We start from the raw sequence: 72,089 nt of genomic DNA on the forward strand, positions 1-72,089 counted from the left end.
AGTTACTAGTTTTCACAATACTACAGGGCATAGTGTAAGTCCTTTCAGAACCACAATCTCAAACCACTGCCAGTAAAGTTACTGAATTAAGAGCTTAAATGAGATGTAATCAAATAACCACAAGAGATGATTACACTGCCTGTCTATGAGGGCGATTTTAAAAGTTCTAAGAATGACCAACAGATGGAAACTTCGCACGTCTATTAAATCCCCCACCCTTCAAATAAACATGTGCACAGTATCACCCAGGTTTCTTAGTTTGTTTTGCATTGAGAGGCAGGTAAAGAAGAGCAGATGTAAAGGTACTGAAAAATAGAGATTTGGTATTTAGTGAAAAAGGGAATGAAGGCTAAAGAAATCCATGCTAATATGAGACACATCAGGGGACTCTGCTCCATCATTTGCTACTGTGTTAAAGTGGACTATTGAATTTAAACGTGGTCATGAGAGCCTAGATGATGACTAACTTAGCAGATGGCCAAAATCAGCAACTAAATGGCAGACATGATTTTAAAAGTTCATTATATAGTTTTGCAGGAATGCAGTCTGAAGGAACGTGAAATTGCCGAAGCTGTAGACATCTCAGATAAATGTATATTTCGCCATCGAGGAGAGAAAATTGTCTGTAAGATGGGTGCCACACCTGTTTTTTTTTAAGTAGGTTATTTTATGACGCTATATCAACATCTCAGGTTATTTAGCGTCTGAATGATATGAAGCTGATAATGTCAGTGATATGAGTCCGGGGTCCAGCACCGAAGCCACACCTGTTGACATTAGATCAAGAGCAAATGCATATGCAAATTTCCAATGGATGTCTGGCTCATTTTAACAATGCAACAGAATTTGTGTGCAAATTAATAACTACAGATGAATCTTCGATAAATTAGTACATGCTAGAAACAAAAGAACAATCAAAACAGTCGAAGCAATATGATTCTTCACCAAAAAGATAAAAGCTGTCAAATCAAAGTGATTTTTTGGGATTCTAAGCGAATCCTGATGATAGATTATCTTCCAACTGGATCAACTATAAATGGACAATTTTATGCTAACCTTTTAGCCCAACTGGACAAAAACATTCGTGAAAAAAGACCGCGCTTAAAGAAGAAGAAAATCATGTTTCATCAGGACAATGCCTGCCCACAAACGTGTTGCTGCAATGGCAAAAATCGAAAACCCAAAATCTGCTGCCTCATCCATTTTATTTGCCTGACCTGGCACCCTTAGACTTTCACCTTTTTCCCACAGTTTAAAACATTCCTCGGTGGAAGGATATTTTCTAGGATGAAGAAGAGAAAGTAGAAATGGAGAAATACATTGCAAAACTTGAGGAATCTGCATTATGGCACTGGGACATCGCTGGATGAAGTGTGTTGAACTCAAGGGAGAATATGTTGAAAAATGAAACCAAATTCAAAAGGCAAATATTTTTGTCTATTTAATTCTTAGACCTTTTAAAACAGCCCTCATAGTTACATGTGACATGTCGGTTCAATATCATCAGAAAAAGGAGATAACGAGATGCTATTGAAAGCAAGAGACCAAAACCCTGGCAAAGTGGGGATGGTCAGATCCATCACAATGCTCCAGTCCATGCATCATACCTCATCCTGGATTTTTTGGCGACTCAAAGTACTGCACAGTTCAGAAGTCTGCCTATTCCCCAGGAATGCGACATTTGGACCTTTCTCAAATTCAAGATAGCACTCAAAGAAATGAGATTTGAGGATACACAAGAAATCAAGACTAATGTCACGTGGTGCTCCATGAAGATACCAAAAATGACTTTGAAAAATATTTCTAGCTGTAAATATTTCTGGGAGAAGTGTGTTAACTAGGAAGGGATCTTTTTAAAAGGGAGCCAGATTTTAAACTACAGTGTGCTTGTAGTGCATGAAACTAAGAAAAAGAAACCATGGTTTGATGAAGATTGTTCCATTGTAGTAGATAGAAGGAAACAGGCAAAATTGAAATTCTTACAGGATCCAATTGTGGAGAATAGAGATAATTATTTCAATGAAAAACGGGAAGTCGTACACTTAGGAATAAAAAGAGAGATTACTTGAAGGAAAAACTGTATGAGGCAGAAACAAATAGTAGGAATAAAAACATTCGAGATTTATATAAGGATATAAAGGAATTTAAAAACGGATATCAGGCAAGGGTAAACGTGATCAAGGATGAAAATGGTGACTTACTTGCAGACTCTCATTCAATCCTGAACAGATGGAAAAACTATTTTGGGCAACTACTAAATATACATAGGCCAAATAGAAATGATCAGGACGAAATTCAGATACAAACTGCTGAGCAATACATACTGGAACCCACACTTTCTGAAGTCGAAATTGCGATAGAAAATCTGAAAAAGTAAAGTCTCCTGGTATTGATCAAATTCTAGCAGAATTAATACAAGAGGGTGGAAGGGCATTATCTAAAGAAATTTATAAACTTGTACTTGCAATTTGAGAAAAGGAAATTGTACCAGAACAATGGAAGGAGTCCATAATCGTGCCTATTTTTAAGAAGGGGGACAAGACTAACTGTAGTAACTTTCGAGGAATATCACTTTTGTTGACGTCGTACAAAATTTTGTCCAATATCCTTTTGAGAAGATTAACTCCATATGTAGATGAAATTATTGGGGATCATCAGTGTGGTTTTAGGCGTAATAGATCGACTATTGATCAGATTTTTTGTATTAGACAGATATTGGAGAAAAAATGGGAGTATAAGGGTACAGTACATCAGTTATTCATAGATTTCAAAAAGGCGTATGACTCAGTTAAGAGAGAAGTTTTATATAATATTCTTATTGAATTTGGTATTCCCAAGAAACTAGTTCAATTAATTAAAATGTGTCTTAGTGAAACTTACAGCAGAGTCCGTATAGGCCAGTTTCTATCTGATGCTTTTCCAATTCACTGTGGGCTAAAGCAGGGAGATGCACTATCACCTTTACTTTTTAACTTCGCTCTAGAATATGCCATTAGGAAAATTCAGGATAATAGACAGGGTTTGGAGTTGAATGGGTTACATCAGCTTCTTGTCTATGCGGATGACGTGAATATGCTAGGAGAAAATCCACAAAGAATTAGGGAAAACGTGGAAATTCTAGTTGAAGCAAGTAAAGCGATAGGGTTATAAGTAAATCCCGAAAAGACTAAGTACATGATTATGTCTCGTGACGAGAATATTGTACGAAATGGAACTATAAAAATTGGAGATTTATCTTTCGAAGAGGTGGAAAAATTCAAATATCTTGGAACAACAGTAACAAATATAAATGACACTCGGGAGGAAATTAAACGCAGAATAAACATGGGAAATGCGTGTCATCTAGTCTTCTGTCAAAAAATGTGAAAGTTAGAATTTATAAAACAGTTATATTACCAGTTGTTCTGTATGGTTGTGAAACTTGGACTCTCACTTTGAGAGAGGAACAGAGATTGAGGGTGTTTGAGAATAAGGTTCTTAGGAAAATATTTGGGGCTAAGAGGGATGAAGTTACAGGAGAATGGAGAAAGTTACACAACGCAGAGCTGCACGCATTGTATTCTTCACCTGACATAATTAGGAACATAAAATCCAGACGTTTGAGATGGGCAGGACATGTAGCATATATGGGCGAATCCAGAAATGCATATAGAGTGTTAGTTGGGAGGCCGGAGGGGAAAAGACCTTTGGGGAGGCCGAGACGTATGTGGGAAGATAATATTAAAATGGATTTGAGGGAGGTGGGATATGATGGTAGAGACTGGATTAATCTTGCTCAGGATAGGGACCAATGGCGGGCTTATGTGAGGGCGGCAATGAACTTCCAGGTTCCTTAAAAGCCGGTAAGTAAGTAAGTAAGTGTGCTTGTAAAATCATGGTGAGGTTTTAAATAGTTATACCTGGTGGCACACGAAAAACTGGCCTGCCACAAGCAGATACAAACAACAAATGAAAGAAATAAAAAATAAGCTAATGCAAAGGTCTGTATTTACTGAAACGATTTTGTCTTTTACATTAGGTGCTGAAAATGACCTCCTTGTGCTTCAATGCATTTTTGGGCGCATCTTAACATGTTGTTATACACTTTGTGCAACTCTGCTGCATCAATTCTCAAAATTTCATTACGAATATTGTCCTTCAAGATTTCTAATGATTTTGGATTATTTGTGTACACTTTTCCCTTTAGACTGCCCCACAGATAAAAGTCACAAGTGGTAAGGTCCGGCGAACACGGCAGCCACAATCCTTTGCTGACAGTCCTTTCTTCTGTGAATCTTTCATGAATTCGTGAGATTGACTCCTGTGAAGTGTAACAGGTCGCCCCATCCTGTTGAAAGACAGTGTACAAGTGTTCATGGGGCGCCAACTGTCTGTAAAATTCCTCAAAGATTCGCATATACACATCATTGTTTACTGTTGTTTCAAAAAATATGGAACCCACAATCTGACTTGCTGACACAGCACACCACACTCCGATTTTTCTATCGTGAAGAGGTTCCTCATGAATCGTACAGGGATTGTATGTTGACCAGTATCTGGTGTTCTGGGAGTTTACATGTCCTGTCAGATGGAACCAGGCTTTATCACAAATGAAATACAGCAGTGGATCCAACATTCTACTCCCAATTGTTTGACATAGCCATGTGCAGTAATTCACATGTTTTGCCTTGTCTTCCTCCTTCAGTTCTTGGACACGTCATTTTGTAAGGCTTCATCCCTATATGGTGTAAAACACGTTGACAAGACCTACGCGAAACGATCACTTTTTGTGACAATTTACTTGTTAACTTCTTAGGACTCTGGATCATTCGTGCTCGAATATCCGTGATCACAGCAGGTGTACGAATGGATGGGGCTCGATTCTTTTTTGCGTTTGCAACTGACCCTGTAGTATGCCACTTTTTCACCAAATCCTGTATACTGCTCTTTGCTGGTATAGAAACGCCATGAAACTTGTTTGCAAAAATGTCCCGCATTTCCTTAAATGAACTGGTAGACAAGTACACCTCCATTATTGCGATTCTTTCTTGAAGAGAATACATCTCACTGAGATATTTACTTCACACGTCTCAACCAAGTCTTCACAGATTCCGTACTGACAATACATTACAAAACATAGTTGCAACAGCTTTGCAACAATAGGTGACAAATTGGCAGGTGACAATGAGCAGTCTGTACTTGGGCCAGTTTTTCGTCACCTCTCCATATAACCGTAATGAAATTCAATATAAATGTATAACATGATTTAGATTCCTCTGATTGTCAGACAAACATCTCAGCAGTACTCAAATTCCTGCAAAAGTGACCAAGATCATCAGAATGAAGGATGTGAAAAACTTTCCTAATTCACTCTTTCAAATGGTTAATGTCGTGAATGGTTACACTGTATATCTTTTGCTTGACATATTTTCATAGAGAGGATGGTGGCCATGATTTTTATCTGCCCCTTCTGATCCATCTCTGTGGAAATATTCCATTTAAAAATACCTGAACTACTCCATAAAAGTGCAGACAACACTACTTTGCTGAAAGATTACAATCACATTCAGAATTTGGGGTGCTGCAATCATTCCATACATTCAGATAATTCTACAATGTTACAATAAATTCTACAGAAAAGAAGAGGACTAATAATTTTTATCTGTTGCAAGAGCACATTAACTTTCAAGACTATTGTGCTCATGATCAAAAACGGCATATGGATTTTCACGAGTCCATATTCTCACATTATGTCAACGAACATGCCTGGAAACATGAACAGTGATTTCATTACTAAACACTACATGATTTGAAAACTATTCGTCATTATCTCATGAAGAAAGTCCTCAAAAAAATCGTATCTCCTGCAATAATCATTTGGGTGAAGTGAAATTTATAGGTGTAGAATGCAAACTTTTTTCAATACCTTATGAAATATGTTGTTGTTTAATGCCTTGAATCTGACAATGAAGCCATTAGGATTCTTGCCCTCCAATATTTCTGTGCTATAGTTTTTTTCTGCATATAGAGCACAGAGCACTACATCTTTTTTAAATGCCTGCTTATTGTACACATGCATTTTGTTTAGAAGGCTTTTCGTTTCTTTTAATTGTTTATTCCAATGATATTATTTTCATGTGAAACATTCTCATTAATAACACAATGGTATTCATAATGGACAAGAATAATTGATTCAAATTTGTAAGTCATGAAATGCACTGCAATTTTCTTCTGATCTCCACTTGTTGACTAACAATAAAAATCTACAACAATCTATTGATAGGTAACCATGAGAACCATTACAGAACAGAACTTTGTGAAGTTAGTCTTTCATTTAGTGGCTATCTCACATCTGTATCATGTTTTACTGCAATTATATAAATATTTAAAACCTCACTATTATTTCAAGGATATAATGTAATTAGGTATGCCATTTTTTTCTGGGTCAAGGTCGGACACTTTTTGAGCAGACTTCTTAAATCCAATATACAATAAGTCATGACGTGACTGTATCAAACTTCTGTATAGATATTCAAAGTTGTCAGTCATAATTAGTAAAAATTAAAATTTCTTTCTTTTAAGAATGTGAACTTGTAAATTATTTAAGTGTTGTGTCTTTTGCTAAATTAATATTAATTAATTATATTTCTAAGATACAAACATATTGCAATATTACTGTTATGTTTTTTAAAAATTGGTTTAAGTTTCTGTAAAAATAAAATTACCTTAAAATGGCCACAAATGGTAGCTTCTATCCCATACATTTTTGCTTTTCTTTCTTCCCCCCCTCGAAAATAATGTTGTTAATGTAATGAAGATATTAAATTTAAGAAACTTACACCTAGACATGAAAATTAAAAAGAATCACCTTCCTTCCTATCCTCAGAGGGAATCATTTTGTAGAAAATGGGAAATCATTTTCATTGTGATTTGTCACTACTGAATTTCATCAATTCATAACAAATGATATTACCAATATATAAAAATATTTTACTAACATAATTCAGTTGTTTCTAAATATTATAAAGATATGAGACTATGAGTCACATATAAAATATTTTAGATGACTTGACTTGGGATAACATTATGAACAGCTCATCTATTCTATTCTATTAACAAATTCTAAAGGTAAACCACAATTCAATAGTCGTTCCTTAGGTGCTGAATGAAGATTTGGGTTATAATAGAGTATTGCTTCCCAACAGATTTCTGTAAGTTTCGGAATACACATCCATGCACAATGCACATCAGCAGTTCTTCTATTATTATTCTCTCCTCCTACAATACCACCAAATGAATACATGCAACCAGCTGGAGTTATTGCCACAGAATGAAAGTATACAGCATACGGCAAATAGCACTTCCTCATATGTGTCCATTGTAAACTGTGCAGCTCAAGTCTCCATACGTCGTGGAAAATTTCAGTGCCATTGTAACCACCACACACATATGCAACTGCCTCCCGCTGTCCACTGTTCAACATCTGAACACATCCATGACATCTTCTTGATGCAGGAATACCTGGGGCTGGTGCTTCTGGATCGCAGCGTGTTGTCAGGTTCTCCCATAAGCCAGTGAGCAGATTGAAGGCCGGTATTTCCTTCAGGAGGGAGGGGAAACAAACAAAAATTAAATTCATGATATGCATAATAAATTATACAATGTGATTAAAGAAGAACAGTTATATAGGGAGTGCTGTTTAGATCTGGGTAAAGAGCCTCTCAGTACTGATTGTTATGTTAGACGAGACTAGCAGACAGATACAGTAGAACCTCTAATATCCGTGGTAATGAAGAGGGTGGACTGAACGGTTAATCGAAAAAATCAGATAATCCGTACCATAAAATATTTCGTAGTTTTCTCTGTGGTGTTGTGCTTAAGACGCTAGGTAATGAATCAGTTCACTAATTTTAGTTTGGTTGTCAACAGTGGGTTTTTAAGGGCAAGAAAACTCCTTGTAATGACTGTCTAGAGAAAAATAGGAATAATGAAGTTCTCATTTGTAGAGTTACATACTTTACACACTTTATCCTTGTTTTTTATTAAATAGCGCAGCTATAATTCCAATCTCGTATTCTGATGCAAGATGAGCCATAGTTTCCCTTTCCCAAACCATTCAATTATTTGCACTTTTTTCGATACATTTTCTCTTGACACCAGTGGAAGACATTTTATATGGTAGAAGCTATACAGTAGGTCCAACGCTGTGAAGTAACAGTTAGCATGCATGACCGTAAAATAAGCAGGCCCGGATTCAAATCCTGGTTGAGGTTTATTCCGGGGTTTTCCCCTTAACCCATTAAGAGCAAATGCTAGGTAACTTTCGGCACTGGATACTAGACTCATTTCGCTGGCATTATCACCTCCAACTCATTCTGGCGCTAATAACCTTCGAAGTTGATAAAAGTCGTAAAATAAACAATTAAAATAAAATAAAAGTTATACAATATGGCAATTCGAACAGTAGACCATACTGTGTAACAATAAAGGATTGTAATAATGCTCTCTTGAAAAAATACGTACTAATACAGACCTGTCCGTTATTAACTCGATTGAGTCACCGCAGATCGCCCCTTAACTCCCCATTCCACCTTCCCCAGCTGAGACAGTTATGTTTTGGTATGGTATGAGCGGAGAGGAATTCATTGACAGATTGTATCAGGCTTTTACGAACTTAGTTTACAGCTCTCACTAGTGGCCTAAAATCCACCACTGATGCACAGAGCCTTACTCTGTGTTTGTTTATAAGGCGGTATAAGCAAAAAGGACGTGGGTGGGGGGTGTCTTTGTTCCTTTAACTTCCCGTCCTATGCTAGGGCTGTACTAATATAATGTACAAAACAATATTTCTTGTAAATTATTTCTGAAATAAAAGCAAAACAAAAACAGTTGGATAATCCGCCAATCGGTTAATAGGGTGACAGATAATCAGAGTTCTACTGTAACACTAGTTTCGAAAATTGTATTATCGACATTGCCATTCTCAAGAACAAGCAATACCAATACTTGGCCTCTTACCATATGTAGAAAGACTGCCTGCTTGCCACTAATTACTACAATCCATGGCTCATACTAAATATATCAATCTCCTTCTCTGAAACAACAATAAGCAGTGCCAGAAGCTATGATGCACTTTCTTTTTATCAGTATTCGTTGGCATTCACCTTTTAATCATTCCACAGTACATATTTTTAATACTGTAAACACCTTATGTGCCAACTTTTGATTTTAAGCACAAGGCAGAGAGGGATGCACAAGTTATCGGAAGGTATATGTGATAATAGCTGCTATATTTAGCTTTAAGTTTTTATTAACTTTTACTTGTTCCGCACATGTTTAGGTCATTTGCAGTATTTGTGTAATAAATTATGTCCATCAATTCATACCCTTCCCAACTGCATTTATAGCAGAGATATTTATTTATTTCTCATCAATCTTGTCTGGATATGACGGATTTGATGTATTCCAGTTCAAATCCGTAATTCCCATATCACATACAAATACAACAAACATATAGTTTCACAAGTACTACTCTATGAACTACTACTTAATTTAACAACTCTGTTAATAACATGCAAATCTGGCTTTCAGGTAGAAGCTCTCTGTGAAGCAGGCTTGAATAATTTCTGTTCCCGGGCCGGGTATCGATCCCATTTACAGTTTAGTACTATTTAATACTGTATACCTAGTATACTATACAACACAATATGAATGTAGTAGCAGTAGCAGTAGCAGCAGCAGCAGCATAATAAATTCATTATTCACTAATATTTACTATTCCTAAATGTTTTAGTATTATTATTTTAATTCGTTTCACTTGTTTACTTAATTACAGAGTCCGCCAAAAAAGTATACATTCATTAAGGAATGAAAACTATTTATTGTGTGTTTGTTTTTACATTTAAATATCCAGTTCAAATCCGTAATTCCCATATCACATACAAATATAACAAACATATAGTTTCACAAGTACTACCCTATGAACTACTACTTAATTTAACAACTCGTCGACCTGGTTGGCAAGTTGGTATAGCACTGGCCTTCTATGCCCAAGGTTGCGGGTTCGATTCCGGGCCAAGTCGGTGGCATTTAAGTGTGTTTAAATGCGACAGGCTCATGTCAGTAGATTTACTGGCATGTAAAAGAACTCCTGCGGGACAAAATTCCGGCACATCCGGCGACGCTGATATAACCTCTGCAGTTGCGAGTGTCGTTAAATAAAACATTTTTTTTTAACAGCTCTGTTAATAACATGCAAATCTGGCTTTCAGGTAGAAGCTCTCTGTGAAGCAGGCTTGAATAATTTCAAGGGAAAAAATTGTTCCAGGGCCGGGTATCGATCCCATTTACAGTTTAGTACTATTTAATACTGTATACCTACTACACTATACAACACAATATGAATGCAGTAGTAGTAGTAGTAGTAGTAGTAGTAGTAGTAGTAGTAGTAGTAGTAGTAGTAGTAGTAGTAGTAGTAGTAGTAGTAGTAGTAGTAGCAGCAGCAGCAGCAGCAGCAGCAGCAGCAGCAGCAGCAGTAGTAGCAGTAACATAATAAACTCATTATTCACTAATATTTACTATTCCTAAATGTTTTAGTATTATTATTTTAATTTGTTTCACTTGTTTACTTAATTACAGAGTCCGCCAAAAAAGTATATATTCATTAAGAAATGAAAACTATTTATTATGTGTTTGTTTTACATTTAAATACTGATTATACATGTACAGTAGTACTGTCTCCAGTTAAGCACATGGTTACTTTGGATGTTCAAAATGTTTGCCGTTGGCAGTCAGACACATAACGCAATGACGAGCAGTCGCCACAGCTATGTTGGCTTATGTCGATAGACTTGATCTTTCACAGTTCCCCACAAGTAGAAATACATAGGGGTTAGATCTGGCGACCGTGGGGGGAACTCAATGGACCCTCTTTGTCCATCTCTTTGACTAATTGGGCCCTTCAAACTTCACCAAAATTCACCGCGAGGGTTAAATATTAGTTCTATCAGGATTTTTGACCCAATTAGAGACCAGCAAATCCCAATTAGCCTTTGCCCCCCCCCCCCCCCGCATTCTGGACTAGCTTCTACAAATCATCAGAAAAACTTGGAGGGGCATTGGGCCAATTCTTCCGCAGATGTTTCTATACTTGTGCTCTTGTAGCTCAGTCGGAAGAACGTCGTAATTCAGATGTCAACGTCTCAGGTTCAATTCCTCGTCACTTCTTTTCATTTTATTGTGTTTTCATTACGGTTATACTGAGAAGTGCACGAAAAACCGACCCAAGTCATTGTCACCTGCCAATTTGTCACCTATTGTTGCAAAGCTGTTGCAACTATGTTTTGTATTGTATTGTCAGTACGGAATCCGTGAAGACTTGGTTGAGACGTGTGAAGTAAATATCTCAGTGAGATGTATTCTCTTCAAGAAAGGTGTACTTGTCTACTGGTTCATTTAAGGAAATGTGGGACATTTTTGCAAACAAGTTTCATGGCGTTTCTATACCAGCAAAGAGCACTATACAGGATTTGGTGAAAAAGTGGCGTACTACAGGGTCAGTTGCAAATGCAAAAAAGAATCGAGCCCCATCCATTCGTACATCTGCTGTGATCACGGATATTCGAGCACGAATGATCCAGAGTCCTAAGAAGTCAACATGTAAATTGTCACAAAAAGTGATTGTTTCGCATATGTCTTGTCAACGTGTTTTACACCATATAGGGATGAAGCCTTACAAAATGACGTGTCCAAGAACTGAAGGAGGAAGACAAGGCAAAACATGTGAATTACTGCACATGGCTATGTCAAACAATTGGGAGTAGAATGTTGGATTCACTGCTGTATTTCATTTGTGATAAAGCCTGGTTCCATCTGACAGGACATGTAAACTCCCAGAACACCAGATACTGGTCAACATACAATCCCTGTACGATTCATGAGGAACCTCTTCACGATAGAAAAATCGGAGTGTGGTGTGCTGTGTCAGCAAGTCAGATTGTGGGTTCCATATTTTTTGAAACAACAGTAAACAATGATGTGTATATGCGAATCTTTGAGGAATTTTACAGACAGTTGGCGCCCCATGAACACTTGTACACTGTCTTTCAACAGGATGGGGCGACCTGTCACACTTCACAGGAGTCAATCTCACGAATTCATGAAAGATTCACAGAAGAAAGGACTGTCAGCAAAGGATTGTGGCTGCCGTGTTCGCCGGACCTTACCACTTGTGACTTTTATCTGTGGGGCAGTCTAAAGGGAAAAGTGTACGCAATGAATTAACATTATTGTTAGTTACTGGGAATTCCTTATTATGAAGTCCATATTTTTAAACTTTAAATTTATATTGATGTATTTATTTCCGCTTTAGTAGATCTCAAAGGAGACTCAGAGGGTCAAAGAATATACAAGTTAAAAGACTTTTATCTCCTAAGAAAGTAACAAAAGTACAAACAATCGTGTAAAATGAATGGCCATGCTTTAATTTTTTAGCAATGAGATAGAAAGCGAAAATCAAATGTCATGTAAAGGACACACAGATTAAGACTTCAAAAACAGTGAAATAACAAATCAAAGTTATTTTTTTATTTTAGTAGGTTATTTTACGACGCTTTATCAACAGCTTAGGTTATTTAGTGTTTGAATGAGATGAAGGTGATAATGCTGGTGAAATGAGTCTGGGACCAGCACCGAAAGTTACCCATCATTTGCTGATATTAGGTTGAGGGAATACCCCAGAAAAACTTCAACCAGATAACTTGCCCTGACCAGGAATCAAACCCGGGCCACCTGGTTTCGCGGCCAGACGCACTAACCGTTACTCCACAGGTGTGGACTCAAAGAAATTCATTTTACAGCAGAGAATTAGAATAATTTAGTGTAATGTCAATTTACAAATGTGTATAGGTACATGCGTAAGCTAATTTTAAATACTATTTTCTTAACCTTACTCCTGTTTTTTGTTACTTCACTAGGAGGAAAAGTAAATATCGCCACTAAGTTCCTTTCTGGTAATTGAATTTGCAGCCAGGTGTACAACACCTTGGCATTTTATTTAGACCTAATATATTCAAAAATAAAACAAGTGACATTGATGAGTGCAGTGAAATTTGTCTCTCAAATTGGCTATAAGATATCGCAATTTGTACCACCCCGCTTATCTTATAGTGTTAGAATGTCTTTTGTTTGTCAAAAACTTTATGAGACACTGAGACTGTAACATACCCTAAGTTTCACCTTTCAGTTTCCCCCTCTCCCGAAATTTAATAACCTGAGAAACGTGATCTATAAAGTTTAAGAGAAAGTAAACTCTGTTTTCTATTGGATAAAATGTACAATGGGAGAAAGGCATTCTAAAATTTGAAGGAAAACCTGTTTTTCTAATGGTTGAAATTCTCAGTATTTATATGTAGTCATAACAACAGAATCAACTTGTGTTTATGAGGGAGTGAAGTCGAGAGAGAGATTGACTTTTAGGTGGAAAATTATTATCATGACAGATTTATAATAATACGGTACCAATAAATAGGCTATGACATATTTGTTACTAACAATGCCAAGAAATGTAAGGGGTTCAGGACTATCAGTCTAATATCACACTTGGCGAAGATTCTCTTGTGAATACTGAATCGACGTTTATATTCTAAGATGGAAGGACTGTTGGAAGAATAACAGTTTGGCTTCAGGAAGGGAAAAGGTACAAGAGATGCAATTGGACTGCTACAGACAATCGGCGAAAGATACTTAAAAAAAGAACGAAGTGTATGTAGTATTTGTGGACCTAGAAAAGGCTTTTGGCAGAGTGAATTGGAATAAACTGATGGGGATCCTAAAGAAAATTGACGTGGATTGGAAAGAGAGAAGACTGTTCAGTAAACTTTATTTGAAACAATGAGTGAAAGTAAGGATAGGAGAAGAAATGTCAGAAGGAAGTGAAATAGGGTTACCACTTACCCTATTCAAGATCTACTTCGAGGATTTAGTGAAGAACTGTTTTTAGAACATGGGAGGAATGATAGGAGGAAGAAGAATAAAGTGTATAAAATTTACTGATGATATGGCGTTGTTAGTAGAAGAAGAAATGATACTAAAGGATATGTTACTGGAGCTAAATGACAGCTGTAAGCAGTATAGGATGAAGATAAATGCAAATCAGACGAAGAGCATGGTCATAGGAAGAAAAATACAGAGGATAAACTTGCGAATTCTAAATGAGGCAGTAGAGCAAGTGGACAGCTTCAGATACTTGGAGTGTACTATAAGCAGTAACATGAGCTGCTGCCAAGAAGTTGGAAGGAGGATAGCAATGGCCAAGAAATTCTTTAGTAGAAAAGGGATGATCTTCTGCGGACCCCTGGTAAAAGAACTAAAGAAGAGACTAGTGAAGTGCTTTGTATGGAGTGTGGCATTGTATGGGGCAGAAATGAGGACATTATGACGAAGAAATCTGTGGAATACAAATTGGTTATGAGATATCAAATTTAATTATCTTATGTGTTTATAGGGCGCCAATGGGAGATTATAAGAAATTTACAACTAACTTAGATTCATTATTGAAAAGACTTTATAAACCACATACCGGTACCGAATTTGTAATCTGTGGTGACATAAACATAGATTATCTATCAGAAAGCTCACGTAAAAGAAAATTAAACTCACTTCTTGAAACTTATAATCTTAGTCACACAGTAAGTTTTCCAACCAGAACACAAGCTGGAAGTAGTACTGCCATTGATAATATATTTATAGATAAAATAGATTGAATTCCTATTCAACAGTACCATTAGTCAATGGCCTGTCTGATCACGATGCACAAATTCTAAGTGTTTTCAATATGAGTGAAAAATTCCAAAGTGTTAATCTAAAAATAAAAAAAAGGATTATAAATGCTGAATCTCTTCATCATTTAAATACATGTCTACAAAATGAATCTTGGGAAAATGTATATAGTACCGATACCATTGATATTAATACTAAATTTAATGCATTTTTCACTACATTTACGAATTATTTCAATGAATGTTTTCCAGTCAAGGTGGTGAAAAAATGCAAAAGTAAAAACATGTGGATAACTCAGGGAATTAAAATATCATGTGCTAGAAAAAGGAATCTATATTTAATGAGTAGGAATAGTGATGATCCTCATGTTCTTAATTACTACAAGAATTACTGTAAAACTTTGACAAAAGTTATAAAAGATGCAAAGAAAATGTATCTGAATGAAAAAATACAAAATTCAGATAATAAGATTAAAACTATTTGGGATATTATTAAAAATGAAACTAATCGATATTCAAAGAGTGAAAATATTACTTGCATTAAAATCAATGATAGTAAAATAGATAACCCAAAATCAATTGCAAATCATTTTAACGACTTCTATATAAATATTATTCAGAACTTAAACATTCAAGATTGTGCAGAAGATGCTGCACTTGGTTACCTAACTGATGCATTTAACACTGAGTTTTTAGGTCTCAAATTTATTCCCACTACCGCAGCAGAAATCATGCATGTGATAAAACAACTAAAAACAAAATATTCCTCTGGATATGATGAAATTCCAAGTAAAGTTCTGAAAGCTTGTTCTGAAATATTATCCCCTCCGTTAAGTTTGAGAAAGTTATGTATAATAGATTATATCATTACCTGGAGTCCAACAATATATTAGTTTTAGAACAGTTTGGATTTAGAAAACAAAAATCGACAGAGAATGCTGCTTTTAGTTTGGTGGATGAAATACTAAATTCATTAAATTCGAAACTACATGTAGGTGGGATTTTTTGTGACTTGGCTAAAGCATTTGATTGTGTAGACCATAGTATATTAGTAAAAAAATTGAAGTTTTATGGTATTAAAGATGAGATGTTGGGTTGGTTTACATCGTACTTATCAAATAGAAAACAAAAAGTAGAAATAAATGTACCAAATAGTCATAAAGTTACTTATTCAGAATTTAGAAATATTAAACATGGTGTTCCGCAGGGGTCAATTTTAGGTCCATTGTTGTTTCTAGTTTATATTAATGATTTAGCCTTGACCATAAACAATTTATCTAAAGTAATTTTATTTGCAGATGATACAAGTGTAATTATTTCAAGCAAACAATACGATCATTTTATAAACACTTCTAATACAGTGCTGAATCTAATGAATGAATGGTTCCATGCAAATAAACTAGCACTTAATGTTGATAAAATCAGTGCAGTCAAATTTAGTACACACAATAGTGCTCAGGTTTCCTACAGTATTCGATTAAATGGAACTCATCTCAAAGAATCTATAAGCACAAAGTTTCTTGGTTTAGAATTGGATAATCACTTGAACTGGAAAATGCATATAGAATGTATTACTCGTAAATTGAGCTCTGCCTGTTATGCATTAAGATCCTTATCTACTATTGGTGATATAAACTTACTTAAAATGTCATACTTTGCATATTTTCACTCTGTAATGAAATATGGATTAATATTCTGGGGTAACTCGTCTGAAGCTAAACACGTTTTTGTTTTACAAAAGAAAGCTATAAGAATAATGGCTAGTGTGCATAAAAGGACCTCATGTAAAAATATTTTCCGAAACTTAGAAATCTTGACTTTACCTTGTGAATACATTCTTTCCCTAATGATGCTGTATATTAAGAACCAAGATAAATTCAGTACTAATCAAGACATTCATCATTTTAATATAAGACATAAATCAGATCTTCATCTACCCTCTGTTAGTCTAAGCTGTTTTAAAAAAGGAGTTCGCTATTCATGTATAACAGTCTTCAATGCACTGCCTAATAATCTTAAAGATTTGAAGAACAACGAGAAAAGGTTCAGAAAAGAATTAACCAAATTTCTACATACTCATACCTTCTACACAATTGATGAATTGTTTATGCTTGTGAATTGAATTATTCTACTTAAATGACATGTACAATTTTATATAGCTCAACTAAAATATGTTTTTATATTGACTTAATCTGTTTACTATGTATTGCATTTTTTGTTTAGCATAACTGATGAATTGTATGTACTGAAAATTGAATAGTATACTGTATAGGTCAACTGATGAATTGTTTAAGCTTATAAATTGAATTAATCTACTTCATATGAATTGTATAGCTTAACGAAAATAAGTTTGTAAATTGAACTAATTTGATTGTATATGTTTGTATAGTTTGGCTGATGAATTGTATATGTTCTTAAAATGATTACTAGTCTGTGTAGCTCTACTGATGAATTGTATATAGACCTACTGTAAATTGAATGGTAATATGTATAGCTCAACTGATGAATTGTTTATGATTATAAATTGAATTAATCTACTTGATATTAATTGCACAAATTTGTATAGCTTAATGAAAGTATGCTACTTTGTATTGTATATATTTGTATAGTTTTGGCCGATGAATTGTATATGCTTTAAATTGAATAGTAATCTATATAGCTCTACTGATAAATTGTTTGTGTTTGTAATTTGAAGTAGTTTGCATGATATGTATTATCAATTTCTGTATATCACAACAGGTTGAATTGTTTATGCCTTAAATTTAATTAAATTGTTTTGTATTATAATATAGCTCAACTTATGAATGATCGTTTGCGTTTGTAAATTTAATAATCTGATTGGCTATGTATTGTATACTTTTAGTAGAGCCATCGATGTAGCTCAGTCGACAGACTCGCTGGGCTGCTGATCCGGAGCTGCGTTCGGGCTTGGGTTGGATCCCCCTTTGGACTTTGGTTTCTTCGGAGGTTTTCCCCAGCCGTGGGACTGAAGCCGGATGGTCTATGGCGAGTCCTTGGCATCAACCCCTTTGATTTGATTACCTGGTTGGGTTTTTCCGAGGTTTCCCCCACCAAAAAGGCAAATGCCGGGTAATATTTTGGCGAATCCTCGGACCTCATCTCATCTCACTACATCTCGCCAAAATGTAAAAAAAATGTAAAAAAATTGTACAAAATTGTAAAAATTGTAGAAAATTACTAAATTGTAAAACTATAAAAATTTGTAAAAATTGTAATTGTAATATTGTAAAATGTTGACATGTTCCACATCTTAAAGCTTCATTGCTCATGTAAGATCTATGGAATAAAATAAATGAATGGAATGAATGAATGAATGAATGAAGAGAAGCATTTGAAATGTGGGTATGGAGAAGAATGAAACTTGTGAAGTGGTTAGACAGATAAGAAATGAAGCTGTGTTGGAAAGAATGGGTGAAGAAAGAATGATGCTGAAACTGATCAGGAAGAGAAAAAGGAATTGGTTGGGTCACTGACTGAGAAGAAACTGCCTACTGAAGGATGCACTGGAAGGAATGGTAAATGGGAGAAGAGTTTGGAGTAGAAGAAGATATCAGATGATAGACGACATTAAGATATATGAGGAAACAAAGAGGAAGGTAGAAAATACGAAAGACTGGAGAAAGCTGGGTTTGCAGTGAAAGACCTGCCCTTGGGCAGAACACTAATTGAATGACTGTTACTAACAATACGGTGCCAATAAATATTGCTTTGCTTATGTATAGTCCAGGCTAAGTTGCCGCATGTTTTAACTCTCTTCAAAATATCTTTATTTAAAAGTACATACATTTTTCTTCTTTCAATTTCGACCTAAAGAATTCTTCGATAATAAAATATAAGGTAGATGCACCAGTGCCTGACCATGCTCCTATAGCTGACTCCTACATATTTAAGTGTGAATATCAAGACAGCATAAAATTATAGTGTTAGTAATTGTCCAGTCTTGTGTCCAAACTCAACAGAGAAGGTTGTGGATACTTAGATTGGCAACACTTAAAAATCAGTATAACCAATATTAATTTTGTTTGCACATGGCATCATCAGTATCCATTTTGTTAGTAGCTTCTGCAGAACCATAAGAGGTAAGCATGGTTTTGTTAAGCTTTTAGTCAGTAATATTTGACTTTTAACTTGATTTATGGATATAGTTATTTGCTTTAATCCATAATGTAACATATAAAAGAAGTAATTATGCTATGAAGTTCATATTGTGTTATTTAAGGGGTAGGTCAACTATTGGTACGGACTCATGTCTTGTGCACCAGTACCTGAACACCTGGTCAGCTACTGGTACAGTTAACTTTTGTTTTAAAATACGTTCAAGATATTTCTTTTTATCTGTTATATTATAATACAAAATTTGGAGCCTGAAAGTCATGCGGATGTGGTCAGCTACTGGATCAAGTTCATTCAAGTCGATCCTATAGCTGACTACTAGTTTATATAGAACTGATGTTCACCATTTTTGCAAAAAATTATGCCTGCCTTGCATTTATGCAGTTTTCTTAAAGCAAATTCTTCTGTTGATAGAGAAAATGGCTGACTCAAAACCTGCTATACTTCGGTATTCTGAGGAAAGCATGGCTGCTGCTCTTAATGCAGTGAGAAAAGGTCAAAGCATTACAAGTGCAGCTAAAGAATTTGGCGTACCTAAAACAACTTTGTTGTATAAAGCAAGTGGTAAATATCCGGAAGGTAGGAAAATGGGCTCTGATACTCTTTTCACTAAAGAAGAAAAAGTTTCTTATCCAAGTGGGTTCTTGATATGGCATCAGCTGGTTTTCCTCTAACCAAAGAAACATTTCTTTTGAATGTTGAGAAACTGGTAGCTGAACTGAATAAGACATTTAAAAATGGGAAACCTGGCCGAAAATGGTTTGATAGTTTCATGCGCAGAAATCCCAATATTAGACTAAGAACAGCTCAAAATTTGACATGTGCTCGAGCTCAAGTTTCTCAACAAAAATTAAATCCTTGGTTTGAAGAAGTCAGCACATTCTTGAAAGAAGAAGATAAACTACATATTTTAGAAGACCCAACGCGGATTTATAATGCAGATGAATCTGCGTTTTTTCTAAATCCAAAACCAGGCTTAGTTTTAGCAGCAAAAGGTGCTAAGATAGTGTACTGTAAAGCAGGTAATAATGAAAAGGAATGTGTCACAGTTTCAATCAATGCAAATGCTGCTGGAATTTTAGCTCCACCATTAATAATATTTCAGTACCATAGGATTCCAGGTGATGTTGCCAGAAGTGTACCCAAAGGATGGGGAATAGGAGTCCCAGATTCAGGATGGAATACTGGTGACACGTTCTATAGCTACATAGCTAATGTATTCTATCCTTGGCTTAAAGCAGAGGAAATCAAATTTCCAGTCCTTCTGTTCATAGACGGTCATTCTTCACACTTATCTTATCACCTGAGCCAATTCTGTCGTGAAAAAAACATTGTTCTAGTAGCTCTATACCCTAACGCAACTCATTTGTTGCAACCGATTGATGTTGCAGTGTTTCACAGTCTGAAGTTGAGTTGGAAAAAACATGTTAATGACTGGAAAACAAAAAATCAGACTGAAACTATGAAGAAATTTCAGTTTGCAGGAATTTTAAATTCAGTCATTAAAGAAAAGATCACAGACAGAATCATACAGAGTGGCTTCCGGAAATGTGGACTATATCCATGGAACCCTACAGCAGTCGTACAAATGTTCGGACAAAATAATGATATCTCCTCAATTCCAGTAGCTTCAAATGCCACCTTCACTCCTGGAAAACAGATGAAGCAGCACCTTCTGTTTTTTTTTTTTAATTTCATTGAAAAAGAAACTCTAGAGTCATTTAAAGTTTCAGAAGAAGAGGAATGGCAGGGACCAGAAGCAGACAGAAATCTCTTCTATGTCTGGAGGAAAATGAAACAGCAGGTTAGTCCAAAACATAACTCGACAATACTGGAACCAGATAATAATCTTGTGGACAATGGAAATGTTACAGTGAATGAGGATGAAAATGTATCAACTTCTTCCTTCCAACCTAACAGTGCAAGTACACCTGTCATAACGGTTGTTCCGAGTTGTAGCTCAGAGCAAACTATGCCTGATGCCATTGAAATTCCTCCAAAGAATCCAGATCCAAATGTTCCATCACCATTTCTTAGAGCTCTGATATGGCCTGAACGATATGAAGGAAAACAGCAAAGTAAACGAGAAAAGATATCTTCAGTAGTGACATCGGATGTATGGGTGGATTACAATGAAAGAAAGAAAAAATTAAAGGCTGAGAAAGCAAAACGTAGAGAACTGAGGGAACTGAAGAAGAAAGAAAGTGCAGAGGCTGCGATTTCCAACAAAACAAAGAAAACGAGAATTGCAAAAAGACTGTTTGAAGAGTATTCTAGTGAAGATGATAACACTGATATTCCCGTTTATTCCAGTGGAGAACTGAGTGATGCAGAAAGTGGTACACAGATAAACTGTTTTAGTGTTAAGGACTATGTACTAGTAGAATATGAAGGTGAATATTTTCCTGGTCAGATAATGGAAATTAGGACTGATCTGGAAACTAAAGAGAATGAATATTTCGTATCAACAATGACAATAAGTGGAAAGGGATGGAGATGGCCAGAGAAAAGGGACGAAGTATGGTATAAACCAGCGGTTCCCAAAGTGTGCTCCGTCTCAAGGGCTCCGTCCGCGGAAGCTATGAAGATGATAAAAATTGCTAATTCCGTCTAGTCTCTAGCGGGGAAAACGGAAACTACTTCCATCAAGCGAAAAATACTTTGAGAAAGTAGTTTGCATTCTTCTTGCTACATAGAAGCATTAATATTAGATCTACTTGTCACTGGAACTATCTCGATCTTTCTTGCTTGCCAAGTACTCAATGATTCTCGAAATTTATTTTATTTTTTATATTCTGGGCAGGCAGCTTTTGTTATTCATGGTACGTGGAATGTACAATCTATTGACTGTTACGTTACCTCAAAAAAAAAAAAAATATATATATATATATATACACAGTACCTGGCCACATTATTATAATCACTCACATTTTTACTATATTTTACATATTACTTCCTCATTTGAACTCTGGTTTCCTTTCTTAAGCAGAATTCACATTACATATTTAATTATTAAACAATATTATGTATAATTACAATTATAACAATGTTAATTCAAGAAATATTGATAAATAACCAACCACACCTCATTTTTACAGAAATTTCAGTATTTCGTACGACCTCCTTTGGCTTTAATTACAACTTCAATTCTCTTTGGCATGCTTACATTACACTTCTGTATATTTCCTGGATCCTCTCATTGTGATTCCAAACATGCATCAGCCTTTCAATAAGTCGAACTCTGGTAGTAATAAATTATTTTGTCATCTCTCTTTTTACGAGTTCCCAGACGTTCTCAATGGGATTCAAGTCCGGTGAGTTTCCCGGCCATGGCAAAAGTGGAATGTTTTTGGAAGCCAAAAACGTTTTGACTCTCCTAGCAGTGCGGCAAGGTGCACCATCTTGCATAAAAATATATTTCTCCCCATTTGGGAACCATTCGTTCAGCTGAAGGATAAGCCTGTTTTCCAATACCTGGATATATTGATCTTGTTTCATTGTTCCCTGAACAATGTAGAGTCGTCCTGAACCTTTGCCGATATCACAGACCATATCATGACTGATATTGGCTGTTTAACTGTGTTAACCAGGCATCCAGGAGTAAAATTGTCTCCCTTTCGTCGACGAACAAACATTGCTTTGTCCATCAAACACTGAAAGGTTGATTCATCGGAGAAGTAAACCTGAAAATTGTCAAAGAAACTGATAAAAACTCTAAATTAAATACTGTATTTAATACTTAAAGACAAAATTTAGAGTTTTTATCAGTTTCTTTGACAATTTTCAGGTTTGCTTCTCCGATGAATCAACCTTTCAGTGTTTGATGGACAAAGCAATGTTTGTTCGTCGACGAAAGGGAGAAAATTTTGCTCCTGGATGCCTCGTTAACACAGTTAAACAGCCAATATCAGTCATGACATGGTCTGTGATATCAGGCAAAGGTTCAGAACGACTCTACTTTGTTCAGGGAATAATGAAACAAGATCAATATATCCAGGTATTGGAAAACAGGCATATCCCTCAGCTGAATGAATGGTTTCGAAATGGGGAGAAATATATTTTTATGCAAGATGGTGCACCTTTCCACACTGCTAGGAGAGTCAACACGTTTCTGGCTTCCAAAAACATTCCACTTTTGCCATGGCCAGGAAACTCACCGGACTTGAATCCCATTGAGAACGTCTGGGAACTCGTAAAAAGAGAGATGACAAAATAATTTATTACTACCAGAGTTCGACTTATTGAAAGGCTGATACATGTTTGGAATCACAATGAGAGGATCCAGGAAATAATGCAGAAGTGTATTGTAAGCATGCCAAAGAGAATTGAAGCTGTAATTATAGCCAAAGGAGGTCGTACGAATTACTGAAATTTCTGTAAAAATGAGGTGTGGTTGGTTATTTATCAATATTTTTTTTAATTAACATTGTTATAATTGTAATTATACATAATATTGTTTAAAAATTAAATATGTAATGTGAATTCTGCTTAAGAAAGGAAACCAGAGTTCAAATGAGGAAGTAATATGTAAAATATAATAAAAATGTGAGTGATTATAATAATGTGGCCAGGTACTGTATGTACTGTATATCTACATGTTAATTTGATAGCAGATGTGTTAGATAAACTTTCGTTGAACCGGAACTGTGGCTTAAGACGGGCTCCATAAGACCTAAGAGTCATTAGTCATCAACCAGTGCTCAGTCAAAAACAGCTATAACCTTACTTCAAAGAAGATAGTGCGAATTCCTGGGAATTGAGTTCGGAATATGTTGAACATGATCTTGTCTCAGAGTCTACGGTGCCTAGTGTAGAGGTATTGAAAGTAACAAACGAAAATATTGTGATTTATATTTAATGATAAATCACATGTTAGGTCAATAATACAGTGTTTATTGATTTTATGAAATACATTAAAGGTGATATGTTACAGTTGTATGAACACTACTTATTAGTGTTCATACAACTGTAACATATCATATTTAATGTATTTCATTGTAATTTATATTTGGACATGGGATTCAATGAGTTTGCTGATGAACGTCTACAGTGTGTGATATGTAACAAAGTTTTTCCCAATAGTTTTATATTTCCTGCCAAGCTTAGACGGCATTTCTCAATTAAAAAATTCACAAATAAAACTGCAGACTACTTCGAAAGAAAAAGTGACAAACTCCATGCAGTTCAGACAAAATTTTACCTCGTGTAAAAACAAACAACGAGAAAGCACTGAAAATGTTGTACTTGGTTAGTCATGATCAGAATCTTGGTGGTAAACCTTACCCTTGCTGAAATTCTTATGAAACCACTATTAGTGAAGGTAGTGAAATGCATGGTGGACGAGAAAACTGCAAACTTGATTTCCAGTGTGTCCTTATCAAATAACACTGCATAATCGAATCCAGAATCTATGAAAAGACGTAAAAAATATGATTTTCCTTATCAGTTAAACGAAATTTTCGTTACAACTTGATATATCCACGGTCTTTGCCGGATTAGCTATGTTAATGATGTTTGCGTGGTATGAATTTTCAGGTTCTTTCATGAAATATTTTGTTCTGCAGCCATTCCCATCCTCTACAAGCGGTACTGAAATTTTTTCTTCTTCACTGAAAACTCGATGCCGTGGGATAATTGCATTGACGTGTGCACAGATGGCGCAAAGGCCATGGTAGGTCCTGTTGCTGGCGCTGTTACAGGGATCAAGAAAGTTTTAAAAACTGAACAAGTAGTCACTGTGTACTACACCAACATGCCCTCGCAACGAAAAAATGCCAGCGTTATTAAAGCAGGTACTAGACAACGCCGTCAAAATGATCAACTTTGTTAAGGCACGACCTTCGCAGTGTTAACTACTTAAAATACTGTGTGAAGATATGGGTAGTATACACAAGTCATTGTTAGTAATACTACACACAGAAGTGCGATGGTTGTCGCGCGGTAAAGCGTTGTCCCGATTACATGAACTTCGAACGGAAGTTTCTTCACTTTTGAATTACCAGAACTGTTTGCTAGCAGATTATTTGAATGATCAGGAATGGTTGTACAAACTATGTTACTTGGCAGACATTTTTCAAAAATGAATTCAGCACATATATGTACATAGGGGAGTTAGCCCTTAAATGACATACTTGGGTAAAATGACATTCTATGTGTTTTGTGAAAACACTTTAAGCTGAGTTTGAATTTACAGCTCTATAGCGCACAGAACCTGGAAACAGTGGTTACATCCAAATTTTAGCAAGCAAAGGCGCTTTTTGGTGAAGCAGGTGCAACTAAAGGAAAAAAGTGCAAGACGATATAATATTGTTGAGGTATGTTATGTATTTTTTGTTCTATTAAGCTTCAGATATTAGTGAAATAATGTTCATGACTGAAAACATGAATATTTCCCTCTATAAAAAGCAATACAATATCCATATTCATAAAGAGGTTAGGTCGTACTAAAACTACTTCTTATTCTTCTTCATTCTGGGTAAAATGATATACCACCTACTTGGCTAAAATGACATACTATGTCCTTTTATCCAAGTGAACATTTCTGACTGGAAATGAGAAGCCATATATTATGGGCGATAGCGATTTGCAAAATTGGTGTCAAATTTGTTTACGTACAATGGCTGATTAGTGATTACTTCTGTGAAATTATGTAATATATAGTGGGATCTCTCTCATTGCTCGACTAAATTTTTCGTAAAGCTGATTTTAAAATAGGTGAGATGGGGGATTTCTTTAAAATATATAAAACCCTAAAGTTTCTAAAATAAATATATTTTCAATATTTATATGCGCTGAATTTTGTTACTCTGATTTATCCTCTTATGAATGAGCTAGGCTTGGCGAGTCTGAAGTTTACTTGCACCTACTTCACCAAAAAGCACTTTTGTGGAAAACATTGTAAGATGAGTTTGGATTTACAGCTCTATAGTGCACAGAATTTGGCAACAGTGATTACACGTCATGTTAGCCTTCCCTCGTCACTGCACCCACAGACTCCAGCCACTTGATGTCTTTTTCTTCGGACCTTTGAAAACATATGATCAGGCCGTTACAAAGTGGCTGAGGAACCATCCTGGATAGGTGATAACACAGTTTCAAATTGCGGACTTATTTTCTGAACCCTATGGAAAATCTGCAACCATCACCAATGCATTGGGTGGATTTTCTTCAACAAGAATTTGTCCACTCAATTCGGACATATTTCCTGATCACTTATTTAGTCCTGCAGGGCCCACAGACAGACCTCTAACGAATGCAATTCCTACAGACGGACCAAAGGGTGCAACACAGAAGAGCAGTTCAACAACAAGGAATGCAAAAGAACATATGATAGAGCCATCACCAACAACTGCTCCAACAACGGAAACGTCACAAACAAGGCCTTCACCTCATGTGACACAGCAAGAGATCTCCCCGATTCCCTCTGGCACTAGATCTATGGCGAGAAGAAATAAGGGTCCCAAATCGAGCATCTCTTTTAATGACCAATTAAAATTAAAGGAAGCTGAAAGAACAGCTGTAGAAGAAAGGTGTTCAGCAAACAGAGGAAAAACACAGCTTCAGTTTGATCTAAGCAATGGGAACCAAGATGAAGAGGGTGACTTCGATGGTGATGTTGAGAACGATGCACCTTGTCTGTACTGCAATGAATTTTACAGCCAACATAAACCAAAAGAAACATGGCTACAGTGCAAGAAATGTTTCTCATGGGCACACAATGAATGTGCAAGTATATCTAAGAGAACAATTTTTTTTAACTATGTAAAAATTAACTTAAGTGTGTCATTTTACCCTAGTAACTTGGGTAAAATGACATAGTTTGTCTATTTTCAAACATACCTTTCAGTTAAAGATTGTCAGTATTTTTCACTTTCTGTTGATCTTAATATATGTGTTAATGTTGTAGTATCAGTTATATATAATTGACCAAAACAAATTTGGTAAGAATACATATTTTTTTTAAGATTTCCTTAAGGTATGTCATTTTAGGCCTAGTTCCTCTACAAGGTAAACGGAAGACTATATTCGATGCTAACGACGAAATTGTCGCACTGAAGAAAAAGATAGCGTTCTACATAGGAAGTATCGACAATAAGGATCTTACGTTTTTCATGACTTCAAACTTTATAGAAGAAAATAACATAACAATGAATGTCTCATTCATAGCAATAATGAAAGAACACCTTGACAATTTGCGTCAAAATATGAATTCATACTTTCCCATTCACACTCAGGAACAGATTCTAAAGAAATATGAGTGGATTGTAGATCCATTTCCAGTGATATCAAAACCAGCAGTCCTCACTGCTTCAGATAGGAGGTCCTTATAGGCATGGTTTCGAACAGCCACTGTTAGGCATAATTTAAAAGCAAACCATTTCCCGAATTTTGGGCTGGGGAGGATCTTTTGATATTAAGTTCAAAAGCTAAATTTCTCTCACTCCCTTTTGATACTGTGTACCTCAGTGAAACGACCTTTTCGAGGTACGCGGCTACAAAAACAAAATATCGAACTTGTTTGAACACAGAAGACGATATACTTCTTAAACTGATTTCTATGACATCGGACATTGACAAACTCTGTCGCAAGAAACAGGGACATTCAATTTAACTTCAGATGTACATGTAACATTGTAACATTTTTTAAATATCTTACTTAACTACTTGTTAATATCATTTTGTAGATTTAAATAAATTATATCCAGTACTTTTTCTACTATTGCTTCCTTTATTTTATATATATATATATATATATATATATATATATATATATATATATATATATATATACTTCCGTTTATGTATAGTGTGAAATATGCTTCATAGAACGTAGACAGATAAAACGAAAAAGTAAACATTTCTTGGGGCTCCACGAGAAAGTTTTGCTTCAAAAAAGGCTCCGTGGCTGAAAAAGTTTGGGAACCGCTGGTATAAACAAAATGTTTTGGAAAAAATTATGCCCCCATGTATTACAAATTCTCCTGGTACATGTGAGGTTAAAGAAATCCTAAAATACAGAAAATCAGTGTATTAGTAACTAAATCAGTGTATGTCTTTGTAATTTCAGTAAATGACAGTCAGTGTATTAATAATTATGTCTTTGTAATTTCAGTAAATAAATATTCTTGTAGTATATGTGAGGTTAAAGAAATCCTGTAATACAGGAAATCAGAGCATTAGTAGCTATACGGGGTTACTTGAGACATCGGGGATATTTGAGCCAAATCAGGTGTTTAGATGTTTTCGTTTCTGTGATTTTTGTAATTTTTTAATTCAAATTTTGGAATTAAAGAAAAGAAAATTATGTGTGCATATTATCTCAGTGAATTATAGAATATAGCTAAAGATAATAAACCACATATATACTGTACCCAAATCTATAAAATGTTATCATTTAAAGTTTTATTAACTCAAGTAACCTCATATGAAGTTTAACTTGCACCACATAGCATTTTTAAATGGGTGGCTCAAGTATACCCATTTCCTGGGTAAGTTGAGCCACTAATAAAACAATAAATAAATACATAACAATAGTGACAATGCAATAAAGCTGCTTGCCTATGGTTTGTATGTCACAAGATTCAACATATAGGAGAGCAATGAAAGTTTCTCAAGGTATACGTTTTTTGTAGGAGTTAATGAAACTTTCTGAGGTGGTTCAAGTATCCCCAGTTTAGGTATTAGTAATTGTCTTTGTAATTTCAGTAAATAACAAATATTCTTGTATATGTGAGGTTAAAGAAATCCTGAAATACAGGAAATCAGTGTATTAGTAACCTTTTATCTTTATAATTTCAGTAAATCAGTAGGACCTGTACCTATTTGTAACTAATATGTCTTTGTAATTTCAGTAAATAGTAAATTATGTCCCCAACCATTATACCTAAATTCTTGTAGTATAATATATGTGAGGATAAAGAAATCATGAAATTGGGAAATCAGTGTAATAACTCTATCTTTGTAATCTCATAAATACTCTTACCATCTTGTGGCTGAAAATTTTGGTCTAATATTTCTCTTTTAACAGTCAAGCTATAATGAATGCCTGCACTGACTATACAAAGAAAATAAACAAAATCTTTGTTGTCAGTGACTGCTTTTAACATAGGTCAGCTACTGGAACAGAAGTGGTCAACTTTGGGAGCAGGAGAAAATCATGTTCTGGCACAGGTACAATATCACGTCTTGTTTAATGTATGAATTTTAAAAGAGTGCTTATCATTATTATTTCCTTTTTAGTTCCTTTAGTAAAGAAAGAAATGTGGTCTCTAATGATATATAACTAAACTTTAAATAATATTTTCCATTTATTCTGTAACTTTTTAAGTATAAAATCTTTTTTAAATGGTCAGGCACTGGTGCATCTACCATATAAAAAAGCGTCCTAGTAAACCCTCCACAGCAATTTTGTTTAATAAAAAAACTTACAATTCTTTTGCAAGACAGAACTCACAAATCAGTACTGTTTATAAATATTACTGTGTTATAAATACATTTCCAGTTTGTGTTGTATTTTGGGATATAAGGGTCAAGTTTAATTTGCCGCAACTTTCAGTAAGCATTTTGTAAAACCAAGAAAAAGAGAATTTTATAATAGATGTGTTTACTTGTACTCTTTTCAAAATATCGTTCTTTCAGAGTACACATTTTATTCTTTCTTTCATTTTCGAACAAAGGTATCCTTCAATAATAAAATCTATACAATAGTGCTCCAGTAAACCCTTCATAGCGACTTCATTTGGTAAAAAAAAAAAAAAAAAAAAAACAATTCTTTTTTCTCATATGTTACAAACACATTTACTCTTTGAGTTGTGTTTTAGGGAATAAGGGTTATTTTTAAAACCCATTTAATGTTGAGATGCTTTAGAAATTCATGTACTACTGTATTGACAGGGGAAGAACATGTCTAACCTGTTGTAAACTCCTATGACCCTTCTGCAGAACCACGAGCAAATAGGTATTTATAATAGATATGGTTACAGCTTTTCAGCAAATCCTTCACCCATACCACACTTTCGATTGTTACTGACGAACAATATTACCTGTTGAAAAACCACACACAGGTAAGTATCCTTTATGGCACTGCTATAAATTTTCTTCTCATGCGCATTACAATTGTGTGTGACTGTAATAATGTACAGTTCTAAGATATGCCACAAAATGGAAGTAGGGTTAAGGAGAGAGGAGATGAAGAAAGAGATTTTTAAAAGAGAAATGCTGAGTGCTGCAAATCGCGAAAGAACTAGGCTACAAACATCGCTAGTGTGGCATGTCTTGTGGCCACATGAAGGCTACATTTAATGCAGAAACTGAGCAGTAATTGCCGCGCCATCTGGCCACCCATTTTGAGACAATTACGGCAGCTACATTTGTCGCAGAAAACAGACATTTACAACTTGTCTGGCCGCAGCATTAAAGAGTCGGAGCAGATGAGGAATCTGCTCAGGGCTATCTAATTAAAAACAATAAAGCTCTGTAAAAAGCATAAAGTTCGGAAGTAAAAACATAGTATATTGCTCAATTTATACACGACTGTTTGTGAAAAGTGCAACACCCAGAAAGAATGGCCCGAATGACTCCAAACTCGGGAGATGTGTAGAACAGTGTACTACAAATAATTGATCACATTTCCAGAGCGATGGCATAGCCTGCACATATGCCCAACAGTGACTTCCCTTGTGTCATCAGCAAGGTCAGTGTTATGCATTGCTCAGTCAGTGCAGAGCTTTCAAACGAAGTGGAAACGTGAAAGCAAGTGCAGGTATGCCTCGTCGACGTGGAAGGGCGTAATATCAGCACGTGAGTTAAAACGGGGCAGAATGGTTGGTTTCCGGGAAGCAGATGTCATACCGTGACATTTCGGCTTGTACAGGGCATGCTACTATGACAGTGATGCATGTGTGGAATCAGTGGATAGAAGAGGATCGTATGCACAGACAAGCAGGTACTGGATCACGTAATGTGACCACAGGACGGGATGACCGCCATCTTGTTCGCATGACTGTGATGGACTGTACAGCTTCATCCACAGTGTTGAGTCGACGGAGTACTACAAAGGGTGTGTACCTGTCTGTGTCAAAGGTTTGTAACCATCTTTTGAGGTCTGGACTAGTGGCTCGCATACTGTTGCATCAAGCTCCATTGTCCAGAAACCACCAAAGCCTCAGAATGCAATGGACATGTGAACGCTGTCACTGGCATGCTGAGTGACAAAATGTAGTGTTTTCAGATGAGTCCCACTTCAACTTGCCCTGCAATAATGGCCATATACGTGTTAGATGCTACTGTGGTGAATGCAATCTAAGAGCCTGCATTGTTGAGCAGCATAGAGAACTAATACCTAGTGTGATGGTTTGGGGTGCCAATGGATACAATATGTGATCTCATTTCATTTCAGTCTCAGGGCAATCTGAACAGCAACCGCTACATTAAGGAAGTTTTAAAGCCCAAGGTACTGCTCCTCCTTCAGGCAACTTCACATGCCATATTTCATCAGGACGATGGATATCACTGCTTCCCTGGTCTGCACGTTCGCCAGACATGTCCCCCATCAAACATGTCTGAGATAAGGTTGGTCGACAACTTGTTCATCATGGTCCTTCAGCAATCCCTCTTGACACTTTGTCTGTGTGGAGGGAGATTCCCCAGGAACATATCATCCAGGCCCTCTTTGATTCCATGCCATGACTCTTAGAGGCTCTGATTGCAGCACCATACTGAAATCTCACAGTCACAGATCAGGTACAGTTCTGTAATTCTAATCATTTGTGTATTGTCATGTACCTAATCTGTGGTATCAATTTCATTTCAGTCACATGTATCCTTTTTGGTGTTGTAATTTCCACAAACATTACTTACTTACAAATGGCTTTTAAGGAACCCACAAGTTCATTGCTGCCCTCACATAAGCCGGTCATTGGTCCCTATCTCGTGCAAGATTAATCCAGCCTCTATCATTATATCCCAACTCCCTCAAATACATTTTAATATTATCCTCCCATCTACATCTCGGCCTCCCCAAAGGCCTTTTTCCTCTGGTCTCCCAACTAACACTCCATATGCATTTCTGGATTTGCCCATACGTGCTACATGCCCTCCCCATCTCAAACATCTGGATACAGTGCAAAGAAAGTGAAGAGTACAATGCGTGCTGTTCTGCATTATGTAATTTCTCCATTCTCCTGTAACTTCATCCCTCTTAGCCCCAAATATTTTCCCAAGAACCTTATTCTCAAACACCCTTAATCTCTGTTCCTCTCTCAAAGTGAGAGTCCAAGTTTCACAACCATACAGAACAACCAGTAATATAACTGTTTTATAAATCCTAAATTTAAGATTTTTTGACAGTAGACTAGATGAGGGAATGTTAAAATGTTATGTTTTATTTAATGACGCTCGCAACTGCAGAGGTTATATCAGCATCACTGGATGTGCCGGAATTTTGTCCCGCAGGAGTTCTTTTACATGCCAGTAAATCTACTGACATGAGCCTGTCGCATTTAAGCACACTTAAATGCCATCGACCTGGCCCGGGATCGAACCCGCAACCTTGGGCATAGAAAGCCAGCGCTATACCAACTCGCCAACCAGGTCGACTAGACAAGGGATTTTACTATATAACTTATTCATTGTACAAAAGATTTTCTTTCAATGCTGTTAAGAAGTGAGACTGTTGGGTTGCTATGAAAGAATGAGGAAGGAACTGTTGTAATTTTTCCTCAAAGATGTCCAAAAAAATCTTGTGTAGAAAAGAGGACTGTCTGAAGTATTGTTCTATCTGTAGAAAACCATATTTTGAAGGTTAGTGTCATTTGGAGTAACTTTGTACCAGTTCCCAATTTTACTAGAAGATTTAATTTCACATTTCCTAAGTATATCTTTGGACTGAGGCCATCTCCATAACCTATGATCTCTATGCTTTGCTTTCTATCTATTATGTCCGGTATCTGAAGAATATTTAAGGCTCCACGTGGTTAAATATTGAATTCTGTTTATAGTAGCTGTTTATGAACGATTTTCAACGATTGTAAGTATATAACTTTATTTTACTGTACATAACCATTATTGTAAATGTAAACTTATCCTCTCGTCTTTAAAATACAATAACCTCGTGAGATACATAATCTTATGTCTTGAAAATTACAAATTCAGTGCTGTTTCAGACTGATTTCATGGTTACTTTTTACCGCTACAAAGTTTGCATGGTGATATTAATTTTTTTGTAAGCATTTACATTGGATTATAAAATAATTAATTTGTTTACTAAGTGACATGAGACAATTATTACATAAAATTAATACAAAATGTGTAATTACTATATCTACTACAGACACACTTTAGGTTTATAATGAAGAATTAATTTATTTACTAAGGCCCACATAGTTCTTTAATGAAATTTCTTTGACCTGGTTTATTTAAATACTGTTCTAATTTTTACACATCTTAGATTTCTATAATGTGTTGAAAGTTTGACATGGTAAGAAGTCAAAAAGATTCTCCACAGAGAAGACAGTATGCAATAACTGTAAAGTATTCCAGTGAAATGCTACAGCAGGCACTAGATGATATAAGCACTGGAAAACTTGGTCAAAGAGCTTGTATTCCATCCCAAGACAAACACTCACACTTGTATTCTATCCCAAGACAAACACTAGTGAATAAATTGAAAAATAAATACAGAAATAATTTTGGGAGACCAAATACACTGACCGGGAAGGAAAAAAAAAAAAAAACGATCACTTCAAAAAGATACTAAAAGTCAAGTTTAAATGTAAATTATGAAGTAATTGCAGAAATAACATAACTGTAATCATACTCAATTTAAAGATTACACTTTTATGAACTTGTGACACGTAAATTCACGTCTTTCTCACCAATTAATCTTTGGTTTATCGCCTGACGACGACAACGAAGGAGTGTGTTTCTGTGCTGAACATGTGGGGTAGGCCATCATAAATAACTGAAGAGGTTTTATCGCTTTATTGCTTCCCTTCCTTTTGAAAATGAATAACGGCCGCCGAAAATGGTTTATTTGCCATTTCGTCAGTAAGTTTAGTTCAGACAATGCCTCTGTTAACCCAAGATATTGTCAGAGCTGTCGCTCTCATTGATGACAGATGCAGCCTCTGTTATGCCGCTGCTACACCTCGGTGCAAGAGACTGTGAAATGGTTCTGGGAAACACAGAGTTACTCCAGAAGATCTGAATTTGGTAGAAAAAGGAAGACTTCAGTCTGAGATGACCGATTTCTCGTCAGCCAGGTTCTAAGAAATCGCCATACCACAGCAATTGAAGCTCGGAATAGACTACAACATGTGCGGCGGAGTGTTAATGTGAGCGAGAGGACTGTTTGACGACACCTTAGAGAACAAAATCTTCAATCACGACGATCTGCTAAGAGACCGACCAGACAGCACCGAGCCAACCATCTTCAGTTCGCTCGTCAGCATGCCCAATCAACCGTGCAGCAGTGCGCTGTTCTCTGATGAGTCCAAGTTCTCCCTAAAACCTCCAGATGTTAGGGAAAGAGTTTGGAGACGATCTGGAGAGCAGTATGCAGAGTGCACATTGTCTGCAAGGACACCATTTGGTGGAGGCTCTGTGATGGTGTGAGCGGCATCTCCATGGAGGCTTGAATGGAACTGGTGATCATCGAGAATGGTAGCCTTAATGCTCACTGCTACATCAACGAGATTCTCGTCAATCACATCGTGACCTTTGCTTAATTTATTAGAGATGATCTCATATTCATGCATGACAATGCTCGTATCACAGTATCTTGATGCACTGGAGATTGTCTGTCTCAACTGACCAGCACGGAATCCCAACCTAAACCCTATAGAACATCTCTGTGATAGGTTGTGTAGACATATCCAAGGTCGTAATCCTGTTCTGGATACCTTAGGTGATCTGCAGACAGCACTCCAAGAGGAATGGGACAATATCGATCAGAGAGACATCATAACCTTAATCGAAACCATACCTAAGAGAACGGCAGCTGTAATTAGGGCCAGAGGGAGACACGCCAGATATTGAGTGTTTGTTTCAGTTATTGTTAGTGTGAATTTAAGTTGTTTGCATCAACACCATTTTCAGTGAAGTTTAGTGGATAAATATTCAGTTGAAAGTTAAGTGAAAAATTTCGACAAAAGTGTAGATTTATTAAGTTATGACGGTCACTGACTCAAAATTGAAAGGTATGAATTTATATGTCACAAGTTCATAAAAGTGTAATTTTTAAATTGAGTATGATTACAATTATGTTATTTCTGGAATTACTTCATAATTTACATTTAAACTTGATTTTTAGTATTTTTTTCAAGTGATTGTATTTTTTGCCGGTTAGTATGTTTCCACTGAGGATGTTGGTACTCTGTGCTATAACAACTTTGTAATAGTCTCATATAAAGGATCACTGTTCCATGGTAGGCCCACAGTCAATAGCATTGAACTGCATGGGACCATCTCCAGATACAAAGTCAGTTCTAAGGTCAAGTAGGAAAGACACTGGATGTGGCCTGACCAGATTGAAGTAATCAAGAAAGTTAATAAGTTGGTAAATAAAAGGGACACATATGAACTGATTATGTTAATACCTGAAAAAAATTGTGAATTAGTGAATTAAAAATAACGTTCACCAAACAGTATGTAAATAATAAACACACAAAAATTGTCTTTATATTTCCTGTTGTATTGCTAGTAGCCTATGTTTTCTTGTTACAGTAAATGTTCTATGTTTTCAATAAATTTTGTTTTGTAACGACATATGAAATAAAATAGTCAAAAGTACCTTGAATTTGAAGGGAAATATAGAGAATTGAATGTAATAGGAAAACATAGGTGGTTACAAAGTTTCCCCAATTAGCCATGTAACTTTGTACCACCCCAGATCACATATGTAACAGACTGGCCATTCCCCATGTTAAAAACAGTAACATGTGGAAGAGAACAACCACAAGGATCACTACCGTTGATTGAGGACGACTGCTAGATGGAAGTACAGTAGTTGCTCCATGCAATTCAAATGAGAGTTATAACGTGATTTCTTATGCAGTAGCTAGATGGCAGAATAGTGAAATTGATAAAAGTTGTTAAAGTCAAAGCCTATAAGGCTGAGCAATTTGTTGTGATCTAGGGTACTACTGTTAAATGTCAAATTTCACCTATTTACAATATGATTCTTGATGTTTATGTCTCAACCCATAAAATTTTCTGAAATAATTTAGTTTTAAACATCAATTTAAATTAATTAGACACTATTTTAGGTAAGTATAAAAATATGATAAAAGGTGGTACAAAGTTACTCCAAATGACTATTTCATCAATTCCATTTACGTCAAACATAAACGTTTTAGCCATATATTCTATTAACCCTTTCGGATCTGAATTTATGGGTGCACAAGGTCATACACACATCATGGAGAAACAAAAAAAATCTTCTTCCTAATAACAGCTGGCCAAGGAACTGGTGGGTGCTGCACTCTATCGGTAAAGAACGAAACTACTTCTGAGGATACCAAATAGAATCATCAGACAAATCATATTACAGAAATGTTAGTGATTCCAAATCAATCATTCAAGCGGAAAGGGTTAAATGTGAAGTACCAGGACAGTTTTCACATGATTGATAACACATTTGCTATGGAGGATTACAACTTCTGCTTGGAGATGAGTCTTTCTTCTTCTACTTCTTGAAGAATGTTTTTGACACTTGAGTGACAAATCTATTTGCCTTCCTGCTGATAAGATTTCACAAAGGTTTTCAATCGAACCAGAAACTTCAACCAAAGAAAGCTCTTCTGACTGCATTTGTCTTATAATCCTACACATAATCCTATACACATCATACAAATCTAGTTGGTCAGCCAGGAATTTCAGCCATAATAAAAAAGTTCTGTCCAAAAAGAAATCTTTGAGAAAGCGTGGGCACTTCTCAACTGAAATAAAGTATGATTTAAAACCATCAAACATAGCAATGACTCTCTGAAGTGCAGGAAATAAAGACAGCCATCTAATTTTGGTGTGCATCAATAAAAATCTGTACTCAACCTCTGCAAATTCACAGAATTCCTTCAGAGACTCAGTTCTGTGTAGATATCAAAGTAGCCTACTTGTAGATCTTGTAAAGGATAACTTTAATATCGATAATAGCACTGATATACAGAGTGATTCAAGAGGATTTACCACCACTTATGGAGCTTATTTCTGAAGACATTCTGAACAAAAAATCTATATAGGCCTATATAATTTCAACTGGTAATGGAAATTACAGGAACATGGTTGAACGGATTTTAATGAATGAACCATTATTTTGAAGCTTGGCATCCAAAGATTTTCGGAAAAACAGTAACTTTCAGTGAAGCGTTAGTTTTCCTACATAATTTTCCTATTTTCAAAAATCCATCTTTCGTCAGTTTTGAGAACCAATTGCATTTCAGTATAAAACAAAACACACACTACAATAAACAATACACGAAGGCCATGACCTGCAGGTTTGCTGACTTGTTTAGAGCTCAAATTCAATTGGTTATTAAAAACTCTAAAAATAATTTACAGGTCTGATTCTGCGGTATGTAATTTTCTGAGTACAGCTGTGTATTGAATATTAAAATCTACAAAACTTGAGGTGGTTTAATGACATTATTACCATTAGAAATGAAATATTATTATAGTTTATGCCATGATGTGACTATTTTTCATTAATTATACATTTAATGCTATATTGATAATATGAAAGTGAACGTTTTGGGGTTATGTAAGTAGATGTAGAGAATATCTTAAATTAGATCTTCATTTCTATAATTTACTGAGTGGCCGCTATATAGAATATATATATATATAATTACAAAACTTACGTAAGATAATATTGTTATTAAAAATAAAATATTTTTATAGTTATTAATTAAGTGGGGTTGGGTCTTTTTCATATACTTAATCGCGGTGTGGTGTAGATATTTATATGCGTCATTCTCTTCAGTAATGGCTCAAGAAAGCGCAAAAATTATAGTTCCTAAGGAAAGACCAAAAGGTATTACTTACTGACAAACTAAGAAGCCTACAAAATTATGCAATCTCCCGATCATTTCAGCAAGATATCTTAGCAGGATAAAATGATTTTACCCTCTACATTTCAAACTCTACATGTAGCAGCTATACCAAAATGCTATGTCTATTGTTCGAAAGCATAGCAAACCTGACTTTTTTAACTTTCACCTACAATCCACAATGACCTGAAATAGCTATTGCTTTACTTCCACATGAAAAACTCCCTGATCGTCCTGACATTGTTACTTGCGTTTTCGCGTTGAAACTCAAAAACTGAAGGTGGATAGGTTCAAGAAAAAGTATTTGGCATAAAAAAAACCATTCAGAGGGAGTATGTTTCATTATTATGGAAGCAAATAACTTTCAAAGTGTCTGGTATTCATTGAAAATATTTCTGAACAAATTTTAATTGAATGTTTAATGAACTTAGTTTGCAGCATTTGCTGCACAAGCCACTAGTGTTATATAAATATGTGTCCTAATCTCAATATTTTCAGAGTTACACTAATTTGAAATTGTTTGTAAAATACCATTATTCTTTACTTTTAAAGGTAAAATAATATTACAGATAAAGAATGAACTATTCAGGACTATCATTTCTTTAATTAGCTAGTATTCCGAAGCTAGAAATGTGTTGTGAATTCCATAGTTGCTTCGTACAGAATTTTTTTTCGATTTTAACTACAAAATTACATTTTTCTTACGCATTTATCACAACAATTGTTACTAATCACGTCACTCTGGTAAATTCTTCAAGACTGTACATTAGGATGCATAAGTAAACTGTAAAGAATCAAGTTCCTAAAGTGGTATGACTTCTAACAATTTTTGTTATAAGTGCAGAAAAATAATGTAATTTTTAGTTAAAAATTGAAAAACAAAATCTGTACAAAGCAATTAACAACACATTTTTAGTTTTAGAAACTAACCAATTAAAGAAATGAAACTTCTGAACAGTTCATTCTCTATTTTTAATATTCTTTTACCCTTAAAGCTAAAGGAAAAAAATATTTTACTAACAATTTCAAATTAGTGTAATTCTGAAAATATTGAGATTAGGACACATGTTTATATGACATATTTGCTCAGAATGTCTTCGGAAATTAACTCTGTAAATGGCAGTAAATCCTCGTGAATCACCCTATATACTTTACAGAATTTAAATTAGCTGCAAATCTTTCCAAGGCATGTGAAGACAACACATTTAAACAATTGCTTCACATTTCGTTCTGGCACAAGGGAATCTAGGCCCTCAAATAGTTTGCGAATAACAGATGTACAATCCATGGAACAGAAACTGTGGTTATGAAACAGAGAGTGATAGGCGAAAGTGCCTTCCTCAGCAGCTAACTGAAGTTCTGAAGCATTCTTGAAGAACGTCGTCACTTTACTGCTGGAAGTTGAAGCTGAGAGTGCATCTTTATGTTTCTTTTTACTAATATGGTCCTTAATGTCAGAACAACCACCATGTGCTATGGATATCACAGAATGACAAATAGTATCGTTAAAGCTTGTTTCCCTTATAAAAGGGAAATCTGACTTCAGTGCATTTCTTTTAGGCATGTTTACTTGTGGTTTAAAGTAAACAAATAAACCTCACTAGTATGTATACAAAGTGAATGAATCATCAGATGACTGAAAGCAAGTAATGGTCTCTTAAACCAAATTATAGTAATTTAGCAATTACTTCTGATAAGAAAATTTAGTAAAATAATAACATTATACATTACCTCTGATTGAGGTTCTGGCTGATATGCATATTTATTATCAGATAGAACATCTCACTTGAAGATATGTGTCAGAGGAAGAACAATTATTTGTATGCATCTGAAGTCTGACTAGTATAATATGTAGCTAGTCTGTGATGTATGCAATGGAGGGAAAAAGGAACTGGCCACCCTACCCCATTATCTCCTGGCCTAGTTGCCTCGTAAGTGGTGCCTTCGTAGTATCACTTGTGGGATTCTGATATGTCTTTGGACAGTTGACTAGACAATAACATTATCTTGTTAAGATAAAATTATTCACAGGAATATTTTTCTATTCCACAAATAATTCCTTTAATCCTGAGTAGAGCATTATAACATGCCACTATCTGTGTATGAATATATACATTTAAATAAACTTGCACATTGTACACTCTTCACTTTATATAAAAATTTATTATTTCATAAGAATTTTTTGTACCTAAAGTGGACACTCTTAAAAACCAGGACATTTAGACGTCCCAAAAAACTTTCTTGGGACACTGGGACTATTCATGAAAATCAGGACTGTCCTGGTAAAACCAGGACGTCTGGTCACCCTGCTTATTACAGAAACCTTTCATATCCCGTCCATTACAGAAAAGCTAAGGAAGTTAGTTTTTTATTTTCATGATAATGAAAATAATATTAAAGGCCTGACTGTTACAATTTCTGTAAGAATTTATTACTGAATTCTAACATAAAAATATTATTTTACTAGACATTGCCAAAATCCAATAAATTCCACAATTTTTAAGTGTCCTACCTGTTACAACTTACATACCATATGCCATAGCTATACCCGTATCATTATTGCCACAATTAATACAAAAAATTTCAGTACTTTTATTCTTTTAAGATAAACAGGAACGGAATGAAAAAAACCAAAGATGAGGATGAAAAGATATAAAGAGATGTAGAAGGCAACACTGTGTGAATAAAGATGCTCAGCAGAAGAAAGAAGTGTGCAGCAAAGAGAAAATTACTTTGGTAAACAGCAAGAAGTTGAAGCTGAAAAAACTTAGAGAGACAGAAAGAAAAATAAAATACAGAGCTAGGAAGAAAAAAGAATGTCAGAAAAGTCTATATGAAATTCTCTCTTTGAATGTTAGGGTCTTATTCTCGTCCACAATCTTTGGGAAGAGGAAGAAAGCATGTAAGGATGTTCTACCACAAAGTACAAGTAAAAACAAAGCTGTAATAAAAAATTATTGTAAGGAACACTATCAAATGACTGTATAGATCACTTGTGAGTAATATTATTTTTGGTGTGAAAATTACGTTCGTATGTATAATACCTGCCTTTATTTCGATTAAATATTGCGAAATTCTTGTACATTCATTTATGCATGATTCAATAATTTTCAATTGCATCGCACGGATATTTAGATATGTTGAAATTACAGGTTATGTTTACTGTACTAGTTGCTTCTTTGTCTAATTTTAGTGGTCTCCAATGCCCTCCCATTACATATGTATGTTATGTCATATGGAAATTATAGGTTATGTTTACTATATTTAACTTATTCCTATATTCACAATTATACATTATAATTAAACATAATGTCATGTATGATACTCTGCACATTCAATTTGTCTGTATTTTTATACTACAATTGAGTACTGAATTATTGTATTTATCTACTACTAAGAGACAAAGTAATACAATCGTATGTACACTAATTTCATAGGAGTGGTATGGTAAATTTTCTGTCTACAATTAAGGAATGTAGGCTATATGTGCTGAACTAAAATCACAATATAAATTCTTTTTTATTAAACCACAAAATAGCTTCAATTCTAAATTTAAAATGTTGATGGAAACAGATTATGTTAACATGTAAAATTCTCTTCACATTAAAATAACACAGTTTTGTAATTATTTCTGCACCATATTATGCAACAAGAAGTAAACGGAATGTATGGATACATTACACTAAATAAAGCTTAGCAATGATACGCAATAAAGTTATAATATAATATTTCACTGAGCTCCATACACTGAAATAGAAAACCTGAACATACATTACGGCCTGGTCTAGATCGAAAAGGCATTGACTGCGGCATATCTCGTATTGTTGTGAAAAGTTGTGTAAACTGTGAAATCTTCGTTATCGGTTGTAATAACTGTAATTGACTAAAATACAATAATTTGAATAATAATGTGGGACAAGGAGACATTTGTAGCACTATAAATTGTAAGAAAAAGAGATTAGAGTTATCCTTCTTCCAAAAAGATCCAGGAAGGTGAGTTTATAGAATATAATATATATTTTATGAAGAAAATATATAAACCTTATGTATTTCATATTTTTAATAGTGGAAGGAAGCTGTTAATTTTTCTAAAAGAACATGATATCGGAAGTACAATACATTTTATCGTCTGCTAGGGAAAGAAAGGGACTGTGATGAGGCGATAGTAGTGATTCTGGTGGTTAGCAACTATCTATGGATGCATATTTCTTAAGCACTGAACTTCGTGACTGTATATACTAGACTGTGGTGTTATGCTGGGTTTGTTGCCAAAGTGAAATCGGTAGCGCCAAATGCTTCTTGGACACATTGTTGCATTCACAGACAGGCTCTGTTTCTAAACGCACGCCCGATGGATTGAAATGTGTGCTGGACATGCAGTGAAAATAATTAATTTTATTAAGGCTTGCCCTACAAATTCCCGCATCTTTGCAGTGCTTTGTGAGGAAATGGGAAGCATTTATAAGTGTTTGTCTCACACTGAAGTTAGCTGGCTATCTCGAGATACAATTATTTCCAGACTGTATGAGCTTAAAGACGAAGTTTACGTTTTTCCCACCAGCCATGCCTTTCACCAAGCAAAGTGCATGGAAGATGAAATCTTACTTCAGACTTTAGCTTATTTGGCAGACATTTTCTCAAAAATTAACAGTTTAAACTTATCTCTCCAGGGGTCAAATATAAACGTTTATATTGTGCAAGACCATATCGAATCATTCATTAAAAAACTTAATTTTTGGGAAACGTGTTTCAATAGCAATCAAACAGTGCTTTGATACCCTTCACGACTTCCTGGTGGAAAATAATCTTTCTTTGGACGAAAATGTCAAGAACATGGTTAAAGAACATTCAGAGAATATTTCCCTGCTATGTCCAATAATAACAATTGGATTTGCAATCCCTTCAAAGAGTAAAAAATTTTAGAATCCACATTAAGCGTAGATGAAAAAGAGCAGCTTCTTGAAATTTCCACTGATTTTCAGTTACAGAAAAGTTATAAATCTTTGTCATTAATTGGTTTTTGGTTGAGTTTAAAGGAGTTCCCAGTATTAGCGAATAAAGCCATAACGGATTTATTATCCTTTTCATCCATATATTTGTGCGAAAAATCGTTTTCTTCATATATCTCCATTTAAAAAATAAATACAGAAACAGACTTTGTGCTGAAAGTCATCTGAGACTTTATTTAACTTCTGTGGTTCCTGACTTCAAAGCTCTGTGCCATGGAAAGCAGGCGCAACCTTCTCACTGAATTCCAAGAAAGAGGTGAGTAATTGTAAGGAAAACTTGTATTTATTATTGCAACTAGGCCTACACGTTGTGTAACTTTTAAACCATAACTAGAGTAACTATAGGTTTTAACCGTTAAGTTAATTTAATGTTATTAAACCTTTTGCTTGGAATTAAATTTTATGCATGTCTACTGTATGTATATTTAAAAGTCAGTGGTTCACCCAACTCAGATCTTTATGGAAGGGGTTCGCAAGTCGAAAAAGGTTGGGAACTGCTGCTCTAGAGCAAAGTTAAAAAGTAAAGTTGATTGTGCATCTCCTTGCTTTAGCCCACAGTGAATTGGAAACACATCTGACAGAAACTGATCTATACAGACTCTGCTGTATGTTTCACTGAGACACATTTTAATTAATCGAACTAGTTTCTTGGGAATACCAAATTCAATAAGAATATCATATAAAACTTCTCTCTTAATCGAGTCATAAGCCTTTTTGAAATCTATGAAAAACTGATCCACTGTACTCTTATACTCCCATTTTTTCTCCACCATTATCTGTCGAATACAAAATATCTGATCAATAGTTGATCTATTATGCCTAAGACCACACTGATGATCCCCAATAATTTCATCTACATATGGAGTTAATCTTCTCAAAAGAATATTGGACAAAATTTTTACGACGTCAACAAAAGTGATATTCCTCGAAGTTACTACAGTTAGTCTAGTCCCTCTTCTTAAAGATAGGTATGATTATGGACTCCTTCCATTGTTCTGGTACAATTTCCTTTTCCCAAATATCAAGTAAAAGCTTATAAATTTCGTTAGATAATGCACTTCCACCTTCTAGTATTAATTCTGCTAAAATTTGATGGATACCTGGAGACTTATAATTTTTCAGATTTTCTATCGTAATTTCGACTTCTGAAAGTGTGGGTTCGGGTATAAATGGCTCAGCAGTTTGTATTTCAATTTCGTCCTGATCATTTCTACTTTGGCCTATGTATATTTAGTAGTTGCCCAAAATAGTTTTTCCATCTGTTCAGTATTGAATGAGTCTGCAAGCAAATGACCATTCTCATCCTTGATCACGTTTGCCCTTGCCTGATATCCATTCTTAAATTCCTTTATCCCCTTATATAAATCTCTAATGTTTTTATTTTTACTATTTGTTTCTACCTCATTCAGTTTTTCCTTCACGTAATCTCTCTTTTTATTCCTAAGTGTACGATTTGATTCCCATCTTTTATTGAAATAATTATCTCTATTTGCCTCAACTGGATCCTGTAAGAATTTCAATTTTACCTGTTTTCTTCTTTCTACTACCATGCAACAATCTTCATCAAACCACGGTTTCTTTTTTTAGTTTCATAATAACCTATGCTCTGCTCAGCTGCAATTTTGATATTATCTCGGTTATTTTCCTACACGCTATTAACATCTACCTCTTCCTCAACTTCGTCGAAACTTGCTTATACGGCAAACCTATTTTTCGACCTGATAATGTTGCTTAGTTTTCTCGTCCTTTAAATTCGGAATATTGAATCTTCTAATATTAACTTGTTGCTCTACTGCTTGGCTATTGATAGTCTTTCTCTTAGTTCTCCAATTACCAAATAATGGTCAGAATTACAGTCTGCCTCTCTGAAGGTCCAAATGCCTACTGTAGTAGTATGTCTTCTTTTATCTATCAAGATGTGATCTATTTGGTTGTGTGTCAATCCATCTGGAGAAGTCCAAGTATATTTACGTATATGCACTGCCGAGCAAAAAAAAATGCAACACTTGAATAAATTAGAATTATCAAACTATAATACAAATTATATGGACCTGTTTGTCTTAGCCAAGTATTAATTCACTTTTTGAGAAGAAAAGTATACTCATTGGGTGGTTTATGACACCCTCTTTACCACTTCCAGTCCCTTACTCTATTTATTGCTGTGCCATTATAATTTACAACCCTAAACACAAGCAGCCAATAAAAATTTACAACACTATTATTTTCCTTTTATGCTTATAATGGAATTCTGTGATATTGAACTCAGTTTTAAACAATATTTACGAGAGTTAAGATGCCGTTAAGCCCCAAGAACGCCACTAGTGCAGTTGCATTGGTAGAGAATGACCACAGCTTATGTTATGTGACTCAGGTGTTGCATACATGGCCCCGTAACTCTTGAAGAGTATCTGAAGCACGGTTGCGGATATTCCTTCCTAAAATGTCCCACAGATGATCAGATGAGTTAAGATCTGGGGAAAATTTTAGAACACGGACTGCACCTGCCATCCCCACCCAAAGACACTAGGGGATGGTGGGAACTATGGGTAATATGGGTGGGGGGGAACCTGCTTGAGAGTAATTTCCCTATTCCTTTCCCTCCTGCCTTCTCTCTCGCTCTCTCTCTCTCTCTCTCTCTCTCTTCATCTCTTCATGTGGTGGTATTCTGTTCTTCTATGTCCTTGTTGTATATGTTGTTATTCTTCATGTTGTTCATCTTCTTTGTTGAATCCTCAGCAGTCCTCAGCAGTCTCTCTGGAGAATACGTGTTCTTGGTTGAAAAAATTCGGAACTCGTATATATATTGACCAAGGAGAAAAAAGTACGACGTGCGGGATGCAAGTGTCAATCATGAAGAATAAACTACTGTGTAGACATGATGGTATTTAAGATAAATCATCGTGAAAGTAATATTTGTCCCCTTGTAATGATGTTGAGGGAGATATATATATATTACAATAAAGCGATTTTATGTTGTATTTTAAGTGCATAAATTAATATAAATTCATGCGACTAGATGGCTGGCAGGTGGGCGGGAGAGTAAAGGAGCGGTGAGTTAATGGTACCTAAGTCACGACAGGCCAATCAGAGAAAGAAGGGGTGGCGAAATTAACAGGTCACGCTGGACATCTTGGCGTGCCGACAGTTTTGTGCCGACGTGCAAAAGGGTGGGATGTGCGACTGTGTTGCTCTATCTGCGACACAGAATCGTTCGTCGATATTTTTGCCTTCTCTCTCTCGCTCTCTCTCTCTCTCTCTCTCTCTCTTCATCTCTTCATGTGGTGGTATTCTGTTCTTCTATGTCCTTGTTGTATATGTTGTTATTCTTCATGTTGTTCATCTTCTTTGTTGAATCCTCAGCAGTCCTCAGCAGTCTCTCTGGAGAATATGTGTTCTTGGTTGAAAAAATTCGGAACTCGTATATATATTGACCAAGGAGAAAAAAGTATGACGTGCGGGATGCAAGTGTCAATCATGAAGAATAAACTACTGTGTAGACATGATGGTATTTAAGATAAATCATCGTGAAAGTAATATTTGTCCCCTTGTAATGATGTTGAGGGAGATATATATATATATTACAATAAAGCGATTTTATGTTGTATTTTAAGTGCATAAATTAATATAAATTCATGCGACTAGATGGCTGGCAGGTGGGCGGGAGAGTAAAGGAGCGGTGAGTTAATGGTACCTAAGTCACGACAGGCCAATCAGAGAAAGAAGGGGTGGCAAAATTAACAGGTCACGCTGGACATCTTGGCGTGCCGACAGTTTTGTGCCGACGTGCAAAAGGGTGGGATGTGCGACTGTGTTGCTCTATCTGCGACACAGAATCGTTCGTCGATATTTTTGCCGTGCATAACTTTAGCAGCGATATCGGTAAGTTGATATGGTTTTTGCAGCAGAAAGGGTTATTAGCAAGTGCGTACACTTGCCCTAAATGTGGTGGCAACATGAAATTAACCTCGCGCACAGATATTGGTGATGAGGCCATGTGGAGGTGTTACAGAAGATTACACAAAACAGTTGTACAGCGAACACTTAGAAAGGGCTCTTGGTTTGCCTTTTCTAAGATGTCCATGTCCCGGGTTTTTGATCTCACTTACGTCTGGGTAGCTCAGTTATCACAGAAGCAAGTGAAATCGGTAAATTGATGTAGGCATAAGTTGTACTACTGTCACGGACTGGTACAACTTCTGCAGAGAGGTATGTGTGGAAGTACTTTCCAGGCAGCCACAAACTCAGATAGGAGGGCCCGGACACACTGTCGAGATCGACGAATCTAAGTTCGGGAAAAGAAAGTACAACCAAGGTAAGCGCGTCGAGGGCCAGTGGGTGTTTGGGGGCATCGACTGCGATACCAAGGAATGCTTTCTTGCCACAGTGGAGGACAGGACTCAAGACACTCTGTTGGGAGTGTTGAATGAAAATGTCCTTCTAGGAACAACAATTTATTCCGATTGTTGGAAGGCATACAAATCTTTGAGTGACGAAGGTTACATTCACATGACTGTAAACCAGTTGGAAACTTTCAAAGATCCAGAAACAGGTGCCCACACGAACATTGTAGAGTCGATGTGGAGATGTGTTAAGGGAAGTATGCCTAGCAGCCCCGACACCCTGCTTGTTTTCATCATGTGCTACACGTCGAGTCTGCAATGTTCACGGAGATCGCCAGTGGCTGCCATGATGTTTCGAGGTGGCGCATGTCTCGAATGGAGCGAGATGAAGTGTGAGAACGCGAGAGAGGGAAAAGTCGGCAAGGAAAGTTGCAAGGTAGGTGCGGTGCGGGTAGAGGGGACGGGTGCAGTCCGTGTTCTGGAGTTTAGCCAAGATCTGGATTGAGTGATGGCCATTGCATGAGTTGAATCCCTACTTCAATGATGTACTGGAGGACTATCACACCACACGAGGACGTGTATTGTCCTGTAAGAGCACGAAATTGTCACCATAAATGATGCAAAAGGAAGAACATGTTGCCCAAGGATTTCTTCCATATAGCGATGGGCAGTAAGAAACCCACCTTCCACAAAGACAGAGTCCATTCATAGAGTAAAACTGATGCCTGCCCACACAATCACTGAACTGCTATGAAATGCTGTCCTTGATGAATATTTTCATGAAAAATACTTTTCTCCAGTCCTCTTCCACACTCTTTCTCTTCCATCTGGGGATCTGAGGCAGAATCGAGACTGATCTGAGAACAAAACTGTTCTCCACTATTCCTCAGCCCATGCCTGATCTTTCTTTGCAAACTGTAAGTGAGTTTGTCGATGTTATCTTGTAAGTTCTGAGCCAGGAGCAGGTCTTCTGGAGATCAGGCCAGCATTATGTAACCTCCTCCTCACAGTCCATTCACTGACATTCACACCTCGCACTTTTTCTAGTCGATTTTTGACTTAGACCGCAGTGGTGCAGTGGTTACGCAGCACTTGAAGGCACAAGAACTGGTCATCTATTGCAAGAAGTTGATTTTTCCCTACCATATCCTGTCTTCGAGAATATGAACGAAGTTCCCTGTACCTTTGTACTGTACCTGAAACCGTCGTTGAAGTTGTATGCAACACCTGAACCACATAACGTAAGATGCTGCCATCCTCTACCAATGCGACTGCTCTAGCACCTTTCATGGGTTTTAACGGCATCTTAACTCTCTTAAACGTTGTTTAAAACGGAGTTCAATATCACAGAATTCCATTCTAAGCAAAAAATGAAAACAATAATGTTGTAAATTTGTTTTAGCTGCTTGTGTATAGAATTGTAAATTTTAATGTCACAGCAATAAATATAGACTAAGGGACAGGAAGTGGCAAAGATGGTGTCACAAACCACCCAATGGGTAAATTTTTCTTCCTAAAACATGAATTAACATTTGCCTAACACAAACAGGTCCACAGAAGCACACAGTAATGTTACAATTTGTATTATGGTTTGATATTTCAAGTTTATTCAAATGTTGCGTTTTTTTGGGTCGGCAGTGTATGTAGTAGTAACACAGATTTTATTAGTGATAACTGCACTGTAAGCTATAAAATATTCAGTAATGATGGTACAGTTCGGCCGTTCCTTTTTGGCCAGTGGATTCTGGATGCGCTGTCGTCTCGCCATGCAGTGCAAGCCTACATTCCGTGGTGCATGAGCAGTGTCAGTGTATTTCCGGAGCCACGTGGGGACAGTGTGACGAGAGCGTAAAGTGTAGTGAGTATAGTGAGTGATACACGAAAGTTGCTACGTGTTGAAATGTCGCCTGTTATTTCGAAACTAGCATCCAAGACATTGCATAGTCAATGCCGTGAAGTCGTTTCTAACGTTCACGCATTCATGAAGCGTGAATCAGAGGCCGGAGAGACACTGATACCTCTGAAGAGGGTTCAGGAGAGAGTTGTAGCGGCGGCCTGCGTGTCTGAGAGATCCGTGAGAAGGATTATCAAGGAGAGGCAACGTGCTGAAGAACAGGGAACTTCATTCGAAACGCCTGGTAAAAAACACAATGTTCCGAAACGGACCACTGATAAAGATAATTTCAATACAGATTTCATTTGACGAACAATTTATAACTTCTATGTCGAAGAGAAATGCGTACCAACAGTAAGCAAACTCCTTTGTAAGCTGAAAGACGGAATCAATTTTTCTCGTGGAAAAACAAGTTTAAAATTAATATTAAAAAATATGGGGTTCAGATGGAAGAAAACGAGAAACAATCGAGCGGCTCTAATTGAACGACATGACATCAGGTCCATGCTTATAGCATACCTACGGGCTATTAAGAAATATCGAGAAGAGGGTCGTCCTATTGTTTATGAAGACGAGACTTACATCCATAGTAGCCACACAAGACCTAACAACTGGAGTGATGACAGCACGGCAGGTTTGATGGCACCAACATCCAAAGGCACCAGATTAATAATCGTGCATGCAGGTGGCCGATCAGGTTTCGTTCCAAACGCACTACTTATTTTTAAATCAGGAATGTCAACAGGTGACTACCATAATGACATGAACTCTGAAAATTACCAGCGTTGGCTCAAAGAACGATTAATACCAAATTTACAGCCGAATACCATGTTAGTGGTAGATAATGCTTCCTACCACAATGTGCAGATTAATAAACCACCCACATCAAACACTCAGAAAGATGATATGAAAGCATGGCTTACAAGCAATGGCATTGAGTACACGGAAAATATGCTTAAGATTGAGCTTTATGATTTAATAAAATGGCACAAACCCCAACATAATATCTCATAGATTCAATAATGGAAGAACATGGTCACAGTGTCCTGAGACTACCACCATACCATCCAGATTTGAATCCTTTAGAGATGATTTGGGCTGACGCAAAACAGTGGGTAGCCAATAGAAACACTACATTCAAGATAGCCGATGTTATGGCATTATGTCGGCAAAGCTTTGAAGAAATCAGAGTAGGTAAGTGGAAAAATGTTTGCCGCCATTCAGAAAAAGTTAAATCTGATTATTTCGAAATGGAAGGTTTGGTAGAAGATGCTATCGAAAGAATAGCATTTACAGTTAATAATAGCAGTGATACTAATGACAGCGAGTCAGAAGACGGAGAAGATGGAGGGATAGAAGAATTGGAGTGAACAGTTTATTCTTTACTAGTGCAAATGTTCCATATGTATTTTGGTGGATGTCTAAATATCTCTGTGCAAGTGAAAAAGAGATATGTGTTTTAGTGTAAAACTGTGTGTATAATACACTCAGGGACAAAAAAAAACCGGACACTTCTATATTTGCTTGTATTTTGTTGCCAATTATTTCAAAATGAAACAAAACCCATTTAAACAAAATAATGTTTCATTTAGCACCTTATACGACAACATTTGAACAAAAAAAAAAAAAAATCCATGATGAGAAAATTTACAAAAAATTACAAAGGGCATATAACTATGGCATCGTTTGGTCTAACTGTTTTTTCATTTTATGGTGCCTTAAACATTAAAAACTCTTTTCAGTAACGGGTATTACCCCCTCTGGCTTGAATAACTGCATCCATACGTCTTGGCATGCTCTCAATTTGGTTAGCAATGTCTTCTTGAGGTTTAAGTTCCCATTCTTCGCCAAGTGCTCGCCTTAACTCTGGTCTTGGTCGTTTATTCTTAACACGCTGTCCCAGCATGTCCCACACGTGTTCAATTGGGTTCATGTCTGGACTCCTTGCTGGATATGGAAGAACATGGATTCCCACTTCTTGGAGATAATCTCCGACCGCATGGGCAATATGCGGCTGTGCATTATCATGCATTAAAACAAAATTATCGCCTACAAATTGGCCAAATGGCACAACATGATCAGCCAAACATTCATTTATATATCTATCAGCTGTTAGTCTTCCATTTTCAACAAAAACCAACTCTGTACGAGCATCCGTACACACTCCTGCCCAAACAATCACTCCACCACCTCCATACGGCACATTTTCGGAAATGCAACACTGTGAAAATCGTTCTCCCCTCCTTCTCAAAACTCCTTCACGTCCATCAGGTGAGCACAGATTGACACGGGACTCATCGGTGAACAGAACACAGCTCCACTGTCCATTTCTCCAATCCCTATGATCATTTGCAAAATGCAGTAGTTCAACAAGATGCATCCTGGGAAGTGTGGGACCAGTTGCAGGTCTACTTGATATCAGTCCACTTGCTTTCAACCTCCTTCTAACTGTTTTGGCCGAAATTAGGCGTCCATGCATGTTAACAAATTGCTGGGCTACATTAGTAGCTGGCAGGTTGCGCTCCCTAAGAACTCTCAACACCATATACCTGTCTTCATTTGGATTTGTAGCTCTTAGACGACCCGAACCTGGTCTTCTGGTATATTCTAAGGTCTCTCTATGCCGTTTGATGGCATCATGGGTTGTGCTTCTAGCCATATTAATAACATTTGCAATGTAACGTACACTGTGTCCATCATCATAAAGGGCTACAGCTCGAGCCACATCTTCAGGTCGCATCTTGTTTCAAGACAAATGTTACAACCCCACTTAAACTTAGAAAATGTAAAAATAAAGAAATAACGAATGATAACGATAATGAAGCACAAAATGGTTGAGACAAAATTGTTATAGCTGAGACTCCGAAAGCAAAATTGGAATATTTGGTTGTAATGGCTTGTTTATAAAACAAAAAACAATCAACAATGTATACACGTCTCCATAACAACAGATGGCTACCATAATATTGTATGAGAAGATAATACCAGCAAATATTAAAGTGTCCTTTTTTTTTGTCCCTGAGTGTATTTATAAGTGAAAAAGAAACAATTATTTTAGTGTAGAACTTATGTGTAAATATTCCGAACATTTCGTTCGACTTCATTAACTGCAGGCGCTCAACTTTTCCACTGCACTGACTGTACTCACAGTCCCTCAACCTTCTTGTGGGCGGGCGGAAGGATCAGCTACGGGTAAGTCACATGCTAGCTCAGACTCGCTTCAAATTTGTCACACGCATCCCACCGGCTAGGAACGGCAGGCAAAACTGTAAGATAAACTAAAATGCCACTGTCTACCCAAATAAGTACAGCACGCTTCGCTACTGCTTTCTATTTAGTTCAAAGTAATTGTTATCCTACCTACTGTTGGAAAGTATTTAATTTAGTTAGCCCTATATTAATTTGGCGAATCTTATTACAACTTTATGTTATGTAACGGTTGAAATAAATGGTTGTTATTATTACTATTATTATTATTATTAGCATACCTGAAAACCATATACTTCTTCCGCTGTACCACCTCCAAGCAGATAGATTCGTGTTCCATCAAATGCAAGTTCATGACGATATCGTCCTTGGGGCTCTCTCCATGCTTTACCTGTGCACATATACATCTCTTCCCAAACACCTTTTCGCAAATCTAATCGGTGAACATCAGCAGTGTAATCAAAGCCTGTAGTGCCCCCAACTGTATATAAATAAGGGCCGTCCAAAACCAATGCTTGGCCATACTGTTTTGGTGGAAAAGAACCTTCCATATTCACGAGCTGCATATTATAATCTTCACGAAGATTACAAACGTAAAGCTGATTACTACACGTTGTTCCAAATGGGTAACCTGTACCACCAAAAATCATCATGGTTCCTCCTTTCAAAATCACAGCATTAGAAGCCAGTTCGTTTGGTATAGATCCTTTACAAGCAACTCTTTTCCACATTTTTGAAGCAAAATTATATTTCCATAGTTCTTTAAACAAAGGTCTACTTTCCAACCACACTGGGTCATCTCGTATATCAGGATCATTGTGAATAGACGGATTATATCCCCCAAATGAATAAAGATTTTTATCGTCACACACAACTCTATGCCCACTTCTTGCTTTAGGAGCATTAGGCAGACCTTCTAATAATTTTGGAACAATTTTTATGAAAACGAAAGGTCTAAATGTGTACATGCAATTCTTCTTTTGTGATACGTTGCTCATAGTTACGTTAGATGGACCTCAACAATGTTGAAAGGCCACTGAAATTATACTTGGGGACAATAAATAACTAAACATAACAAAACTATTAAATGTCCAAAATATAATTCTAACTTTAAATAAATACCCAACACAGACACCAATTACAATAACTAAAGCCTACAAAGTGACCAACATACTAACTTGTCTATGACATGTTAACCAACATAACTACTTTCGAAACTTCAGCTTCCGTATCCACTTCACTTCCGGCTTAACGACACTCTACCTACTTAGGGTACGTACACGTTGGAGCGACGATAAACGAAAAAAAGAAGAAGCGATGCTATATCAGAGAGGAGACGTAACCACATTTCGTGCTCTTGATAGAGAATATTAATATTTCTTTATTTCTCATTTATAGTGTAATATTGTGTTTGTTTAAACTCAGTGAATATTTGAAATAGTGATTATTCAATTTATCTGTTATAAATATATCAACAAAGCCCCTACAGTCTCGGCTGCGCGAAACGAGGAAACCGGGGCAAATTGAACGCTGCGCTTGCCGCCATATTGTTGGAGAGCAGACAAATAATAGCAGTGCGTAAATCACGCAATTTAACGCTGTGATGATCTAAAATTGACATATTATGGCCATTTTCGACGTTTAACGTAAAATTAGGACGAAATAAACATATTCAAAGTTTCATTGATATGTGTTAGAACATTAAGAAAAGAAAATACGTATGCAGCAATTTATAGAAAACATACTGATACATCCATAAATAGGCCTACACATTATAGATTGTATAATTTTACGATAATCAGCAAATTGTTAGGTTTCAGAGAATCTAAAATTATATTAACATATTAACTCTTAGATCACAAGACATAAATATATGCACCTTGATTACACAAGTTCTTGTTATAATCAAATTCCTAAGTGAAATAAATATGCGATAATCAGTATAGACTTGTTGTTAAGTTTTAGAGAATCAAAAATAAATTATATTACCGGTACTTTTAGATCACAGGACATAGGTAATCTGGCAAAATATAATATGCGAAGGTAGCCAAATTACATTGAATTCATTCTTCAATTAATAAAGGGAGTGCTATCAATTATAAAAAGTATCGGTACCTAATACATTGCAAACAATAGGTAACGTGAAGACCTAAAAACTAAACAATTACTTTATGCAAGATAAAAAAAATCACATACTTTTTAATGTTGGATTTTTTACATATTGTATTTTTATTTTAAATAAATAAAATAGATATATTATCATTGCTTGCGGAGTGATGGTACATAATTTTTATGCACATATGCAATATCAATAAGATGCCATTCCTTGCTTTTGTTAATAAAATATATCCGGCAAAATGTAAAAGAGTTATTTATAGGTGAACTCTGAATCATAAATTCACAAAGGAGGCTTAGCTATTATAGCTATTTATTTATTTATTATCTGTATATTTATTTATCCATATATGGATCTTGAATGAAAGTTTATTATCTTGCAGATAAATTCATTTACATAATAAAAACAAAAAGTTATCTTTCCACTAATGTTTTAACATCTGATGTGTAAGTCTAAATAATTCACTCAGTGGGATTTCTCTGCAGTCTGATATACCTGTACTAACAATTAAGTATTCTTTATTGTCGTAAACTACTGATTGATTTTTAATGATATTGATATTGTAACAACAGAGATAATATTATATCGTACCTTTTGCAAATAGCTTGGAAAATTAAACAGGGATGGTATTATCGCCGCGCTCTCATGGTTAACATTCGGCAGGTCTTTGAGCGGCCTCATGCGTTCGGCAGGTCTTTGAAATTTAATTGTATTATTGTTTTCAATTTCTTGTGTCGCCGCTCCAATCACTCGCCTCAATTTCAATAATGCAACCAATGAGCTGCTTCAATTATAATTAAATGACACTTACTTGTCTAATCCACGTAGACTAAACCCGAGGTTGCAATGTCTTGTGCTGAGGACGAACATTAAGGTATGTGATTAAAAATTATTATTAAAGAGTTATTATTAAGAGTTAAGAAAGCCAACGTACTCGTATATGAAATAATAATAATAATAATAATAATAATAATAATAATAATAATAATAATAGCCATTTAACAATATAACAAACTAGTGCTTATTCTTATCGAGAAAGTAGACGTGACAACGTGACGCTTAGAGTGAAACCTACAGAGCAACAATCGGTCGGCATAATTATTTTTTTAAACCACACCGCACGTTATTGTATGATGCCGACATGTTAAACATGAGTCCGCGGCGATAATATATATTTCAAAATTATATTGCCATTACTTTCACACTATTCACTAAAAACACCCGAGACAAAACAAAGGACAAGTATGACAATCGTGTTTACCGCTCTATTTCTACCAGTAGCATGGCGGCGTAAACATGCGCAGACTGGTTTCAATTTTGGACAGCACACCAGCGCTCTGTGTGAGTCTAGTATACTATTATAACGTCTTTGAAATCAACTCGGATACCGTTACGCCGTGCAAAGCGGTGTAGCTCGTACATACGACGACCATGGCAGAGAATACTACGCAAGATATGGAAGTTCAAGACTTAACTGAATCCGGAGACATCACATCGGAACTCACCTTACTAAAATCTACAAATCCGAAAGTGTATACATCCGCTGAAGGTCTGCGATATATCATCAAGCCAATTATTAAACACGCATCAGATGACAAATCGAAGAAGAAAGAAATCGCCAAGAGGAATCTATCAGATGATCCTAGCTTTCGAAACCCAAAACGAACCATCGCTGCTAAACAACAGCAACACTTCACCATCACAACGTCAAATAAATTTGCGGCATTAGACACCACCACTACGTCAACAGCAACAGGCACAATAACATCATCACAACCTCACCATAGTACCAACGCCTCAGAAGCCGGCCCATCAACGGTAAATATCCAGAACTGCAACCAGGTCAGTAAGAAAGTACCACCTATAACTATTATTACCAAATTGCAACCATCGGACCTCAATAATCTGCTAGGAGTCAACAAGCAAAACTTAGAATTACAATTCACACAGCAAGGAATCAAAATATTTCCTAAATCCATAGAGTGTCATAACAATTTAATTGACATTTTCAAAGTAAATGAAATTCAGTACTATACGTATGGTCAACGAGATAAATCCATCCGCAAGGTCATGCTAAGGGGGTTACCACCTACAACAACTGCAGACTAGTTAAAAGAAGAACTTATTGCTTTGAACTATGCAGTAATAGCAGTCCGCCAATTAACAAAATCTGTTCTTAACGAAAATAACGTAAAATCAATAGAACTTCTGCCGCTGTGGGCTATTACTTATAAATATATTGAAAATACCCCAAACATTAAACACCTTACAGGTATACAGCATTACAGAGTTCACATAGAAGATTATATAGGAAAATCAGGACCAGTTCAGTGCTACAGATGCCAAAACTTTGGCCATCAGGCACAATATTGCACACTAAACCCTCGTTGTATGAAATGTGCTGGCGGTCATTTTTCATACACTTGCACCAAGCCTCCAACTTCACCAGCCACATGTGTAAACTGTAATCAATATCACCCAGCTAACTTCACAGGTTGCCCCGTTAGAATCGACTACCAAGAAAAAACCTACGTCTCTCAACAAGCTACGCAATCACCTATCAAATCGGTTGACTTTACGGATACACTTAAAACAAAATCCACAATCTCTTGGGCCAAAAGAAGAACTGCAGCTTCACAAGAGAACACATCTGATATGTCCGCTGGAGTACTTCTCAAAGACATCATCTATTTCTTCAAAAACTTCCAGACACGAAATATTTTACAAAAAATAAAACAAATCATAAACATTTTAAAATCTTCTAAATCCAACATTGATAAATTCACGGCTGTAGTTGAAGTTATTATCGCTTTCTTTTCTTCCTCGGAAGAAATAAATCAAACACATTTCAACACTCTTCCAACACCATCTACAAGCTACGAATAGAACACAAGAATCCAGATCGCATCCTCTTCGCATTGTAACTTGGAACGCTAACGGCATTCAAAGGGATAAATATCTCTTACAACACTTCCTTCAACAATATGATGTAGACATATTTCTTATAACAGAAACACACCTTCAACAAAACGATCGGCTTTCAATACCGAAATATTCCATCTACAGACAAGATGGACCAAATGGCCGACAGGGCGGTGTTGCTATAGCAATTAAATCATATATTATACACAACCAAATTCCCTGTCAACAACCGCAACATCTTCAAATAGTGGCAGTTCAAATCCCAGTACACAAAGAACAACTATTAATAGGTTCAGTTTATGCTCCTCCGAGACGCCCTTTAACAAATAAAGACTTGGATACAATAACTACAATTTCTCCTAATTTCTTATTAGGTGGAGATTTTAATAGCAAACATACAAACTGGAACTGTCGGATTACTAACTTAAGGGGAAAAATTTTAATGGAACACTCTAATAAATTTAATTACAACGTCTTCGGACCACAGTCGCCAACACACTTTCCCTCTGTCCAAAATCATCAGCCAGATGTGTTAGATATATTCCTACTGAAAACAGCTACAAACTTACTGTACATAGAAACCTTAAATAACTTAAGTTCAGACCATAATCCTGTTATTGGAATACTCGACATCAAACCAACTGAGCTACATCATAACCATCTATATCTCCGACACACAAACTGGCAACTCTTTCGCAATTTTCTAAAAGAAAATGTACCAGGCAATATAACCATTACTTCAACCCAAGACATCGAAACCTCGTGTCATATTATCACTAATACAATAAAACAAGCGTACATCTCTTCACTAATTAGACAGAAGCAAATTAAAACTCCAGAAGACTTTCCAGAATTACAAGATCTCTTACGCAGAAAGAGAAAAGCAAAAAGATTGAAGAATAAATTTCATAGACAAGTCGATATATAACAATATAATTTAAAAAAAATTATATTCACAAACGCCTTCAAGATATTAAAATCAAACATTTTGAAGAAACCGTGTCACAAGCTTAGCAAGAAAATAAAATATGGTCTATCTCAAAGCAATTAGCTCCAAAAAAACTCAATACGAAACACTCCGATCATCACTTCCACTGGGCTAGTCTACAATCCTGAAGAAAAAGCAGAGGCAATAGCAAAAGTATATGAAGCTCAATTTACACCAAATCCAGAAGTCAGAGAATTAAGACAGCACTATGAGAACATACAACGAGAAATGCAGCACATTCTTCAGTTCAGATCAGTACAAGAAATTCCATTCGTTACTCCTATGGAAATTTACAAAATTCTAAAACAATCCCCATGCAATAGAGCTCCTGGACCTGATGGAATTCCTTACGCTGCACTAAAAAATGCACCTCGAAATGTCATTACATTTATATCTAAATTATTTAATTCTATCATAAAATTCGAATATTTCCCCAAATGTTTAACCAAAGCATGTATAATCTCGTTTGCCAAACCAGGGAAAGACTCTAGATATCCTCACAATCGCCGACCCATCAGTTTGTTAAATACAATGAGCAAATTATTCGAGAAAATAATACTATGTCGCATCAAGCAATTAATTCTAAACGTTATTCTTGACACCCAATTCGGATTTATCCCAGTAAGAAACACCACTCTACAGTTATTGCGCGTTACAGAGGAAATAACGAAGGCATTTCAACACAAACATTACACTACAATGCTGCTATTGGACGTAGAAAAAGCTCATGATACAGTATGGCATCCTGGTCTCATCTATAAACTCTATCAAGCAGGAATTGATCCCAGTTTAGTTCGTCTTATAGCCTCCTTCCTAACAAACAGAAGCTTTCAAGTAAAATATCAAAACTTATTATCTTCCATTAAAGAAAGCAAAGCAGGTGTTCCCCAAGGATCAATATTATCACCATTCTTATATAATCTCTACATCGCAGATATTCCAACCTCAGCAAGTATTAAAATATATCAATATGCAGATGATACAGCCTTCACATCAACTTCGCAAATTCCAGACTTTTCTATAAACAAATTACAGCACTACCTCCCAACACTAGAACTCTGGCTTCAGAAATGGAAAATCAAACTCAACGTCGCAAAAAGTCAAGCAACAATCTTCACGAAATGTTATTCTAGACCACACACAAATATCACTCTGCTTCAGACACCAATCCCGTGGACATCAACAGTTAAATACCTAGGAGTTACATTGGATTATCGACTTACATGGCTACCACATATCAACACAAAAATAAACAAAGGTTATAGAAGGCTTCATTTATTATACCATTCATAAAATCATCTGCTCTCAATTACAAAGTCAAAGTAAACATATACAGAACTCAAATTCTATCTGCTATAGTCTACGCAGCTCCAGCATGGGCATTCATGCCCAAAACTACAATGAAAAACTCCAAGTCTTTCAAAATAAAATACTACGTATTATTTATGGCAGTGGCTGGGATACACGAACAGTTCAACTACATGACGACCTGGAACTAAACACCGTTTCTAAAACGATCAGAAATATGACAACGAAATTATATCACAAGACTTCACAAAACACCAACCCGCTAATACACAACCTTGGCACATATTCAACTGCAACAGATAGACACCGTAGACCCAAAAACATTCTCAACACCATCTTTTAATAACAACCAAGATGTAACTACAAGTCAGGATACCTCAACCCCTAAGAGGTCTGGATCCTTCATGTTCAAGAGACAGCTCACCATGTTACACAACATATAAGAGGAAGGGTCGACAGACCGATACTCTATCAACACCACAACAGAAGAAGAAGAAGGTATATCAGAGAAAATTGAAGCATGCATTGTCATTGAGGTGTGCATATTGGAGTAACGATAAAAGCGAAGATGCACCACAGTTTAGTATATACAGTCACAGTCTACTATATACAGTCGCGAAGCTTGAGGTGATTTTTTGCAAATCTCGTGATAAAGCGCTCCAAGCGGTTAGCAACTAGAAACAATAGACTGTCCACGGTCGACTTTGGACTGTATCGTATTTACATCGAGTGCTAGCTAGTTGCGTATTTCACATTGATGCTTGTGAAATGTTCGTTATTGGTTGTAATGAAAATGTTAATGGCTAAAATACAATAATTGGAATAATAATATTTTACTAGAGAAGTAGAAAAATTAAGTTTGTTTTAATGAAATTTATTGATCACGTTTCATTTTCAATTCTGGTGGGATTATTATTGCTTAGGCCTACTTTTTTTTTCAAAGGATATGTTCTTAATTATAGCTGTTAATTTTGTTGTTATTATTATTTGTTCCTTTACTAGAGACGTAGAAAAAGTCTGTTACAATAAAATTTATTGATCACGTTTTATTTCCAATTCTGGTGTGATTATTATTGCTTAACCTCATCTCACTTTGTTAACTACTTAAGCCTACACTACAAGTACCGGTACAAGTGAGTTACTCCATTAATTCATATTACCATTATTATTGTTGTAAAGGGAAATGCAAATTAATATTTATTGGTTTCATAGTTAATTATCGCTATAATCTTGAATGAGTGAAGCGACTATAGTAAATTTCAGTTCGTTTTGCACAAACCAAAATAACATTAACCTATTTCTTGCAGGTATCTTCGAGTTTATGGTGGAATTTAATATACTTCATTAAAATAATAAATTAACTTTATGCATTTAATATTTCAATAATGGAAGGAAGGTGTTAATATTTCTAAAAGAACACAACGAAAGTGTAACATATTTTGTCCTCTACTAGGAGAGAGATCTGCAATGATAAGGCGATAGTAGCGATCCTAGTGGTGGGCAACTACCCATGTTTGCATATTTACTACATATTGAGCTTCGCGACTGTATATAGTAGACTGTGATACAGTTGCGAAGCTTGGGATGATTTTTTGCATTTCTCGCGATAGTTGCTAGCCGCTTGGAGCGCTGTCAGTGCTAGGAACAATAGACTGTCACTGCCATCGTGATCTAATACAGGCCGTAAGGCAGACTATATAACCACAGACTAGTATATACAGTCGCGAAGCTTGGGGTGATTTTTTGCATTTCTCCCTATAGTTGCTAGCCGCTTGGAGCGCTGTGTGAACTAGGAACAATAAACTGTGTCATTGGTATCTTGATCTAATACAGGCCGTAAGGCAGACCATGTAACTCGCTTAACCCGATCACGAAGGGCGGCGTTTCAACCATATAAATTAATTGGAATGCATAAATAAAAAGTAACATATATTTCTCTAAAATGTAGTGTAATTGCATTAATAAAATTTAAAACAATGATTACGAGACACTTCAGACACAATTCCTTGCGAGTTAAGGTGTAATATTATTTTTGGTGTGAAAATTCCGTTGTTCGTATGTGTAATAGACCTACCTGCCTTTATTTCGATTAAACATTGCGAAATTCTTGTACATCCATTGATGCACGATTCAATAATTTTCAGTTGCACCGCACGAATATTTAGATATGTTGAAATTATAGGTTATGTTTACTGTACCAGTTGCCCCTTTCTGTCTAATTTTAGTGGTCTCCGATGCCCTGCCATTCATATGAAAATACTATAGGTTATGTTTACTATACCTTATATTCCTCAATTCGCAATTATACATTATAATTAAGCATAATGTCATGTATGATACTCCGCACACTCAATTTGTCTGTATTTTAATACTACAGTACAATTCAGTATTGAATTATTGTACTTATCTACTATCTAAGAGACGAAGTAACAATCGTACGTACACTAATTTCATAAGAGTGGTATGATAAATTTTCTGTCTTTATGAAGGAAGGTAGATGTGCTATATTAAAATCACAATATAAATTCTTTTTCACTAAACCTCAAAATAACTTCCATTCTAAACTTAAAATGTTGATGCGAAAAGATAGTGTTAACATGTAAAATTCTCTTCACATTAAAATAACACAGTTTTGTAATTATTTCTGCAACATATTATGCAACAAAAAGTAAAGGGAACTTATGGACACATTGCACTAAATAAAACTTAGCTATGATACGCAATAAAGTTATAATATAATACTGTAATTCACTGAGCTCCATACACTGAAATAGAAAACCCGAACATATATTACGGCCTGGTCTAGATCGAAAAGGCATTGACTGTGCCGTATTTCGCATTGTTGTGAAAAGTTGTGTAAACTGTGAAATGTTCGTTATCGGTTGTAATAATTGCAAATGGCTAAAATACAATAATTTGAGTAATAATATGGGACAAGGAGACGTTTGTTGCACTACAAATTCTAAGAAAAAAAGATCAGAGTTATCCCTGCGAAAATCCAGGAAGGTGAGTTTATAAAATATAATATATAATTTATGAAAATAATATATAAACCTTATGTATTTCGTATTTCAATAGTGGAAGGAAGGTGTTAATTTTTCAAAAGAACACGATATCAAAAGTACAATACATTTTATCGTCTGCTAGGGAAAGAGTGTGTGATGAGGCGATAGTAGCGATAGTAGCGATGTTATGTGATGCATATTTCAACTGTCTGTGTTTGCATATTTAGTAAGTATTGAGCTTCGCAAGTGTATATACTAAACTGTGGATTGCACGATAAAAGCGACGAAAAACCAAAGTTCTATTTTCTTCGCTCTTATCGTTCATATGATCTCTGATTAAGATAATATTAACGTGTATAAATACCGGTGGTTATCAATATATGCGAATATTAATCGATTTATTATTATTTCGGCTTATTAAATTAATTATTTTAGATATTGGCAAATTGATCAGTTGTGTATTTATTCGTCATATGTTATGTGATCACAAGAACCAATCACAACACAACGAATTTATATTATGTTCGGGATGAGAAACGGGTTGAATTTTGTACGTATTTAAGTTACATAAACCTTCAACTTAGCACCTGATATTTCCTATATATCATCTTTCATTAAGTGAATGCATAGAATATCTTCTACTGATAAATCAAAATGTTGGCTTCCCGCGTCCTCGTTGCTCCGATATGAACACTTGATTCTTTTTTCCTTTTTTTTTTAAGAATCAAGTGTTCATATCGGAGCAACGAGGACGCGGGAAGCGAACATTTTGATTTATCAGTAGAAGATATTCTATGCATCCACTTAATGAAAGAAGATATATAGGAAATATCAGCTGCTAAGTTCTGTAACGGCCTGGGTCTAGTTGCTCAAATAATTTGTTAATAATATGGAGCAGTGGCGAAGCTACATTAATGCACCTGGGTATTATAAACTTCAAACCTTATATTTTTTGTAGATAAATTCCAGTCGGCGTGTTTTTCGCTCAGCAAAGATGTCAATGATGCGTTCTTTGAAGATGTCGTCCCTGGAAAGACTGTTTAACAAACCCTTCTCAATAGCCAGAGTACTCAAATTGCTCGATCTAGAATCTGACGTGGAGTTCCTTAAAAATGTCTTAAATCTCTTCAGTGCACTCATACTTCGTTCACTCGACGCAGTAGATACAGGGAAGGTGAGAATCAAACTTATGAGCCACACTGTTTCTTGGTAGATAGGCCATTGTTAAAAAAATAGTTCAGCAACAAACCTGCAGGCAAATGCTTTGTTTGGTCAGAGTAAACATTCGTTAGTTCATTTTGAAGCTGTTCACTGTCAAAGTATGGCTACTTTTTTTACCAATGCACTCAACTTAGGTGACGGAAACACTGATCTATAAGCAGGGAACTGTTTTTAATCGAGTAATTGAACAAAATTAAAGTTTTTAAGATCTTCAAATCTCGATTCCATCTGTATCACTATGGTATCAATTATTTCAAAAGCTAGGACTTGTAGTGTCATAAATTATCCTGATCCTGCCTGAGTGCCTTGGCATCTTTGATGCACTTCTCAACAGTTTCCTGATTTCTAAGAGATTTTACATTTGTTACAGCAAGTTTTACTTCATGATTGCAAATGCTGATATTTGATGTACACTTTATTTGCAACACACTGTATAAGTGTGTCAATGTAAACAAATAATATTTTCCGCAGTTGCGAGCGTCGTTAAATAAATCATAATTTAATTTTCTACGGGGAAGATAACTATATACATAGAAGTCAATGATAAGAGGACAGATAGGATGGAGATCATAATAATAACAAATTACAATGAAAGCAGTAGTGATAGTGTAGTGGCAAAATTTTCTAACAATAACAATAAACGCACAGTCTGTAACGTTTTATTACATTTGGTTTTCTTAACTTATCGGTCTATTTACACGAGTTATGAGTGTACTTCTACTGTCACGGCGTTTGGCAGGTTGGATGGTGACTCGCTTCTTTACTAAACATTTAAAATTTCAGGGGCCAAAAAGATCTTTTTAAATTGGTCAACTTTTGGATACAGTATCGAAATCTTGGGTGATCTCCCGACTGTTCCTAATTACTTTTACATTATTGCTGAGAGGTAGTTCATTTATGATGCTGCACTCCCGTCATAACCAGGATGAACAGCATGAAAACAAATTTGACAGATAACTATGAGAAGAGGAACAAAGGTGTACGATGTCTTGTGTAGTACTGAGGGTTATAAGTTCCTAGTTTTGATACATACACATTTTGGTGGGAATGTGCCTGTTTAAAAAGATCTGCGATACTTTTTTTTAATACCATAATTTCTCACACACTGACAGATTGCAGCGTTGCCAACCGTGGCCGAATTCGGCTAAACATAGCTTTTAGCAGAATGGACGTAGCCGAATGAGATTCGATCGAATGACCATTTGTGAATACTCAATTTTATGTGTAAACACGTTCTTCTATCAAATTTTATTTTCTCACACTCTAATAGCCATAAGAAGTTTCTCGCTTCCTCAAAAAAATTACGAAAACATAATAGAAAATTTAAGGTAGGACTGAATTCCGGACACTTGAACCATTATTTATGGCAAGGAAAGCTTTATTATTTTCAGTTTTCTTTTCCGTTATGTGAATAGCGCCCATTGTTTAACGGTAAATTTCCGGATTCGTGAATTCGCCGACACATGACAGTGTCTTTATTGAGAGTCGTCTATGCAAGAAAAATGAATTGGCCCTAAATTAATTAATGACATAGGCCTATCCAACACATCCGCCTTCCAACATTGTGACTATAGCATAGGTCATGGATTCTATTTCTAAATGTGTGTGGCTTCATTTTGGTATTTGTAGCTGAATTTCGGGACGTTTGTAGCAGACTCGCTAGTATTGAGGTTGGTTACGCTGAATGACACGTTTTTTTTTTTCTTGACTCTTTCTGTTACCTTTTTCTTTTTCTGTTTTTCAGCTTTCTTAAACTATAGTACGTACACAACACCCATGTCCAAGGCGGGACTCGAATCCACAACCTTCCGGACTAAGCGATAGAGACATTCCGTGGCCCTACCGCTTGAACCCTCCAGGTCGGCAACATGTTCAGAGTCTAGGCACAGTCCAATATATACAGTCGCGTAACTCATACATATAAAATATGCCAACATTTGACGGCTGGCGCGACAGTAGCACTCTAGCGGCAGGCAAGTTAAAAGTGTGCACACGACATTTGATAACACATCAGAAAACGGGTTTTGCGTAATTTATTTATATTTTTATGCTATACAGTAACGCTCTTACTAATAAAAACTCTATATACAGACGTTTAACTGTCTTATACTTATACAATGAGTAGCTCGTTTATAAGTCGTGTGTAAATTCCTTACTAATAATCACTACATACGTCGTGTATAACAGTTTAACTGTTAACACAGCTACGTCATAGTTTCGTCATTACTACGTTACGAAAGGTAATAGAATATCTGAGATTCTCTATTGCATCCGGTAGAGCGCTCTAGTGTGCTGTGTTAAAGTATCGATAGTACAACTGGCTCTGATCGATTACCACACTATATTTTGGTCAAAGAGTACAAGCTACCGCAATATTATTCTACTTATTCTGTGCTCTTTGGTGTGTTCTTCTGTGGTACAAGGCATCCATCACCATAAAATGACAGTCGATACGAACAGCTGTTAGAGGGGCGGCCATTTTTTCTCTATATACAACGCTTAAACAAGGGGTTTCATGTATATAACTACTGCAAAGCAATTCCCATTGTATAGTTACAGACTGTTTATACGTCCATCGCTTATTCAAGGTTTATTACTATCGTTTTCTGTCCCAACTCTGCATAAGTCTCGAATAAAAACTGTACACTGTTTATCAGTAAGACCGTAAGTATATAGGCGTTTTTAAAAGCTTTATAGTAAAAATAATGTAAATTTCTGAATACTAGAACGACAGAAAAGCAAATAATAGATAAGGAAGCTTTCGCATGAGTTTCTTAATAATGCGAACATAACCACAAAATGTATATTGAGAAGTCAACACTGATATGGGAACCTGCAGCATGACTGCGGCTGCAAAAGTAGCGCCTTGCGTGTGAACAGACTCGCAACCTCCAGTTGCAACTTTTGCAGCACTCGAGTAGCGCAGCACATAGACTTACTAAATAACCGCTAGACCGCTCACTGGCGCTAGTGTTATGTTCCCAAATTGAACAGTCTACGAGCGGCCATTTGCTTGGTAGAGCTGAATAAGTAGGGTTTTTCGTGTGCTGCTTTTTATTGCAGCAATGCACAAGGATTAACGGTAAAGAAGGAAGGAATGTTATATTTCACTGGTTAGTTAATCCTTAATTTCTACGACGATTTTTCTCCATATTATGTTACGGAAGACAAACTTATTGTACTTGCCATGTGCCTCTTTATGCTTCAAGTTTCCTCTGAGTAAAGATTCCCTTAACCGAAAGTGGATAGGTGCAATCCGCACAGAGAATTTCTACCCTACATTGAATCATTCAGTGTGTTCAACTCATTTCTAAGATAGTAATTACCTTCCACTCTACATTATTATACACTGTTATTGTCCTTACTCTATATCATTCATTTTCTTCAAACAGCTGTTGTTTCAGTGCATACATGAATAATAAAATTATTTACCGAACTTAAACATACAGAAACTGCATAAATTATATATATATATATATATATATATATATATATATATATATATATATATATATATATATATATAACTGATTGAAAGTAATTCTTGTCTTAGTTACGGATTAATGAAACATTTTCTTATGCTATTGCTGCTGCTACTGCTATTAAGTTATTACTACTACTATTCCTGCTACTGTTGCTACTACTTTTTTGACTTCATACATCAGTTTAACCTACAGATTGAATTAAAAAGTTGACATATTAATTCTTTTATTAACCTTGGTTATGAATGTTCACATTCAGAGTTCCCATGAAAATGATGCAAGTCTGAACACAGTACCTATGTCTGACAGCCAGTATTGTCGGGTATCCCAATTTAGGCGGGATTCTCCCAATTTCCTGGTTGAGTCCCGATTAAAGGGAGTCGGGATTGACAAAAATCCCGATTTTACAGATATTAGCCTTGAACATACTTAAACAAAGTAGTCTGTATTTCCTATTATCCGATATTTTTATTTATATATTGACTCAAATGGTAACATTGTAAACACAGAGATAACCTGCTGATATTTAGTAAGTCTATGAGGTAGCCCAGCTGATTGCCGTAAGGCAACTAAATTCGCAAAATAATACTTCTAGTTCTACCGCATTGTTGATTATTCCGTTCCGGTCCCTAGTCGCTGTTCTCGGAATTTGTAAACATTGTGTATCTCAAGTGCATTGACTGGCAAGAAAGATAGGATTTTGATATCGTACTTTACACTAATAACAGAAACATACAATTTCTGCGTTTTATAGTTTAGTGAACTATGTTTAAACATGGATTCATCGTCAGATAGTGAAACTGTTGCAGTACAGGTTCCAAAATTAATTTATTAGCCAATTGTTAAAACGTAGGCTATTCGCGGTTAGTAAAAGAAAAAATTATTGTAGTGTTCACTGTACTGTGTGTCCTTCGTATTTTAGTGTTTCTCACGGAGGCGAATAGGCCTATTACATTAAAAAGCACGCGAACACTCCAGAAAACTGCTATAAATCTTATGATAGGCTAAACTGTTGACAGTTAGCTTCAGATATCCCGACTTCCCTCGCAGAAAACCTTGCAACTCTGCTGACAGTAGAGACACGGTATTAAAGGTATCGCAAAAAAAGTATTGTTCCTTTAAACAAAACCATTTAGCTTTCGGATACGCAATACGACATGTATTCAAATAGCGATTTCGAAATCCTGCGCGTTTTCTACCTACAAATGGCGGCTTTCTGCTGCTTCAATTTGGGAATATATTTCTCAGTTCTCCGCTACGGCGTGGTAGGGGCTCAGCGCAGCACGAAAAGTAGCGTGCAGCGCGCTACTTTTGGCTTACGTGTGAACAGAACACGCAACTTTTGCAGCTGCAGTATAAAAGATGCGCTGCAAAAGTAGCGACGTGTGACCGTACCTTTACCCTAGATCATATTTAAAACAGATCAGCTAACCTTTTTTTTTCTCCAATGACTCTTTCTTCATAAGTACCAGGTCGAATTTGACCCTTTCCTTTTGAAAGAAGTGTAGGAGATCATATGATAAGTTATAACCTAAAATATTTCAAGGCAACGTTATCTACCAATAGTAGAGTGAGCAAAATGATACTGTCATGTATGAGGAACCGGTATATTTTTACTTATTCGTGGATTTGGATGGTTGTGGAGGGATGCTTGAAATTTTGTACGAGTTTTGATATAATCTCAAAAGTATAGTATCCCAAGATCATCATACAGTTGGCTATATCGGATGAGATAGTCCGCTCCAGTGATGGTTCTACAGATGGCTCGTTGAAGTCCGTCTAGTCGTTTAAGATGTCGCGTATGAGCTTGAGCCCATATTTCACAGCAGTATGTCATGTAGGATCGAATTAATACTTTGTACAGCATTATTTTGATATTTAAAGACGTATAACTCTTGAAAAATGAGTAGAGAAGCATATATTTTTGGAAGGCCTTCTCACGAATATGTGTGACGTGATGTTTATAAGTAAGTCTCCTATCAAGAAGAATTCCAAGATACTTGACGGTAGTTTTGAAAGGTATATTTTCATTTTGGATGGTGAAGGGCTGAAATTGCCGCGGAAATCTTCGTGTAAAAACAACCGCTTGCGACTTGGAGCCATTTATCTTGAGACGCCATTTTGTGGACCATTGGGTTATGATATTTAAGGCTTCCTGCATTTGTAGACGAGCAAACTGAATGTTTATGTGCTTAGTATAAATAACAGTATCATCAGCGTATAGCATAAGTTTTCATTTGGATTGAATTGGTATATCACAGACATATGCACAGTACAGTGTTGGACTTAAAACCGATCCTTGAGGAACTCCTGCAGTTATTGTGTGAGCGTTAGAGAGATGGCGTCCGTCTTGAACACGAAAGGTTCTATCTGTAAGATAACTGGCGATGAGTTGAATATAATTTACAGGAATGTTAAGATTGTGAAGTTTATATAACAAACCGGTGTGCCAGACAGTATCAAAAGCTTGCTGGATGTCAATAAATGTAGCTACTGTATGTTGTCCAAGTTGAAATCCTCTTTGGATGGATGTTGTTATTCTGTGAAGTGCTTCTCTGGGACTATGTTGGGTTTAAATCCAAACTGTTCATGGTGGATGGCATTTGGTGCAGTTAAACATGGCTTTAGTCGTGCCAGAATGATACCTTCAAAAATTTTTCCAAGGAAGTTGGTTAGGCTGATTGGTCTATAACTTTGGGGTAATGTTGGATCTTTTCCCGGCTTAACTATTGGTATAATATGTGCTGTTTTCCATGCTGTAGGAAAATAATTATGATGTAGACATGAGTTGAATATCTTTGTTAAATGCGTTATGGTTCTTTTTGGTAATTTCTTCAATATGGCAGGTGTGATTTTATCCGGGCCAGGTGTCTTCTTCGGTGCTAGGTTTCGAATTATGGTCTTGATTTCTTGTGGTCGTACGTGATGTATATTTCCAGGTTCAGGGCGATGTAATATGGACTGTACATGTGATATTGTTGTTGAAAAGTCTTGTAGTGAAGAATGATGATGGGTGGAGAATCGATTTTGGAAGGAGTTTGCAAGAGCTTCAAGCCTATCAATAGGATCATAATTAAATATATCACTTGAGTCTTTAATAGGTGTCGATTTTTTTGTGGCAGTTTTTTCCTAGCATTCGTTTTGTAAAAGTCCAGAAGGTTTTTCCTGTAGGCTTAATGTTTTCCACTGTGTCGGCAAACTTATTGATTTTGTAAGTCTCATATTTTCTTCGGATAGCACGTTGATACCGATAAAAAGCTCTTTTTGCTTGAGGATCCGCATAAAGCTGCCACCGTTTTCGAGCTTGATTTTTGGCTTTAAGAAGATGTTTTAGTTCAGTACTACCGTAGATGTTATCCGATGTCTCAATAGTCAATGTGGAGGACGATTCATCGAATGTTTCTATGATAGTGTCAGAAAATATTTGTATAGCAGAGTCTATTTCAGAAGTTTTCAAAGTCGGTAGATTACCCGGGATGATTTGGTGCAAGCGTTTCGTGAAGAAATTCCAATCTGTAACTTTCTCTGTAGAAGGTTGACTTGAGATCATATGAAAGGGGGCCTTGAAAGTCAGAAGAACTAGAATATGGTCAGAGTCGAGAGCGTTTAAGCAGATTTGCTGTACAGAAGAGTATTTTGTGTTATATAAACAAATATCAAGTACATCTGGATGATGAGTGGTTATCCAGGGAATTCTTGTTGGTTCTTTAGGTCCTGTAATTGAATAATGATATTGATTTGAATGTAATAGTAAGGTTTCACCTTTCGAAGTATTTAGTCTGGAATTCCATGATTTGTGTTTAGCATTGAGGTCACCACAGAAAATGAAATGTTTGTGATGTGTGATAAGCAGGGTCAGGTCATTTTTATTGAGTTGAGCATATGGCGGATAATAAACAGATGTTATTCGTATTTCTGTTCCTTCCATCAGGATGAAATATACCAGTGGCTTCGAGAGTCTGAAGATTTGGAAATATGGCATGGAGTTTTTAATGAGTATAGCAGTTCCTCCACCAGGTCGGTTGATTCTGTCTGTACGGATAACAGTATAGTTGCATATACGAAATTTCATGGTGGGTTTTAGATGAGTTTCACTGATACATGCTAGGTCAATATCATAATTAAGGAGCAAGGCTTGTAGTTCGTAACTCTGGTGAATCATTCCGTTTGCATTGAAATTTAAGATGTTTAAACCTCTGTGTTTGGAAAGCATTTAGAGGTCTTTTATGGATTGTTGTAATTGAAAAGATTAATGAAACTTTCAATGAATATTACTACCTTGGCTATTGAGTCATTTGCATTTTGGATTTTATGAAAAGTGGTGCGGATAAGCTGAATTGAATGTTGAATGTTCAGTGAGCGTAAGATGTTAATGTTGTGCGACCGACACTTAGGTCGCACTGATTGCTAGCCGGATGTCTACTGCGTTCGTCTTCTGCTCTTTCTCGTCAGGATTTCCGACACCTCCATTGTACACAACAAAGGAAAACTACTTTTCGGAAATAACTGGAGCTCTCAGGATACTATAGGGAGCTGCATGACTACTAAACTAAGTCTGAAAATGATTGCGTTATTGTACACTACTTGATTTATTCTATATTTACAAAAATATACAAAGTTACTTACAATGTATTTCATCAGATGACGCCATGCCGCTCAGATTC

At 36.0% G+C, this 72,089-nt stretch overlaps 1 protein-coding gene across 2 annotated transcripts; it reads right to left on the bottom strand.

Moving 5' to 3' along the window:
- Positions 1-6,762: 6,762 nt before the first annotated feature.
- Positions 6,763-53,555, bottom strand: slim (scruin like at the midline). 2 transcript variants are annotated; one of them, XR_011335906.1, is made up of 3 exons: positions 52,665-53,555; positions 29,802-29,932; positions 7,443-7,579 (listed from the first exon to the last, which is right to left on the bottom strand). XR_011335906.1 is itself a non-coding variant. In XM_069845721.1 (2 exons), exons 1-2 carry the CDS (start codon positions 53,379-53,381, stop codon positions 7,079-7,081), a joined length of 1,218 nt encoding a protein of 405 aa, XP_069701822.1. In that variant the 5' UTR covers positions 53,382-53,555; the 3' UTR covers positions 6,763-7,078. The 2 variants fall into 2 exon arrangements, 1 of the variants encoding a protein (XP_069701822.1); XM_069845721.1 differs by lacking the exon at positions 29,802-29,932 and having other exon boundaries at positions 6,763-7,579.
- Between the last annotated feature and the right edge of the window lie 18,534 nt (positions 53,556-72,089).

Source organism: Periplaneta americana, chromosome 14 (genome assembly GCF_040183065.1).
Source record: "Periplaneta americana isolate PAMFEO1 chromosome 14, P.americana_PAMFEO1_priV1, whole genome shotgun sequence".
NCBI classification, from domain to species: Eukaryota; Metazoa; Arthropoda; class Insecta; order Blattodea; family Blattidae; genus Periplaneta; species Periplaneta americana.

Excerpts from the sequence above, each read along its gene's own strand:
- slim (XM_069845721.1), bottom strand. The coding sequence starts at position 53,381 with ATGAGCAACGTATCACAAAAGAAGAATTGCATGTACACATTTAGACCT. Across the intron at positions 7,580-52,664 it reads AAGAAGTATATGGTTTTCAG|GAAATACCGGCCTTCAATCT; the intron begins GTATGCTAATAA and ends TCCCTCCTGAAG.